The sequence below is a fragment of the Pipra filicauda genome, unplaced genomic scaffold (assembly GCF_003945595.2).
Source record: "Pipra filicauda isolate LSUMZ 115617 unplaced genomic scaffold, ASM394559v2 scaffold264_size1072897_pilon, whole genome shotgun sequence".
In the NCBI taxonomy this organism is placed as follows: domain Eukaryota; kingdom Metazoa; phylum Chordata; class Aves; order Passeriformes; family Pipridae; genus Pipra; species Pipra filicauda.
This window is the reverse complement of record NW_024104381.1, coordinates 422929-489890: the sequence shown is the minus strand read 5'-3', so window position 1 is coordinate 489890 and position 66962 is coordinate 422929. Positions and strand designations below refer to the sequence as shown.

The 66962-nt window shown below is 60.1% G+C and overlaps 5 protein-coding genes across 10 annotated transcripts in view; 3 read left to right on the top strand and 2 right to left on the bottom strand.

Moving 5' to 3' along the window:
- The window catches only part of ZC3H11A (zinc finger CCCH-type containing 11A), a 15144-nt gene extending 10107 nt beyond the window's left edge, over window positions 1-5037 (top strand). For all 6 annotated transcript variants that reach the window (XM_027746988.2, XM_039382327.1, XM_039382325.1 and 3 more), the window contains 6 exons: window positions 1-478; window positions 987-1060; window positions 1757-2078; window positions 2825-2994; window positions 3124-3191; window positions 3695-5037. The exon at window positions 1-478 is cut by the window's left edge and continues 14 nt beyond it. In XM_027746988.2, the coding sequence (XP_027602789.2) occupies window positions 1-478; window positions 987-1060; window positions 1757-2078; window positions 2825-2994; window positions 3124-3191; window positions 3695-3959 (1377 nt within the window). In that variant the 3' untranslated portion in view covers window positions 3960-5037. The remainder of the gene's footprint in view (window positions 479-986; window positions 1061-1756; window positions 2079-2824; window positions 2995-3123; window positions 3192-3694) is intronic.
- Window positions 5038-5510: 473 nt separating this feature from the next.
- SNRPE (small nuclear ribonucleoprotein polypeptide E) lies at window positions 5511-7594 on the top strand. Its single transcript, XM_027746952.2, has 5 exons — window positions 5511-5594; window positions 5980-6006; window positions 6631-6693; window positions 6907-6985; window positions 7375-7594. Exons 1-5 carry the CDS (start codon window positions 5541-5543, stop codon window positions 7428-7430), a joined length of 279 nt encoding a protein of 92 aa, XP_027602753.1. The 5' UTR covers window positions 5511-5540; the 3' UTR covers window positions 7431-7594.
- A 17206-nt stretch (window positions 7595-24800) lies between these two features.
- On the top strand, window positions 24801-46280 carry SOX13 (SRY-box transcription factor 13). The gene is made up of 14 exons (XM_039382328.1): window positions 24801-24846; window positions 39789-39990; window positions 40596-40701; window positions 40892-40978; window positions 41473-41645; window positions 42200-42268; window positions 42442-42556; window positions 42656-42738; window positions 42820-42979; window positions 43203-43312; window positions 43428-43524; window positions 43608-43751; window positions 44231-44447; window positions 44921-46280. The coding sequence occupies exons 2-14, from the start codon at window positions 39790-39792 to the stop codon at window positions 45192-45194; spliced, it is 1836 nt and encodes a 611-aa protein (XP_039238262.1). The 5' UTR covers window positions 24801-24846; window position 39789; the 3' UTR covers window positions 45195-46280.
- Window positions 46281-47193: 913 nt separating this feature from the next.
- On the bottom strand, window positions 47194-56233 carry ETNK2 (ethanolamine kinase 2). The gene is given in 9 exon segments (XM_027747027.2): window positions 47194-48455; window positions 48602-48675; window positions 49299-49468; window positions 49928-50011; window positions 50122-50264; window positions 51337-51474; window positions 51956-52215; window positions 55956-56203; window positions 56206-56233. Coding segments are annotated over 9 exon segments (1218 nt in total). The 3' UTR covers window positions 47194-48382.
- A 3255-nt stretch (window positions 56234-59488) lies between these two features.
- Window positions 59489-63794, bottom strand: REN (renin). The gene is made up of 9 exons (XM_027746992.2): window positions 63645-63794; window positions 63403-63526; window positions 63000-63118; window positions 62697-62893; window positions 61927-61935; window positions 61428-61550; window positions 60668-60812; window positions 60489-60587; window positions 59489-59913 (listed from the first exon to the last, which is right to left on the bottom strand). The coding sequence occupies exons 1-9, from the start codon at window positions 63783-63785 to the stop codon at window positions 59752-59754; spliced, it is 1119 nt and encodes a 372-aa protein (XP_027602793.2). The 5' UTR covers window positions 63786-63794; the 3' UTR covers window positions 59489-59751.
- Window positions 63795-66962: the final 3168 nt, after the last annotated feature.

Here is a 66962-nt window from a genome sequence, read left to right as displayed (position 1 = left end):
CCCATCGAGGAGATCCGGGTGAAGACCCTGGAGGAGATTCGGCTGGAGAGGGCGAGCCAGAGGCGGGGGGAGCCCCCGGCCAAGGCCCCCGGCGAGGCCCGGAGGGCGGAGGAGCCCAGCCCAGGGACCAGACCTGCCCCCCCCGTGCGCATCAAATCCCTCTCGGGAGCCCTGGCTGAGAAGAACCACAAGAAGTTGGAGGAAGAGAAGGGAAAACCGGAGGAGTTTCCTGCCAAGCCAAAAGCCGAGGGAGAGCCCAGGAGGAGCGTTCCTGCTCCGGCCGTGCCCGGCAGGGTGCAGCTGGCAGAGCCAGGGAGAGCCAAGCCAGCGGGAGAAGTGCGGATCAAAACCTTGGAGGAGATCAAGAGGGAGAAAGCTCTGAGGATGCAGCAGAGCGGGGAGAACGTGCCCGCTCCTCCTGCACAGCCCGAGCCTGCCCTCAGAGGGAGGAAACTGCTGCGGGTCACCAAGCTCATAGGTAAGGAGGGACCTCCCTGGGGAAGTGCTTCCCTGGGGAAATGAGTCCAGTTTCCTCAGGATTCCCTTCACTTTTTCCTTCTGTGAATACCAAGGTCAAAGGGACCGTGTTATATTCCACGAACTACGTGATAGTTTTCTGTATTTCCCCCTGGAAAATTCATTCCTTGAGGAGCTTTGTGGTCTGATTTCTCTCTTGTGTTTTTCTGCCATTGGTTTGTGGTATGGGATCTTCCCTGTGCAGAATCCAGGGTTACGTTCCTCTTTGGAATATGTGTGTTTGGGAAGGATGTATCAACTTGTTAACGAGGGCATTAAAGACCTCATTGTTAAGATTATATAAACCACATATAGAGAGATTGAGGGAGAGATGAGACACTTCAGGAATTGCTTCCTGTAGCCTTTCCCTCTGTCCTGAGACATGAGAAAATAAACACACCAAGGAAACCAGGTTTCTTTACCTCTGCTGTTGACAAAATACTTATTTTTCACTTCTGCTTGTTTTAAAGCACCTGGAAGAGAAGAAAAAATGATAGTGGAATTGAACAAACCTTCTCCAAAAACTGTCTCTGCACCTGCAGAGGTGAGTCTGTTGTGAAAACTTCGATATATACATTTGTACATAAAATTTCTGATAAGTTTTGCCATGTTTTGTTTCTAAACTCACTTCCTGCTCCCAGTTGGAATGTGTTCCTACCTTTCCTCATTTGGTATTTGCTGCAGTGAAGTCCCAGGTCCTGTCACTTCCAGTAGCATTTCCAGACAACATCATAATCCTCACTTTGAATTAATTAATTAATTTGAACTAAAACCTGGAATCAATCTGATTATACCTCACAATGAAACCTATTAGCATGAGAGGTTAATGTGGGGAGAATGGTTTTGTTCTCAGTGACTTTCTCTGGCAAACTCTGGGCATGTCTTGAAATTCTGAGCTGAGTATTTCAGTGACAAAGGCTGGAGGTTTCACGGGAGGACATCAGGCTGTATGGGGGAGCTTGTATGGCTTTGTAGTCCTTGAAAAGAATGGAGAGGGTACAGCTAGAGTCTTCAGCTCCATGAAAGCAGCTTGCTGTGTTGGGAATTGCAGGCTTTTGAAACATTATTACCAGAGCAAAGCAGGGATCTTGTTACAGGCAACATTTTACACAAAAAATGTTGGATTTCAATGGTGCCACATGGAGCCATTTTGGAGGGGTTGCCACCCAGATTTTCCTAATGGAACCTCCATAGATTTTTGTCCTAATAATCCTTTTCTTTTTTTATTTTTTTTTTTTAGCCCTCTGGTCAGAGTGCAGCTAATTCCACAGTGCAGGTGAAGAGCCTGGAGGAGATCATGTGGGAGAAGCGGCAGCTGAAGCAACGCCAGGAGAAGCTTCAGAAGGAAGCAGCTGCTGTGCCAACCCCAGTGGAGAAACCAGCCAAGGATAAAACTCCCCCATCAGGGAGCCCTGAATCCGCCGTGGTTTCAGGACCAGCTTATCAGCTTGGGAGGAGGAAACTGGTGAAGCCTCAGGAGGACGGGGTGGGAAGCCCAGAGAAGGACCCCGCAGTGTCCCCAGGGAAAAAGGCAGCCCAGCCTCCGGAACGGAAAGCTAAAAGTGAGTGTTGAGTGTCAGCTCAGGGTGTGTTGTGGAGAGCAGCCTGGGGAGAAGGGCCACGTGTGCTGGAAACCAAATCCTGGGCCACATCCAACTGAGTGTGGTCAGCAGGGCAAGGGAGGGGAGAACCCCCTCTGATCTGCTCTGGTGAGACCCCACCTGGAGTCCTGTTTGCAGTTCTGGTGCCCCCAACAGAAGAAGGATGTGGAACTGGTGGAGGAAGCCCAGGAGGGGTCTCGGAGTCAATAAAGGGACTGGAGCACCTGCCCTGTGGAGACAGGCTGGGAGAGCTGGGGTGTGCAGCCTGAGAACAGAAGGTTGTGTGGACACCTCACAGCACCTTCCAGGACCTGAGGGGGCTACAAGGCAGCCAGAGAGGGACTGTTCATCAGGAAACAGGGACAGGACAAGGGGAATGGCTTCACACTGAAAGAGGGGAAATTTAGGTTTGATACACAAAAGAATTCCCTGTGAGGGTGGGGAGGCCCTGGCACAGGTTGCCCAGAGAAGCTGTGGCTGCCCCATCCCTGGAAGTGTCCAAGGCCAGGCTGGACAAGGCTTGGAGCAACCAGGGCTAGTGGAAGGTGTCCCTGCCCATGGCAGGGCATGGAACAGGATGATCTTTAAGGTCCCTTCCAACCCAAACTATTTTCCAATTCCATGATTGTGGGACTATTAAGAACCTGTTGGTTTTTTGACCCAAGGCAGAGCAAGGCTGTGCCGTCTCACTCTTCCTTCTCTTCCAGCCAAATCCAAGGTGTGCCTGAAGCCTTTGGACGGGAGAGCCACGTCCTCCCCGAGGCAGACCCTGAAACGCAAGGCCACCGAGAGCCACCCCACTGCCGTGGTGGCCGTGAAGCCCCTCAGTGCCACCGGTGGGGACACCAAGGAGCCCTCAGCCAAGAAAGCAGCTGCGGTAAGGACAGTGCTCGAGCCAGCTGGGGGGCCCCAGGAACGTTTATGGCCAAATCTTGCCCTCTTCTGGGAGAAGAGGTGGAAAACTGAAATACCTAGGGAAGATTTTTACTGTCTTCCTTCTCCCCAGGCCGTGGCTCCTGCTTTGCCAGAGGACAGCCTGGTCTCCATACCTCGGAGGGAGAAACCTCAAAGCAGGTAACAATCACACCTTTGTCCCTTTTCTTGATCTCTGCCACTTTCATGTGAAACAGGGGGGTTTGTTCACATGTGGAAAATTTCGAGTTTCGAGGTAATCGGTGCCAAAATCCCAACAAAGAAACAATTAATTTGAAGTAATTTCTGTAGCAGCAATGCTTATTTAGGTGGTTTTCTTAAAATGCTGCACTTGGGTACAGCATTTCAGTGACTCTTTGGATTTTCTGAGTGCCTGTAGAGGTTCACTTCTTCCCCTTTTTATGGTCAAATCAGTAAAGATGGAGAAGTCTCTCTGGCTACAAATACTGACAATTCTTTCCCAGACTCCAGGTGTTTCTTCATGGATAAATCCCCAAACTGACAACTGTACCTGCTGATCCTGGACTTCTAAAAGTAGTCCCAGGTTAACTGAGTCACAATCCCTGTGTGAGGGTTGAGATGTAGGAGGGTTAAATTCCAGGTAAGGAATGTCACACACCGATGTTCCCTCTTGTTCTTCCCAGCCCTGAGCTCCACCTCGGGAGCCAGGCAGACTCCCTGGCACAGTCAGAGGTCTCCAGCTCGACTTCAGCTTCCTCAGAAGTGCCGGTGAAGCTGCGCCGGCTGAGCTCCACGGGCTCTGCCAAAGCACCTCTGTCTGTGGAAGACGACTTTGAGAAGCTCATTTGGGAAATCTCAGGAGGCAAACTGGAAGCAGAGATTGACCTGGACCCAGGGAAGGATGAGGATGACCTCCTTCTGGAACTTTCGGAGATGATTGACAGCTGAACTGCACAGTCTTAAAAAAAAAAAAATAAAAGACAAAAAAAAAAAAAAACAACACCAAAAAAAACCCCCATAAACTTCCTCCCTACACAACCCCCAAACCTGTATATTTTGTTGGATACGTGGAGGTGATCCTTTCCTAGCTGAGGCTGAAGGCACAGTTGGATGGGTAGGATTAGGCAGGATCTGCACTCAGTTGTCCTGAATTTCTGCCGGACTGTCGGTGGCTCCTTCCACATGGAGTGGACAAAGCACTTGTGTTTTTTTTTCTGGGGACACAGAGATCCCATCTCCAGACTGTGGTGGTTGTGAACTGATCTGCTCATTCTGTGACACTCCGAAGGCTTCAAACAAAAGCTCCCACCTTCCCTGGCACGCCCCAACATTCAGCACATTTCAGCGCTTCGTGTTCGGATCCCGTGGACAGTTGGTACCCAAAGCCTGGAGTTACTATGTCAACTCTTGAGTTTTACTGCTGTACGCTGTCATTTTGACTTTAATTAGGGGAATTAATGACAATGCTGGGGGGGGAGGGAGCAGATTAATTAGTATTTCGGACCAAACACGCTGCCAAGGGCAGTGGCTGGGGTGTGTCCATCCAGCCTTACTTTGAATTATCAGGGTGCTTTTTCCCGATGGGAACAGGGTCCTGGGGTGGGCAGCCAGGATTCCTCTCGTCGTCTGCAGTGAATTGGGAAAGGAAGGATTGGTTTAAGTGCCTCTTGGTTCCAAGCATTGCTCCCCTGAGCTGCCGATCCTTCATCCTGCTGAAGGAATTCCTCAGCCGTGACGTCCGCCAGCATCCGTCTCACATGCCCATGGAATGACTCTGGGAGAGAGGAAGAGGGCATGGAAGGTTTCCTCCTCCTCTATCAGCCCGTGGAGGCGGGATTTTGGTGTATACCATGGTTTCTGTAAATATTTTATTCTTCCATTTTATATTTGTATTCTATTTAAGGTATTAAACGTAGGCTGGTCACCTCCGCCCGCCCCGCTCGTGTCTGTACAGACCTCCTGGTTCTGGTTTCTATGTGTATTTTATTTAAGGAATTGTATTAAACACCGTCTGGTCGCCTCCTCCTTCCCTGTAGCTGAGTGTTTATAAATAAATAAGCGCAGGAGCGGGGTCTGGGGGGTTTGGGGGCTCAGAGGGGTTGACCAGGGCAGGGATTGTCCCCCTGTACTGGCACTGCTGGGGGACCTCAAATCCTGTGTCCAGTTCTGGTCACTCAGTTCAGGAGGGACATTGAGGGGCTGGAGCGTGTCCGGGGAAGGGAACAGAGCTGGGAAGGGGCTGGAGCAGCAGGAGAACCGAGGGAGCTGGGGGGGCTCAGCCTGGAGAAAAGGAGGCTCAGGGGGGACCTTCTGGCTCTGCAACCCCCTGACAGGAGGGGGGAGCCGGGGGGGGGAGCCGGGGCTCTGCTCCCAGGGAACGAGGGACAGGAGGAGAGGGAACGGCCTCCAGCTGGACGTTGCCGCTCTCCCGCCCTCCCGGAGCAGTAGAGCCGCGGTCCTCCGGGCCGCGCAGTCCGCCGCTATCCCAGCGTGCCCCGCGGCCGCGGCGCGCGGGAGGGAGCGGCAGCCATGGCGTACCGCGGGCAGGGCCAGAAGGTGCAGAAGGTGATGGTGCAGCCCATCGTATCCTGCACGGCCCGCGGGGAACGCGGGGGGAACGCGGGGGGCTGCGGGGGGCGGGGACTGCCGGCCGGGAGGGGGCCGGGGGTCATGGGGGACCCCCGCCGGAGCGCGGGTGCCAGGCCGCGGAGCGCGGCTCTCACCTCAGGGGCCTGGGTGGGATCCCTCGGGGGGGTTGTACCGTGGGGGTCGCGGGTTTCAGTCCCGGGTGGTCACAGGTTTCAGCTCCCGAGGGTCGCGGGTTTCACCCCCCGGATCGAGGGTTTCATTCCTGGGGGTCGCAAGTTTGATCCCTCGGGGTTCCTTCCCCCGAGGATCGCGGGTTTCGCCCCCCGGGCTGTGTCCCCGGGGGTCCCTGGCCGTGCCGGACCTTAACGCTCCCCTCCAGAACCTGATCTTCCGATACCTGCAGAACGTGAGTACCTGGGGGTGGCACCTCTTCCCAGTATCCAATTTAAATCTACTTTGTTTCAGTTTAAAACCGTTTGGGGAGTGTCTGGTGCTCCTTGAGCACGTGGCCTGTGCTGCCACACCAGGCTGGGGTTGTTATTAATTCGGATTTTGACCCGGTTTCGGTGGAACTGAGGAACTCACGGTCATTCAGAGGGGTGAAAACAGCTCAACATTTCCTTCCCCTGCCAGGAATTACCTGTGTAACAGGTGTTGATCTGGCAGTCCGGGGTGTGGGATGTTTCCACAGAACCCCAGCATGGTTTGGGTTGGGAGGGACCTTGAAGACCCTCTAGTTCCACCCTCTGCCTTGGGCAGGGACACCTTCCACTGTTTCCCTGTGACAATTAAAAATCTCTGCTGTCCTGTGTTTCATTATTAAATATTGTTAATTAGCATTATTAACTGTTATTTATTATTACTTAATTAATTATTGGCAAAACGTCAAAAACACCAGAGGACATAACAGAGAGACTCCTCTGAGAGCTGCAGTGGCTGTTGGCAGCGAGGAGCCCTGGATGCCCAGGAGGGAACAAACTGCTTGGGGTGTTTATGTTCCTGTTTTACTCTCCCTCTCTGTGATTTTTAGAGATCCAGGATCCAGGTGTGGCTCTATGAGCAGGTGAACATGAGGATAGAAGGCTGCATCATTGTGAGTATCACTGTTCCCTTGTCACTGCTCTGATCATTTTGGGGGGGGGTGGTTCAGGTTCATAAATCCATTTCTTCCTTCTTTTCCCATTGTTTTCCAAGAATGGGGGTGGAAATGTCTCTCCTGTAAAGAGCCTTAACTGCAGAGCTGAGGAGGGTTTGTGTGGTGGTTGCTGGATTTTACCTCCCTGACTGTGTTTGGTGCTGTTTGCAGGGCTTTGATGAGTACATGAACCTGGTGCTGGATGATGCAGAGGAGATTCACTCCAAAACAAAGTCCAGGAAGCAGCTGGGTAGGTCAGAGTGGCTGTGGGACCTGAGGGCGCCTGGGATCCAGGTGTGGGACCCGAAATCCGGGTGTGGGAGCCTGAAGCTCCTGTGGAGCAGACACTGGGCTCAGTTCCTGCTGTTTCCCGAGCTGGTGGATTTGTTGAATGTGCAGGAAAACGTGTCTGGGCCTGAGAGCACGTTTGGGCTTTCAAACAGCTCTAACAAATCCAGGCTGGACAGGGCTTGGAGCAGCCTGGGCTGTGGAAGGTGTCCCTGGGCTATGGAAGGTGTCCCTGGGCTGTGGAAGGTGTCCCTGCCCATGGCAGGGGGTGGCACTGGATGGGCTTTAACCCAGCCCACACCATTCCATGGCTCTGTGGTCTCTCCAGTCCCTGTTTCCCTTGTGTTGCAGGTCGGATCATGCTGAAAGGGGACAACATCACCCTGCTCCAGAGTGTTTCCAACTAGCATTTGTTCTTCACAACAGTGGCTGGAATGCTCTGGAGTGACTGAAGTGTCAGTGGGAGCAGGACTGGGCAGTGGGGAGGGAGTTGTGATAACTGGGGCTGTGCCAGGGCTGGGAACTGCCCCTTCCTCTGGGGGGGATTTTTTTTGTAGTTTGATGTATTTGGCAAATAAACATTTTTCACGTTACCTGTAAATGTAGACCTTGTTTTCAGTCTCAGGGTGCAGAGAAGGGGCAGAAAGGTCTCCAGGTGGTTTTCTCTGTGGAGTCTCTGATAACACCTGTGTGTTGTGGGGTGTTAGATCTGGTTTAGGAGGAGACTCTAAAAATTCAGACCATTCCAGGTAATTTTTAAATAACTGTTTTTGCAGCAATGTGGGACTTTTTTACTAATAGTGTGTGCTTAAAAAAATTTTTTGTTTAATGCAAAAAATTAAATAGAAAGAATTAGAAAAAATTAAGTTAATTTGCCTCAGTGCTGAGCTCCAGTTTATCCACTGAAATAAAAGTGGGAGCCTCCAAGGGTTTGTCCTCCCTCTGAGCACGTGGCTGGCACGGAAAAGAGATGGACATGAGGAGAAATGGCTGGTTCTTATCAGCCCTGCTGCTGCCAGCTCCAAATTGAGCACTCTGAGAGTCCCTGATGCCTCCAGAGCTCCTCTGATACGATCAAATTAGCGCCGCTGGACGTCGATATTGGAGCAGGTCGAGGATGGGAGGAAGGAAGTCCAGGCTAATCAGGCCGAGGCATCTCCGATAAGGTCCCAAAATAGTCCCTAATTATGTGCGTGGGGGAGCTGCAGGAGAAAAGAGGCTCCCGGCAGGAAGCCACGGAGCTGCAAAGGGCCTCCAGGAGAGCCCTGCATGTCCAGGAGGAAACACAGCCCCATTGTTCCAGCAGCTCCTGGCACTGGAGCCTTGCGGTCCAACAACAGCTCCTGGGCATGGCCAGCCCAGGGACAGGGCACAGAAACAATCCGGGCCCGAGAAACGTTTGTCTGTCCTCCGAAAAACCGCAGGGCTGACTCATCCGAAGGCTCGCGGAGCGTTTTAACCCCGAATCCTTCCAGCTCCCGGCGCCTTCCCGGGCTGCAGGCAGGGAGAAGGTGACGGCTCGGGAGCTGCTCGACCAGGGAGCCGAAATTCCTGCCGGAACGGGACAAAGTGGCTGCCAAGGAGTTCGCTGGACAGAAGAGGGAGCTGCGGGCTCGGCGGCTCCAGCCCCTCCAGCCGAGCGTGTCGAGCCTCGGCAGGAACTCCGAGTTCCTCAGCAGCGTTACCGGCTCCCAGACAAGCTGGAAGGAAGCGAACTGGGCTGACTGGTGCGGGGTTTGCTCTGCAGTGTTCCCACCTGGATCTCCCGGGCGCCAGCAGCACCTTCCCCTGCGGCCGGAGGGGATGAGGAGTGGAAGGTTCTGGGCGTGCTGAGCGGGCGAGGAGGAGCGGGCAGAGTGAGTGCTTCCCTTGGGGCTCGGTGTGCAGCAACCCCCCTTCCCTTTGGCTTTCTGCTCCCTTCAGGCCTCTTGTGTTCGCTTCTGCCAGCTGGACTTTTCCATAACGTGCAAATTCCACTCTTCCATAACGTGCAAATCCCTCTCCCTCCGGGGCAGGGGGGTGGGGGCTGGTGGGAGGGGGCTGTGGGTGGGTGTGAGGTCTCTTTTGGGAGGAGATGCCTTGAGGTGGATGATCAGGAGTGCCCAGAGTGCTGGATATTGCAGTGGGACTTCGTGTTGTGGCACAGATCCCACCCTGGAGTGTTCACACTTCTCTAGGAATCAAAATTCCTATGGTGGGACTTGCCAGGGGGAGTTTCTTGCCTCTCCCAGCACCTGGATACCTGTCACAACCCCAAATCCAGCTGAGGGTGCTTTTGGACACCACCTCACCCTACCCAAATGTCTGTTTTATAGAAACAGAGCTCCTTTCTCTTAAAAACTGAGAGACTGAGACCTGCTTCTGCACTCCTGATGCCCGGAGTGGGGGTAAGACAGAGCTCCTGGGCTGCTCCCTGGCTGTGCCAGGCAGGTGAGAGCCCACTCACACCCAGGTGGGGCTCTGCAGTGTTTGATTTTTTTCTCTCTTAGCCCTGGAAGGTGCTTTGAGTAAATATTTGTCCCTTTTCTCTGCCTGTGGCGCTGGGGTTCTGGGAAAAGGGCTGCTTTTCTTCCCTCTTGCACTTGGGAATTGCTTGGCCTGGCCCAGCCCAGTCCTTCTGGGGGCCGAGCTCTCCGTGCTTGTGAAAGAGCCCCCGGGGAGGAGGCAGAGGGGTCCTGCCTTTCCAGACGGGATCACTTTGTGGTTCTTTGGTGGGATTCCGGGATTTATGGGATGGTTTTATGAGTTTGAACCCCAGTGTCTGACCTGCCTGCAGCTGGTGCTCTCCCAAGGTGTCACTGGAGTCCTGCTCAGGCTGTGTGGGAAGCAGCAGGATCCATCCTGGGCAGGCCATGGATTTGTGTTGAGCTTGGGATGCCTTCAGCAATTCCCATCTTTTCAGGCCTGTAACGCTCTGAGTGTAAAAACAAGTACACAGGGAGGTGGGATGTGAGGCTGTGTGGGGTTTGGGAAGGGAAAATCCCCTTTGCCACCACCTTTAATCCCACAGAATTCCCTTCTGCAGCCTCTCCCCCCCCCCTGCTTCACTGCACATTATCTGAGAACGTATTTCCAGCGCTGGGATGTTTTAGGGATTGTGTGCCTAAAAATAATAGTATGGAGCAGACAACAGTGGAAGGTCAAGGACTCAAAGGGGCTTAGAAACTGTGCCCTGGGGGCACCATGTGAGTATGGAGAACATGTGTTGAGGGGGGAGCAGCCTGAAAGCCCTGCAGTGCTTTCCCAAATTCCCTGCCCGTTGTTGTTCCAGTCCCACATGGGGATGGAACTCTTCGGGATTGTTCTTTGCCGTTTCCCTCCGTGGGCAGTGAAGCTGCTCCTCTCTTTGCCTCGGGGTCGGTGCCCACCACGAGCACATCGGATGCCACGGCGAGAGAGGAGTTTGCTGAGCAGCCATTTTGCCCTTTTCCCCCCCCAAAATCCTTGCAGAAATCCCACCCCTCCCCAGATCCCTGCAGAATCTCCTGGAAGCAAACACCCCGAACTGGCTGCAGCAGGTTTTGAGCTGTGCCCTGCGCTGGCAGCCCACACACAAGGTGCCCAGCATGGCAGCCCCCCCGCCGGGCCTCCTCACATTCAGACCCACCAGGGGCATCATTCCCATTGTTTGTAACATCTCTTGGAAAAATGAGTCATGGGCGTTGTGCCTGCCCTCAGCAGGGACACTCTGCCACATGAGCAGCAGCTCCGCCCGCCCCCCGCCGCCTCCTCCCAGTGCCCGCGGCCCCTTCCCGCTCCCAGCGCCACTGGTGTCACTGGAGCTGCTCCATCTCCCGCTTCCCTCTCCGGTGGTAGCCTGGGCTGTCCGTCAGGGGTGTGCCCTGATCCCCCTGGATGGAGCTCAGCCCAAGGTGTCGTCGCAAACTCCGCCGCCCAAAAGACGACCCCGACCCCGTTCTAGGAGGTTTTTATCCCTCCTGTGCCCAGTTTTCCCAGCACTTGCCTTTGGGCTGTGTTCCCACCCAGCAGTGTCACGGTGGGGAATGCTTTCAGGGCTTCTCCCACGATCCCAGTGTGTTTGTGGAGGGGCAGGCTGACATCCACTGCGGGATTTGGGGGGTAGATGTGGTAAAACGGACCCACGAGACAGATTCAGGCTTGGGCAGTTTATTTTACTCACCTGGGAGTATTTAATAAACCCAGGAGACCCAGGCCCTAGTCCAGGTTTTGCCTGGAAGATGACAGGACAAGGGGGAATTGTTCAAACTGAAAGAGGGAAAGGTTAGATGGGATATTGGGAAGAAATTCCTCCCTGGGAGGGTGGGGAGGCCCTGGCACAGGTTGCCCAGAGAAGCTGTGGCTGCCCCTGGATCCCTGGAAGTGTCCAAGGCCAGGTTGGACAGGGCTTGGAGCCGCCTGGGCTGGTGGAAGGTGTCCCTGCCCATGGCAGGGGGTGGCACTGGATGAGTTTAGCATCTCTTCCATGTGTTTGAGCTCAGGTACCAGGTTTGCAGGAGGGTTTCTTGCTGCAAGGGCCAGAGCTCCAAAATCAGACAGAGCTTTCCTGGCCCAGCCCTGCTTCTGGCTGCTGCTTTTCCCCGATTTTGCCTTATCTGCTGTTCCCCAGCCTCTTGTCTGCAGAATAGGAGCAATGTCTAATAGGCCCCGGGGGGGTGATGGCTGATGGAGTGGTTTGATGTCCTCAGCTGAGTGGAACAGTCTCTGGCTCTCCTGCTGCCAGACAAGCTGCTCTCTGAACAAACCCGAGTTTTCCAGGGATGTTTCTCTCCTTCCCTGTGCTCCCTGTTGGGTGGGTTAAGAGTTAAGGAGATTATTCAGGTGGTTTTCACCTTGTAAACTGAGCTGGCAGTAGCCTGGTGAGGGATCTCACAGGGCTGCCCAACCTTGGTTGGATTTTGTACATTAAGACACTATAAAATAGAGGGGAATTTTGTCCCAGACACCAAAGTCCCCCCACCAGGGACACCCAGCCTGGTTTGTGGCACCTGCAGAGCTGCCCTTTGTTACCCCACAGAGCACAGACCCCCCCCCTGGGCTGCTCTGAGGGTGTTGGGGGGCCAGGAGGGCCAAGGGGAGCCTGTTTTGGGGGAGGTGGGCTGGGATCTGGGGCTGCAGGGACCAGCATCCGCCCTCAGAGGGGCTTTGATGTCAGCTGGGGCCCGGCAGAGCCTCTGTAGCGCTGCCTCCTCCCCAGAGAGGGTGTTTGGGGCCCGTCCTTTATCGCTCATCAGCAGCACAGCCAATATTCATATCGAGGAAGTGAGATAAAATCAGAGCCCAAGGTGGGCTCCGAGCCGGGGGCACGAGTTTGGGGGGAGAGGGAAAGGGGGGCTGTGGTGGGAGCTCTTTATCAGAGAGGAAATTGCACTATTTGAGGGGGGAGAGCCGGTGTGTGTGTGTGTGTGTGTGTGTGTGTGTGTGTGTGTGTGCACCCACAGTTGTGTAAATAACGCTTTTTGGGAGCATGAAAGAGCTCCCAGCCAGGCTCCTGCCAGCCCTGCAGCACCTGGGGCAGGTTGGCATCTGTGTGTGCCCATGCTGGGGTCGGGCCCATCACTGCCACCTCCCCAGGCTGGTGGCTTGAGAGGATGGAGTGACTCCCCTCGAGGGACCTGCAGGAGCAGCCAAAGCTGTGGGAGCTCCCAGATCCAGGGGGAGCAGAGCCCAGGGGATGGTTGCTGTGTTATCTGCCGTGCCCCTGCTCCTTGTGGGACCCCAGGGGAGCAGAGGGACTGGGTTGGAGGCAGCAGTGCCAAAATCCAGCCTCTCTTCTCACACCTGACCTGTTTTCCCCAAATAACTCCAATTGATCCCCAAACAAATCTTTGGGTGCTTTTTCCACGGATTAATCTTCGGGGCGTTTCAGAGGCAAAGTCCAACCTCATCTTCTGATTAGAAGCAGTGGGAATTCCCAGGATTAAAACATAAACAAACCAACCTGGGTTCAATTATACCTTAATTAGCTGCAGTTGCTTCCCTCTGAAAACCCCAAACGCTGTGATTTGCTCTTGAGCTCGACCTGGGGCTACCGAGAGCTTGGGCTGGGCTTGTCCCCCTCGGACAGGGGGTGGGCTGGGGGGGTCGGGTGGGGGGGTGGGCTGGGGGGGTCGGGTGGTGCCCAAGGGGCACGTGGGCAGTGGGGAAAGATCCTCTGCAGCAGCTGAGCCCAGACCTTGGGCAGCCTCTCAGCCCTGGGGCGGGAGGGCTTCGGTCCAGGGAGCGAGGGGGGTTGGGCCGTGTGCTCCAGCTCTTCCAGATGGTCTGGGACCTCTCCTTGGGTTCTCGGGAGGGTGGTCGAGCCCCTGGGGAGGGGGTCTGAGCCCAGCTCCCCGAGTGGTGATGAGGGATCTGTGCCAGGCTGATTTTCTGCAGGGTCAGTGTCCCCTTCCCCCAGCTGAGCTTGCCAGCGTGGCTTTTCCAGGCCCCTCCCGGGGCTCATCCCGGGCTCCCTGGATGAGTTCCTCCCTTCCCAGCTGTTGTGAGCAGCCTCCTGCTGAAAGGGTGTCTCTGGGGAGAGCAGTATCTCTTCCCTGCTCCATCAAACTCCCAGCCCACCTCAGGCTCTGGAGGGGCTGGAATGGGCTCCAAGCTCCTTCCTCATCCCCCAGCCTTTGCATAGCACCCACATTCCATTTTCCATGGGAAGGAGCCAAGGAAATCAGTGCTGGGGAGCTGCAGCCAGGGCAGGGAGCACCCAGGGCTGTGCTGTCCCTTCCTAAGTCCTCCTGATGGTGCCAAGGGCCTTTTCCTCGGTGATGGAGAAGCCAAACACCCCCTTGCCTGAAGGATGTGGGTCTTTAGGGGATGCTGTGTGATGGAGGAGGCAGGAAAACACAGGGATAGTGCAAGGTGGGCACAGAGCTCCTGGAGGCAGATGGGACTTTGGCTCCCATGGAAAATGCTGGATGGGGTTTGTCCCCTCAGCCTGGCACAGGTTTGCTGGAGTGCAGAGGGATGGAGAGAGTGCCCTGAACCCCCCTGCTCTGCCCCCATCCCCGCGGGCTGGGGGGGTCTCCGTGTGCCCCCCGCTCGGGTGGGTGGTCCCGGCCGTGCCCTGGCTGAGCCGTGCAGTGCCTTTTTGGGAAGGGTGGTGGGGAGGCAAACACGCCTGCCTCGTTATTTACTGTCCCACACACGGAGCCTGCCCGGCCCTCGGGAAACCTCCATCCACGGCGCGGCTGGGATCTGCAGCGAAAGCAAACAATGGGATCCCCAGGGACAACAATGCCCCATTGTCCTTTGAAGCCATAACAATGAGACAATAGCCCACAGTCTGCTCCCTTTATTCCCAGGCACGCCCCCCCCCCCCCCCCCCGCAGCCCCGTCCTGCGGCCCCGGGACCCGCCGTGTCCGGGGGCTCCCCACGGACCCTCCACCTCTGCCCGGCTCCGTCCCTCGCTCCCGGGGTGAGTCTCGGGGGTCCCCGTGGCCTCCCCCGTCCGCGTGGGCTGCGCCCGGAGAGGAGAAGGAGGTGGATGCTTTTGATCCTCGGGGTTTCGCGGGAGGGAGGGAGGGAAAAGTCCCTCCAGGTCACGCGGTGCGGGCCCGGAGAACAGCGGGGCTTTGTTGTCTCCGGGGATGGCCACTTGTCAGCTCTCCATCACGGCATGCCCCGAAGGTTTCCTGGGGTTCCCTTCTCCTCGTGGGGTTAGGAACAACCCCACCCTGGTCGCTGCAGGCCCCCCAAAATGCTCGGCAGGGGCTGGGGCTGGGAAGGACACAGCAGGGGAAGGGGGGCAGAGGGTCCTCACCATCCTGCAGGACCCGGGGCACCTCGGGAGCCTTTGAGCTGTTTGCAGACACCTCTGCTCTCATCCCTCTGTCTCCAGGCCTCATCCAGCCATCCCCAAGGATCAGCTGCTCAGCTGCTCTTTGCATCCCTGTGGTTCCCACAAGCTGCTGGGGGCTGTCTGAGAGCCAAGGGGTGAATCCCCTCTGCTTTTCCAGCTGGGCAGCAGCAGCTCAGGCCACTGGAGGCTGGCAGTGGGGGGCTGGTGCCCACCCTGCAGCCCTGAGGGTCCCTGTCAGAGGGCACAGTCATGGTTCAGCACGGGGGAGATGCTGGGGGCAGTGGGAATGCTGCTGCAAAGCAGACTTGGTGTTCCTTGCCATGGAATGCCCTCCTTGTCCCTTCCCTTCTCCTGGAAAAGCAGGGATGGGGGAGAGCCAAAGTTGTGTTAACCAGGGACCATCAGTGTTGGGACTGCTTGGCTGGGCTTGGATCCAGGCTGGGTGAGGGATCCCCATCCTGGGATCCTGCTGGGATTCAGGGCAGGGGGAGCTGGGCCCGGGCACGTCTCCGTGTGTGTGGCTGTCCCACGGCCACCCTCGTGTCCGTGCCAGCACCCTCGGCTGGGAGCAGAACTGGGCTCCCATTTGGCCTTTTCCCGGTGCTGGTTTGTCACAGAGGGAGTGGAGAACCCAGGGTGGGGGACACGGGGACTCTGGTGTCCCCAAAGGCCATCACCAGCCTCCCCTACTCCCACCCCCTGGCACTCCTCCCATTACCTCTGGGCAAACAAACCCACCTGAATAGGTAATGAATGGAGTGAGAAAAGAGCCCCGAGCACATTGTGCTTCCAGCGAGCCGGGAACAATTGCTAAATACAAATCACAGAGAGAAAAGGGAGAGAGAGAGAGACAAAAGCAAGAACCCCGGCACAAAGGAGAGGAATGAAATGGTAAGTAAAGTCAAACAAAAAGGAGCCGGGCTGAGACAAAAGGAGGGAACAATATCCCCGAGGCAATAGGCTCCTGAACAATGGGGACAGTGACAGCGGCACAAAGACACACTGTTTGCAAGTAGACGTTATCTCACACAGCCACTGGCAGGCCTGGCCCTGGCGCTTCTATTTTCAGGGATGCTTTTGTGCTGCGCTGAACAATATTCCTTGCATGGCTGCGGATAGAGAGATGAGGGGGGTTCGGGGCTTTTTTTTTTTAGCCTTCCCGGTGCCAGCTCTGTAATAGGAGCAGGTTCAGCCCTTCGGAGAGCGGGACAGAGCGAGGGGTGGGCGAGCAGAGCGGGCTGAGCCCAGCCGGTGATGTCAGGGGAGGGGGATGCCATCGGCTCATGGCTCCAGGCTGGGACCCTGCGCAGCGGGAGCCCACGGCACTGTGTCCCGGTGTTTTAGGGGCTTATCGGCCCCGAGTTTGCATTTGAACAGCTGCACTTGGAGCCTGACTCCAGGACCGGGCAGACCAGTAGGATGGCTTTTCCCGGCTCCTTTTGTTTCAAGCACTTTAGTTTTTAACCTCTGAAGGTGCCGGCAGGGAGGGAGGTGCCCGCTGGGCTGAGAAGCCTCAGGTGCTGCTGGCGGGGCTCCCTGGCATCCCTTGGCACCCTCCGTGGCCATGGGTTAGGGTTAGGATCAGGGTTAGGATCAGGGTTAGTCACTCAGCCCCGAGACGAGGCAGAGTTTGGCAGAGTTTGGAGGGGTTGATCTGCAGGTCCATCCATCCTGGGTGAGGATGTCCCTGACTGTCCCAGCCTTTTCCTGCTGGCCACCAAGCTCAGGTTTGTGCACACCTGGAGCCACGGGAAGGGTGGGCAGGCACCTTCCCTTGTCCCTTGTTGCTGGCAGGAGCTGGAGGGGGCTGAGGGAGGACGGGGCCCTGCTCTGTGCCCTCCTTGTCTTGCCTCCTGCATGTGCAGGTTGCAGGTCCGTTCCCTGGCATCCCTCATCCTCAGATGGCTCCTTGGGATGTGCCAGGGGCTGCTCCCACTGGACAGCTTTTCCCATCCACTGTGGAGAGCTCGCTCGCTGTGCCTGTCCTGATTGTGGGTTCATGGAGCTGGTTCAGGTGTCATCCAGTTCTCTCCTGGACCATCCTCCTCCAGGGCCTTCCCAGTTGTCTCCCACTGGCTGGTTCTCCCCAGAAGTGTTCTGACTGTGTGGGGAGCCCGGGGTCACTGTTACACACTGCTTTGGTGGTGTTGTTTGCAGAGTGTGTTACCTCAGCACCCCGCCTGCAGCACCCAGGCACTTTCTGATCCACCTGCATCCCTCTTTTTGGGCAGGGAAGGATGTTCCAAAGGCAGCCATCCCTTCCTGGAGCTCCCAGCGTGCTCCTGCCCTTTTCCCCTCTGGTCCCACACTTGGAAATCCACCCCTCCTACACCCCACCCCCCACGAGCTGCCACAAACCGTGGGCACGTCACCGAGTTACCGAAAGTGAGGTGGGAGAGGAGAAATCGGGGTGGGAGAGGAGAAATCGGGGTGTTGTGGAGCCGGAGCCGTATCGGGGCCCATCTGAGCCGCCCAGCTCGAGCAGATGGGCTCAGCTCTCACTTGAAAAGCTGCCTGTTCTGATATCGATCACCTTATCTGAGGGCACATCCTGTTGCTAAGTTTGGCTGTTTCCTCTGTTCAACAGCTGGGGAGCAGCAACAGCTGCTCTGAACCTGTGCGGTGGGATGGGACGGGCTGGGGGGGCCCGGGGGGGGCTAAAGCTGGAGCTTGGGTTTGGTTTGGCCACGGGGAGCAGGAGTGACGAGATATTTCAGCAGTGCCAGGGGAGCAGGGGCACGTCCTGCCCTTCGCTGCCCGGCTGGGGTGAGTGGTGTGAGCAGGCACCGAGGCCGTGGTGTCAGGGAGGGTATTTGGGGCACTGAATCAAGGCAGAGCAGCAGCCCCGTGCAGTGAAGTTGTTCTCAGGAGAAGGGCTCCCAAATCCCAGCTGCCCCTATCTGATTTTGTGGTTGTGTCTGTGCACGTGCTCTGAGTGCTCTGAGCTGTGTCTCGAGGTGCAAAGCGACTGCGGGAATGGTTTCCCCCCCCAGATTAAAGCCTTTGTACCCTCTGTGGCTCTGTGTCCTGCCCGACCCCGCAGGCCATCAAACCTTGGGCAAATCCCCATTTCCAAAGGGTGTGTTGGCCCTGCAGGGTGATGGGAAGAGGAAAAAACAGCAAGCCCAGGGAGTTTAACCCTCTCTGTTCTCCCCAGGCATCAGCTCTGCCCCTGGCCTGGGGCTGGGTCACCGGTTCCATGGGCTCTGCCCTGCCAGGGAGTCGCCAGTGTCTGCCTTTAAAATTCCCGAAGGCTGGATGATGCTTTTTGGTCTTCTTGGGAGAGGTGAGCCCACTCCTCCTTACTCCCAGCAGCTCTTTATGCCCATCACCCACCCCTCGGGGCTCATGTTGCCTCTGCTCATCCTCTGTGTCAGGAATTTCTCTCTTCTCCCAACCCTGGTGGGCGAAAACAAGTCTGGCTCTTTCTGATCGAATTTTGAGAAGTTGGAGCTCTTTGCTGCAATTAGCTGGTATTTAAACCCTCGCTAACCCTTAACATCCTAATGACAATAATAATGATGCTCTACACATCCCGCGGTGCCACGCAGCTAAAGATTACACTCGCTAATTAATTAAGCCCCGACCTCCCCCCCCCTGCTTCCCTCACCCGGGAGAAGAAATCGCTGAGAGTCTCTTAAGAAAGGACATAAAGGCAGGGAAATCCAGGCACCAAAACAAGACAAATGGGGATTTGAAGACAATCCGGGCCGGGTCCATGTGACCCGAGGAGTGGACCAGGCAGGAGAAAGGATAAAAATGCCAAGCACAGAGCGGCCAGGGAAAACAACCGCCAGCTTAAAAACCCGGGGAAAGAAAAGCACCAAGATGAAGGGAGTGACAAAGCATCAAAGGGAAGAGAAACCAAAGGCGTCGGAACAAAGGACAAGCTGGAACAAAGGACCAAAGAGGGGAGAACAAAAGCACTAAATAGAAAACAAAGGCGGGGGACAAGAAAAGCCCCTCTGTGGGGCTGAGCTGGAGGGTCCCGGCCCGGTGGGAGGTGGGTGGCTCGGGGTGCTGCGGGTCCCCGCTGGAGCCGGGCTGGCGGAGGGTGACGGAGCCTGGCAGAGGAGGCCCCGCGAGCCCAGTTTTGCCTTTGGCTCGTCAGCGATGGGCTCAGCCCCCCGGACTGTCCCGTCCCCACGGGCTCAGCCCCCAGAGCCGTCCCGTCTGTGAGGAGGTCGGGGACGCAGCTTCGCCCCCGCTGCCCTCTGGCCGCGGCCCCCCCTGTCCCGCTGTGTGGTCCGGCCGTGCCCTCCCTCCCTCCCTCCCTCCCTCCCTCCTCCCCTCCCCTCCCTCCCCACGCGTCTCTCCGGCACAGGCTGCTCAGCATCAACCCCGAGCCCCCCCTTCCCCGCGCTCCCCCTGCCCCGTCTGCCGCGCCAGCCCCGCGGCGTGGGGGCGGCTGGGGCGCTCTGGGGACATCGCCAGGCTGGCTGTGCCCTCCCAGCCTGTGGCTTCCCCTGCGGAGATGAGCCGCGTGCGGCTGCTACGGTCCACGGGTCGGGAAGAGAGTCACAGAGGTGCCGCTTTGTTCCCTCTCCCCGTCGAATCCCTGTTTGGAGCTGGAAGTCCCTGGCAGGGTTGTTGGCACGCACGGGGCCGGCTGGGCTACACGTGGGGGGATGCCAAGGGTACCCCCAGGGTTCACGGCTGGTGTGGGGTGAGGACAGCAGTGGTGGTGGCTGGGAGCCCCACTGGAGCTGGAGTGCTGGCAACTGGCATTGGGGTGCTGGGGGCTGGATCTTTGGAAGCAGGGAGTGATTCCAGTGTCCTTTGAATGTGCCAGTCTGGCAGCTGGGAGAGCCCAGGGCTTTCTGAAAATCCCCCTTCCAGACCCAAAATATGCCCCCGGTCCTGGTTGTGTTCTCCATCACCTGCCCTGCCCACACACCTTCCTGTGAGCCGGGTGGTGGCATATCCCGTGTCCTGCCTGCAGGACACAGCCCCCCTGTGCCCCCCGGGGGCTGGGCAGGGAAGGGGCCGGACAGTGGGATGCGGGATTTTACCACGACATCCAAAGCCTTGCAGCCGCAGCACCGCGTGCTGTGCCTGCCACAGGGAGCATTTCGGTCATTCCTAAGTGTCCCGCCCAGGTATTTCTGCCCAGGCACCACCCGGAGCTCACCTGCCCTTTCAGCCCTGGCCGTGCTTTCCTGCAGGATCATTATTTGCTCGGTTTTACTTGGAATTTCGGACGAGCCCTCCCCGAGCTGAGGACGGAGCTGCTCCGAGTGCGCTCCCCGCAGAGCGATCCTAGAACATCTTGGCTTTATTACGCCCCGATTAGAGCCTGTTGAGCTGCGGGCGGACTCGCTCGCCCAGCCCCGGTTCCCTGCAGTAGCCGGGCACTGCCAGAGCCAGGGAGAAGGCAGCACGGAGCTCCCAGCCGCTGGAATTGCCTCTGAAGTGGCCGGGAAAAACTGTGGCATTTGGGTGGAAATAATTGGTAGGTTAATTCCCGGGGCTCTCCCACCACCCTACAGGGAGGGCAGGTGGTGAGGGGGAGCAGGGGGAGAAGCTGCCGGCTCAGGGAAGGGTTTGGGATGTGCTCTCACAGCCCTGCCCTGTTCCTGCCCAGAGCCCCCAAAAGCAGAGCAGCTGTGCCGGGGAGGCAGAGGCAGGGAAAGGCAGTGCCAGGGGGGCACAGAGCGAGTACAAGACCACCAGGACTCGCTGCCCATCACCTGGGGGTGTGGAGGGGTGGGTGAGACAGGTCACTGGTGAATCCCTGCTGGGTGTCATGTCCCCCACCCCTATGGACTGCGAGACCCAGGTGGAATGGGGTGAACTGAGGACAGTCCCAAAACTGCCACAGTTCCAGAGCTTCTCTGTGATATCTGTTTGGGTTTAACGGGCTGCAGATGTCTGTCTGTCTGTCTGTCTGTCTGTCTGTCTGTCTGTCTGTCTGTCTGTCTATCTGTCTGTCTGAGGCCACAGTGTGTGTGCCCAGAGCGGCTCCCATGAGCCAGGTCTCACCACGTGGCATGGACAGGGACACGGTGCTGGGCACATCCCGCCTTGGACAGTCTTGGCCAGGGGTGTGTCTCTGGGTCTGGGTGACAAGGGACCCTTTTGGGTCCCTCTGCTTGCTCCAGCAATGTGGGCAATGCCACCACAGCAGGCTGGGCTGGCTGAGGGCACACGAGGGGCGGGTGGCAGTGACCTCGTGGGCAGTGGCAGCGCCTTCATCCTCATCCTCCCTAGATTTTCCCAGGTAGAACGTGAGGCAGGATCATGGGGGTGGCTGGCAGGACCCCCACAGCTTTGCTCCCCATTCTCCGTCCCCCTGCAGCTTTCCCAGGCTGGTGAGGAGCAGAGCACATGCCCATTCCCAAACAATGGGCCCGCTTCCGTGCAGGAAGCAAGGTCGGATTTGTTCTCCCTGCTTTGCCCCCTCCGGCCAGTTCTAAAGGGGCCAAGCCATTGTCTGAACCATTTCCATGACTCAGTCCCCAGTATCCTGCGATCCAGGGGACTCTCAGCCAGCACAAAGCTCCGGTGGCAGCGGCACCGTGGGCTCCGGGCAGGGCGGGGGGCTTGGGAAAAGGAAGGCGAGCGCTGGCTGTGCCTTTCCCCTCCGTGCCCCTGGTACTGGAGGCAGTGGGATCTTTGCCCCCACCAGCTTTCCTGGTCCCTCCACCCATTGTCCCGGCTTCCTTCTGCCGAGGGAAGCACAAAGGGTTGCAGTGGGGGCAGTCGTGGTTCCTCGCCGAGGTACGGCCAGGTGGGGAGAGACAGAGCAGGAGCTGAGCAGGTCCCGTGTGACCCCCCAGGGAAGGACAGGGACTGTCTCTGTGCCATCATCTCCATCCTGGCACCTTGTGCCCCTGGTCCTGGGGATGTCCAGCAGGTCCTGAAGATGTCCAGCAGGGCCTGGGGATGCCCTGCACATCCCGGGGATACCCTGCACATCCCAGGGATGCCCTGCACATCCCGGGGATACCCTGCACATCCCGGGGATACCCTGCACATCCCAGGGATGCCCTGCACATCCTGGGGGATGCCCTGCACATCCCGAGGATACCCTGCACATCCCAGGGATGCCCTGCACATCCTGGGAATACCCTGCACATCCTGGGGGATGCCCTGCACATCCTGGGAATGCTCTGCACATCCTGGGGGATGCCCTGCACATCCTGGGAATACCCTGCACATCCTGGGGGATGCCCTGCACATCCTGGGAATGCCCTGCACATCCTGGGGCCGCTCCCTGGGTCCTGGGCTTCCTCGCAGGGAGGTGGAGAGAAGGAGCTGTGGATGGAGTTGGGGTGGCTCAAAGGAGGACATGGAGAGGAGCAGAGCCAGGATAGGGACAGGACTCGTGGATCAGGGGTGGTGACACCTGGGGGTGGACACTTGGGCTGCCACCTCCTGGCACTGGGAGGTGATGCCAGACCCACAGTGCTGGTGGCACGTGGGGGGACCTGCCAGGCAGGGATGGCCACCACGGCCACTGGGGACACTGGGACAGGGAGGAAGGAAAGGAAAGTGAAAGTCCGTGGCTGCTGCTCCGGCCTGGCTGTTGCCATGACGACCCGAACAAAGCTCCTGTTCCCTCTTTTTTGGCTCACTTGGGCAGGTCCTCGGCCCCTTTGTTAATTGTTTCCCTGTCCAGTTTGAGGGTTGCTCCTCCTGCCTCCTCCTGCCCCTGGAGCAGCTCTGGGGCCTTGCCAGGGCAGCAGGAGCCCGGGGGGCACATGGAGGTCTCTTGGCCCCCAATAACCATCTCTCTCTGTGACCTCTCGGGGTGTTGTCCCAAGTCAGGGGTGACAGAGAGGGACTGGTGGCTCTGGGGGCACACGAGGCTGCCTGCACTGCCCGTGCAAGGGGTGGCACTGGGAGAACCAGTCCCCCCAGCTGGGGAGGGGGCTCAGGGGGGTTGTGGAGGAGCTGCCTTTGTGTCCTGCCCTGCTGCATGTTTGGTACTTGCTGTATGACCCCAGGAATGCTGTGTCCTCTCTGGGCCTCGGTCTCTCCATCTGTGAAGTGGGAACGTGTATCACTGAGCTCCTTTAGCTTTTGGGGTCTGGGGGTGCGGCCCACTCGGCATCTTTCATGTTTAATCCTCTGGGTGAAGATTCCAGCTGGGAAACTCCCCCAGATCACTTCTTGCCTGGCTCTGCCCAGCTCTGCTCCTGCCCCTGTGATGGGAACGGGGTGAGGGGAGGCTGTGTTGGGGTGGCTGTGGGGTGGGGGTGCCCAAACGCCCCCAGAACACCCGTGGCAGTGTGTGGTGTGGGGGAGCTGTGAGTCCCGGGAGCTCCGTCTCTTCTCTTCTCTTTGTCCTGGGTGAAAACAATGTTTGGAGAAAAGAAATTCCCAGGGAAGAAAATAACGGTGTGGGGGAGGAAACAGCTCCGAGTCAATGGGAACTTTCCCGGTTGGTGAAACATAAACAGTCCTTCCATGTTGACATAACATTTCAGAGACTTCATTGCAGAAAAAAGACTGTTTGTCAACATTCATCTGCCCAACCCACCCCCTCTCGCTCCAGCTGCACCGGTCGGATCAGACTGAGGCGTTTTTTCCCTTGGGAAGGTGGGTGATGGCATTCCCAGCGGAGCCGCCGGTGGCACGAGGAGCGTGGGGTGCTGGATGTGGGGCACAGGGTGAGCTCCTGAGCAGGCCAGGGCAGCAAAGGCCCTGCCAGGAGGGGGGGGCCAAAGTGGTTTGGTGGCGTTCAGTCCAATTTTAAGGATGATTTAGTGACAGATTCGAGGCGGTGACGTTCACACACCACCCTCAGTTCACACACACGCAGGCGGAACACGTGCACGCCTATTTCTAGGTGTGGAAAGGCACCTCTCCAAAATTCCCTTCATCAAATCCCTGGCTTCCCAACAGGTAAAGGCTGCCCCTCGAGGGGCCTGGGGATGTGGTGGGGGGGTACTGCCAGCACTGGTCCTTTGAGTATCACAGACCTGAGGGTCCGGGAGGCTCCGAGGTGCTGCTGCAGCTGCTGGGCACGGGTGAGCTCCGAGGGCCTCACCCCGCACTGCTGTTCCTGGGGCTGTGACATGATTGATTTGGGGCATCAGGAAGTTTCCATCCTGGCCATAACCCAAGCTGGTGACCACTGGGCTGGGAAGGATTCCCAAAGTGCAGCGACAATGGTACCGTTCCACTCGGGCTCCAGCTCACAATGGTGCTGCTCCGCTCGGGCCGCGATCCAGGGAGAGGGTTTGCCAAGGCCACGGAGGAAAATTGCTCATCCTTTGTTTCCCACCTTGGCTGGGCAGGTGATGTTTCCGATTGTTCCCACCCTCACCACCTCCAGGTATGGTCGGGGAGTTTCATGGCCCAGCTGGGCAGTCAAGGGTGAGGGCTGGGTCAGGGCTCACCGGGAGCTCCTGGAGCAGGGAAAGGGGCTGGGGGGATGAACTGAACAAAAGCTTGGGGTGATGTGGGAAGGAGCTGCTGGAGGCCGGGCTTTGGGGTCTGTCTCTTGGCGTGTTGGGGTTTTGGGACCCCCCCCGGGGCTGTGGACTGTTCTCTTTGCAAGCCAGGCACTGCTCCATCCCTGGCTGGGAGCTGGGGGGGGTGGAGGGGATCGTTCCCTGCTCGGACCGGGGCGCTGGAGGGTCTCACGGTGTCTCACAGGACTCCTCCGAGTCCTGTCTCAGTTTTGCGGGGGTCTCAGCCCCTCCACAGGACTCCAGGGCAGAGCATGGGAGCAGCGCGGGGCTCCCGGCGGTGTCACACGTGGGTTCCCCGGCGGGGCAGGGGGTCCCGAGGGGAGGGGACGGGGCAGAGGGGCCGCCCCGGAGCCGGCTGCTGGCTGGCTGGACCGCTGTCCCTCCTCCTCCCCTTCCCCTCCTCCTCCTCCTCCTTCTCCTCCTCCTCCTGCTCCTCGCTCCCTCTCTCCGCCCGGCGCCGGGGCAGCTCCCACCGGAGGCGCTGGGGACATGGGGCGGACCTGAGCCGGGAGAGGCGGTGGCGGAGCCCCCACCGGCACCGGCACCGGCGGCAGAACCGGCACCGGCGGCAGCACCGGCAGCACGGGCGGCGGCGGGACCGGGCACAGCGCGGCAGCGCCGGCGGAGCCGTGAGTATGGCCGGGGGCACGACCGGGGCACGGCCGGGGGGCACCGACACGGCCCCGGCGTGACGAGCATCCTCCGGGGCCGGCGAGCATTCTCTGGGGTCCTCGACCCCGGCTGGGCTGAGCGGGACTGGGGGGGATCGCCTGGGAGAAGCCCCCCCCCCCCAAAAATAAAACACAACCTTTGCTTGAACAGGAGAAGGAAAAAGGGGAAGCGGGGGCGCAGGGCCCGTCCCCCGCACAGCCCCGTCCCCGCTGCAAAGTTCGGGGGCTGCAAACTCTCCTCCGAGACCCCCGTGGGGGCGAGGGGAGCGCGGCAGGAAAGGGGTTAATCCACGGGCACCCCCCGGGACCCCCGTTCCACCCCTCAGGGAGGTTTCTCGCCCCGTCCCACTGGTGACCGCGGCTCCGGGTGGGACCCGTCCCCTTCTGGGTGCTCCGGGCCGGGAGCAGCGGGGGGCAGGCGGGCAGCCCCCCAGACGCGGTTTTGGGGGCTCACAGCGCGGTGTGCACGGACAGACGGACGCGCGGCGCTGGCGCAGACACGGCGGGCGCGGGGCCGCGCACACGCGCGCGTCCGCGGGGCTGGGGGCTGTTTGCGCCGGCAGGCGGGGGGCATGGCCCGGGGTCGAGGTCTCTGCACCTCGTCCCCATCCCTTGTCCCGTTCCTCATCCCCATCCCTGACGCCTGTCCCTCATCCCCATCCCTCTGTCCCCCCGCGGGACTGAGGACACCCTCGTGTCCCGCCGGGCATCTCCCACCGCCCCCCCAGGTGCGCCCGGCGGGGACGGAGGGTCCCTGTGGGGGTTCAGGATGGCTCCAGCCGGCCCTGCAGAGCCGGGATCCGGCCAGGAAAACTTGGTCTGTGCCGCTCACGGATGTTTTGCTGGTCCGAGAGCGACTGAGGTTGTTCTAACAAACCGCAGCCACACCGTCGCGACAGCGCACGGCCGGAGAGAGGGGCTGGGAGCGGGGATGAACCTTGTCACCGCTGTCGCCACTTCCCCATCGGCCACGGCGGGTCCTTCGAGCCGCGTGTCCCACCCGGCCGGGGCGGGCTGGGGGTCTCGGGGGGGCGAAGCTGCTGCACAGCAGAGCCCTCCCGGCAACGGGACTTGTGCCGAGGGGTCCTGGGGTGGCTGGCGGGGCTGTGGGTGCAGGTATGGAGGGGTTTGGGGGGGTTCAGTATAAACCTCGGCTCAAGGAGCAGCTGGGAGGTCTCATCGGGGACCTCCGCAGTCAAACACCAAAGTTAGTGGCGGAAGAGAAAACCAGGAGCTGCGTCTCCCAGGGAGCGGTAAAGGAGAGGGTTTAGTGCGAAATGCGCAAATAAACACAAAGCTTTGCTTCTTTCCACCTCTGCCTAATGATTTCCAGGGTTTTGGTGCCAGGGAGGGATGATGCTGCCCAGGAAAAATTACAGACCGTGGCCGTGTATTGTTCGAGTCTCAGTTACATCTTGTGAAGTACCTTCAGCACAGAAAACACTTGACTTCCAAAGCAAATCTGGAGTAATAGATTTTAGGAGTGAAAAAGGACCATTAGCTCAGCTAATGTGATTTTCTCCATAGCACAGAGCAGATAATGTCCCTCCCTTACTCTCCTATTGAGCCAATAACTCGCGTTTGTAATTCATGCAATTTCCTTTTAGTTCAATTTAATTTTGCTCAGAATCCCTTCTGTTGACACTGATACAGTACTTTTTCTCTCTTTTTGAAAGCCTGCGATTTCAGAGGCTTTGTGTTAAAAATAGCAGCTGTCCTTTGACAAACGTGGGCAGGCTAAAGACAGTTTTTCTAAATCATTTGCAAGTGACACATTTTCACCAGCATCTCCCTCCGTGCTTGTTATTTGTTTCCCTCCCGTGGCAGAGCAGCTGCCCTTGGCATCTGAGCTGTCACCTCACCAAATCCCTCCGGAGCAGACAAATAGGTAGGAGCAGAGACCCCAAATTTTTCGAAAATCCCTTTCCCTCTCCTGGTGCCATCGGGCAGCTCAGCTCCTCCTGCGGTGCTTTTTTTTTTACCCCGGCCAAGCCAGAGCGCCCAAACCGCCCCACCCCGCCGAAATCCCTCTTGCAGCAAAGTTTGTTCCAGGCGGGGTGTGACATGTCCTGGGGGGAATAGCTGGACTTTTTGTCTCCCTGCCGCGATGTCCATTTTCCGCGGGGGTGCCGGGGGAGCTGTGCCCTGGCACGTCGGGACGGGGGAGATGGAGCAGCTCGTAAACTTGTTATGTGCTGCAGGGGGTTTAATTTCGTTGATGGGCTGCAGAGGAAGGGTTTGTCTCTCGGTGCAGGGGAGCACAGTAAATCTACTCTTTCAGTGGGTTTATTTTTGTATTTGGTGCTTGGTGGGGTCTCCTGAACCAGTCTGGGGCTGAGACTCGCTGGGGCCGAGGAGTCGTTGGGAACCTGTGAGCAGGTCGGGGTGAAGGGGGGCTCTGGGAGCTGCCAGAGGTGTGTTTTGCACCCCCCAGGTGAGTGTTCTGGGGAGACATGGTGGGGGGGTCCATCCCTGCTGCTCTGCAGGTTGGTGAGTGCCACCAGCACTGGGGTGAGGGTCAGAGAAGTGTCCCTGAGCAGAGAGAGCACCCCTGGGCCCACAGGGGCTGCTGCTGCAGGAACTGGAAGTTTGCTGGTGAGCAGATGAGGTGGCAGAGCGAGTCCCTGTGGGATACAGTGGGATACTGGGCAAGCTGGGTCCCCACTGCTGTCCCAGCCCTCCATGTGCTCGGAGGATGCTCAGGAATCCTCAGGGATCCCCTCGGGCAAACAAACAAACAAACAACCCAAACAAACTTGGACGGGTGTTGCTGTGGTGCTGGTGTCACAGCAGCTCGGCTTTTTGGGGGTCTCTCACCGCTGACCCAGTGGATCTGGGGGGTTGTGGACCCTCGGGGTGGGCAGAGCCCGTGAGCCCACGGCCCGCGGCCTCTCTCCGCACGAGCGGGTGGGCCCCGCTTTGTCCGGCTCCGTGTTCCTGCTTGCTCCAGCTTTCTCCCATTGTAAACACCTCGGGAGTGTTTTGTGCCGGGCTGGCTTTGTGTGTGCACGTGGAATTGCAGAAATCCAAAAAGCTTTTCTCGCCCAGGGACCACCTTTCAGCGCCGCCGCGGGCGGTCCTGGGGACGCGCTGTCGCTGCCGGGGCCGCTCCGCTCGGCCTTTACACCCTGCGAGTTCCCAGCCGTGCCAGCAAAATGCACTCTGCCCATTTTCCTAAATAAATACGTTTATTGGAACAAAATAATCCCCTCACAGGCAGGGCAGTTGTTACCTAGAGCCCGTGATGCCGTGGAGGAGCCGGCTGCCCTCTTTTGTTCTCTCCCGCGGCCGCGGAGCAGGACCAGGGATGAGAGATTTTCATTTCACGGAATCACAGGGTCACTTAGGCTGGAAAAGGCCTTGGAGATCATCACTAACCAGCACTGCCAAGGCCACCACCCTCGGCTAGAAAAGAGTGAGGGGTCAAAGCAGCTTCTTTTTGTGAGTCTGAGGGCTGCTGGGTCTGGCAGCGGGGCTGACGGAGGACGTGGGGTTGATGGAGGAGCTGAGGGGGCTCAGAGGGAGCTGGGGGGATCAGGAGGAGCTGGGGGGATCAGGGCTGATGATGGAAGAGCTGAGTGGATAAGGGCTGAGGATGGAGGAGCTCGGGGATGATGGAAGAGCTGGGCTGGGGGCTGATGGAGGAGCTGGAGGGCTCAGGGTTAATGGAGGAGCTGGGCTGGGGGCTGATGGAAGAACTGGGGGGGCTCAGGAGGAGCTGAGGGGCTCCAGGCTGATGATGGAGGAGCTGGAGGGCCCAGGGCTGATGGAGGGGCTGGGGGGATCAGGGCTGGTGGAGGAGCTGAGCTCAGCAGGAGGGAGAGCCCAGAAAGAGCCCCGGGGTCGGGCGTTCCCCGGCTGGGGGTCCCCTGCAGCATCGCGGCCACCCCTGACCAGCCAGGGCTGGGCTCTCCTGGGCTCTGCTGCTTTATTTCTCACAAACTTTGTGGCGTTTTTGGTTTCATTGCACTGCAGGGAGGAAGATTTGGGCCACTGCGAAGTTTTGTATGATGCATCATTAATTTCCACCCCATTTTAACCCAGTAGAGAACACGCAGAAGGGAAATAAATTAGTGCAGCTTGTGACAGTCCTGCCAGAAAATGTGCCTGTGCCTTTACCCCATCCTGTGCCTTTTGGGGAGTAACTTCAGGAGTGGAATGTGCTCCCTTGGGTAGAGCAGCCGTGCCCTGGGAGCTCCCCATGGCTGGGTGCTGCTGGTGCTGGGCTGAGAAGTGCGTGGGCTCCTCTGGCACGAGGAAACTTGGCAGCGTCCAAGGCATCAACTTTTGGAAAATTTTCTGCTGCTTGGAAGCCCTCCTGCCTTCCCTCCCTCCCTCCCACTCCGTGTCCACCTGCTCCAGGACCACATGTCCCGAGCTGGAACCACTCCAGCCCTGAACAAGGGCTCTGCTGAAATGGCCTCAGCCCCTTCGCCCCCGAACACCCCACCAGCCCCCTGGACCCCAAATGTCTCTGCAGCTGCTTTGAGCTCAGATCTGTTGTTTTCCGAGGGAAAAGCCTCTCCTGTGAGCACTGCACTGGGGGGAAGCTCCTGTCCCTGCCTCCTGTCCCGCAGCCCTTCGGCTGCAAATCAGGAGATGGGTCTGAAATATTTGAAATTCTGACTCTCCATAATTTAATGCTCCATTAGCAGCCAGGACTGCTCCAGGCATGTGACTGTTATAAAAGATGCAGGCGGGTGGCCGGGCAGCCTCCTGCCACCTACCCCGGGTCCCTTATGAGAGAGGGACAAGATAATTTGGCTCATCATTAAAGTCACCTGAAGACCCCTGAGAGTTCCCACCAGCCCTGGCCAAAACCTGCTGGCCCCAGTTATTGTTATTTTACTCCTGCCTGGTGAAGGCACCTCGTGGCTGTTCGTCCCTGGGCAGAAAGAGAAAAAGGTATAAATTAAATATAGCGAAGAGAATCGAAAGAGCACGAGGCAGCAGCGAGCCCAGCGGGGCATTTGACCCTCTTTGCCTGTACAAAATGGGGTTATCAGGAGCTGGAGACTCACAGGAGAAGGAGGAGAAGGTGCAGAAGTTGGTGGGTAGAGATTCATGGTGGTGTTTCCACTCGGTGCCGGGGCTGCGGCCGCCCCAACGCTGCCACCCAAAACTAGAGCTCTTTGGGCATAGAAGTCAACCTGTGCTGTTCAGTGGGGCTGGAAGGGCTGAGCACGGGCAGGTGATGTGATGGTAGGAGAGCAGGGACGGAGCAGGGGCATTTCCCAGCAGAGATGAGACGTTTCCTGGCACGCGTGGCACAACAGTCCCCTCGGCGCTGTCACCACGTCACCGGTGTCTGGCTGGCTGTGGGTTTGCAGTGAGCAACCTTCATCCCCTGCAGTCCTCCTCCCTTGTTCTGGCTGGGTGTTCTGGGTCCAGTTTGCAGCCTTGGTCAGAGCCTGGAGAAACCACTTGGTTACAAAGCTGAGCGGGGTGACGGTGTGGGTTGGGTGAGCCCTGGGCTCCCACCTCTGCTCTGCTCCCCACGCCGGCTGGAGAGGCCACCAGGGAGCCAGGCCCCAGTGCTGGCCACCCCCTGTCCCTCCTGCCACCACCCCAGGCTGCTTTGGCCCTGCTGTGTCCCTGTGGGATGCAGAGAGGAGAAGCTCAGGGTGGGGAGAGGATGGGCTGAGGTCTGTAGAGGGGCTGGCACAGGTCACCCCTGGTGTGCCCACAGTGGGGACGTGGGGCAGCAGGAACTGGGGACCACCCAGGGAGGTGAGGGGTGTGAGGAGGAGTGTGAGGAGTGTAGGAGGCGGGCAGGAAGGTCATTCCCCCCCAGCAGCCCCTCTGGGTCACCTGCTGAGAGCTGAGCTGACGTGGGAAGGGTTTAGAAAACCCTCTGCCCCGGCCCAGGGTGGCAGCCCTGCCTGCTGCCTGCTGCCTGCCCACGAGGGCAGGGCGTAGGGGAATGCCAGAGCCAGGGGAATGCCAGAGCCCAGGCTTATCTTTTGTCTGGAACAATGGAGGGCTTGGCCCTATTGTTCTCATTTCACGCCCAGCGGAAAGCGGGTCCCCTGGGGCAGAGGCTTGCACGGGAGCGTGCCTGGCTGCAGGAGGGGATTTATGGGCAGGGACAGGCAGGGCTGGCAGGGATGGGCGAGTACAGCAGGCTCTCCCTAGCCAAGCTGTGCTGAGTGGCCCTGTGTGGGGGCTGCTGCCCGTGGGAAACTCTGCCAGTGAATTCCCCACAGGGAGACCCTTTCCTGCTCGTTTTTCTTGTGACACGTGGATTTTAGGAACAGGTTATTTCGGGGCAGATCCCCAGCGCTGCACAGTGCAGGCTGGAGGACCCATCTGTACCTGTGCAGGCTGGGCAGAGCAGAGCAGAATTTACTTTCCTTGGAGGCTCTCGGGCTCGGATTTGGGTTCCCAAGTGCAGCACCGGCCTCTGGGCTCCCGTGCCTGGTCCTTCCCGCTGCATTTCCTCAGGTCCTCGGGTCCATCCTGGGGACTGGGTTGGGGAACACACATTTTCTCTGTGAGGTTTGTGTGTTTTCAAGCTGGTCCTGGGGGCTGGGCACCAGGGGAACAGGCACCAGGGGTGCTGGGAGTGCCTGGAACCAGCTGTGCCCGTGGCATGTCGGGATGCAAAGCACAGCCCCACAGCCCCTCACGGCCTCCTCCTCCCTTCATTTAGGGGGGCAGAGCGGGGCTGACCCCCCTCCCCACGGGCTCCCAGTGCCATCTGCCATCACAGCAGCCACATGTGACCTCGCCAGGGTGGCATGAAATGCCTCCGGTGCCTTTTGTTGTCCCCGTGGTGCCCGAGGGCCTCAGCAGTGAGGGGCAGCACAGTGGGAGCTGCCTGTCCCTGCCTGTTCCTGCCGGGAGCACGGCAGGACGTGGGGGCTGGAGCTGCCAAAGCCCCTCGCTGGAGGCTCAGGGACCCCGGGGGAAATCGGGATAGAGCAAGGGGGGGATGGCACAGGTGCCACCAGGCACAAAGAGTCCCTTGTGTGCTGTGGGACACGGGGAGCCCCGGGCTGGCTGGGGGCTGTTGGACACCCCCTCCCAAACGGGGAGGGCTGGCAGCTTCCTGCTGGTGCTCCTTGTCTGTGCTGGGGTTTTGTTGTGCGACAGGAACTACCCCTATGGGTCAGTAAAGCCTTGTACCCAAATCTCCCTGCTCCCCCAGGGGAAGGGAGCTGGGTGGGAGCTGCATTTCTTGGGATTTAGTTCCTCCAAATCCACGGGGGAGAGGAGGGATGAGGTGCAAACCCGACCTGGTGGGGTGGTCTCAGTTTGGAGGTCGCTGCTGTTGGATCCCTTGGGTGCTGCAGCAGGATGGGTGATGGTCCCCTACCCCAGAGCTCGAGGTCTCTCCTGGTAGTGATAAAAATGATAAAAACAGCTCGTGCAGCTTCTCTTGTGAACGTGAGATGAGGCGATGCCGCTCTCAGCTGCTGCTGCCACCGGATGCTCTGGTTCAGCTGAGGGGGGATGAGCTGAATCCGCACCCCAAATCACCCTAAAACACCACCAAAACAACCGTGGCTGGGGGGGGCAAGTAAAGCCAGAAGCGTTTTTCTCGGGGGTCTCCACCAGCCCGGACTCCAGTGAGCTGAAGCCCAGCGGGGCAGAGCCAGGGCTGCCTTGGTGAGGGGGATGGTTTGGGGCGGGGGGGTTTGGGGCAGGTGATGAACAGCCACTGGCCCCCAGCACCCGTCCCTCAGGCTGCTTTCTCCTTCAGGGGTTGATGAAGGCCCTCGTGGGGCAGCTCTTGACACACCAGCAGAAAAATCTGCTGCTGGAATGTGAAGCAGCACCAGCAGCTGGAGCTCCCCGTGCCCTGAATTTGGGCAGCAGCAGCTGAGGGGGCGAGTGGCTCCACAGAGCCTCTGTCCCTCCATGTCCCTCCATGTCCTGGCACGTGGCAGCTCAGGCACAAGGATCTGGTTATTGCAGCTCAGAATCCCAAACAAAGACACCCCGAAGGTTTCCAGGGCACTGGTGTCTGTGGGATGTGGAGCAGAAGCACAGCCCCATGATTTTTGGGTGCCACTTGTGAGGGGCACCAGGGCTGGCCCTGAGCATCCTTTGGTGCTCACCTGTGCTCCCAGCTCTCCTGGGAAACACAAGATGGGATTGCCCCCCACAAAGGGGAGCCTGGAAGAATAAGGACTTTAGTGGAAGGTGTCAAATGGCACGAGAAGCTCTGGGGTGGGGGGTTATGGACGGACCTGGGGCTGAAATAGCAGCAGGTCCTGCGTGTGCCCAACACCACCCTGGGGTGGCGAATGGAAAAAGGGTTTGGAAAGCTCTTCCCTCCCAGCAGCCCTGGCCGGGAGGTGCAGGGCAGGTCGTGGCGAGGTGGGTGAGCCCCGTGTTGGTCTTTTTTTCTGAGCAGGAGAGGAAAAGGGTCAGATGTCTTCGCCCTCCGTCATGCGATAGGAAAGTATTGTTTGCGGAGCAGCGAGTCAGCCGTGCCCCCCGCTCTGCCTGGAAACGCTGAGTGAGTGAAATTACACAAAAAACGACACCGAGATCGGCCTCCCTGATAAGCCCGAGGGCCGCTCTGGGGTGAGGGGAGGGCAGGAACCGTGAAGGAAAGGAGGGAGGCGCGCTCACCATCACCCCTCACCACCACCACCCCTCCCTGTGCCAGGGTCACCGCGCCAGGGTGAGTGAGTTGTCCCCATCCTTCTCCTCCTGGCTCTGCTGGCCTCCTGCATCCCAGGAAGATCTTCCTTTTATTTCTCTGGGTTTGCTGATTTTTAAAATTTCTCGCCCAGAATTGATCGATTGGTGCAAACTGGGGAGTGGGGAGATGGAAGGGGGCGGCGCGCTGGGGGGGATTGGAGGGGGTTTGGGAGCCATCCCAAGGATCTCTGCTGGATTCCAGGGATCTGGCAGCTCCCCTGACTGCCCACCACCCCTCTGTGGGCACTGGAGGAACTGTGAGGCTGATCCCACTGTGGGGCTGATCCAGCCCCCCGGGTGCTGGGTGCAAAGGCTCAGGGCCCACCAGCCAGACAGGTTTTGCTGCTGATCTTTGCATCTAAAACTTCTTTTAAAAATTGTTTCTGATGCGGAAAAAAAAAAGGAAAGAAAGAGTAAACACCCATTTTCCAGGGTGCCAGGCTGCCCCTGCATCTTCCCTCCTTAATCTGCTCTGATGTTTCTGGGTTTCCTTGGCTTGTAATGCAGGGAAGGTGGGAAGGGCAGAGGAAAAGGGATGCACGAAGAAGGAGGGCTCTGGAAATGTGGAGATTGAGGGGGGTTGTACTTTTCCCTGGAGGTTCAGACCTGCAAGGAACGGGATTTTCTGGGAGGGGGATTTTCTGGGAGGGGGATTTTCTGGGAGGAGGGATTTTCTGGGAAGGGGAGTTTGTGCTTTCAACACTTCTCCCCCCTCATCCCTGCCCACGCTGCCGCTCAAATCCCAGCAGAACACTCCTTCTGCTGGACACCCCCTTTTCCTAAGGATCCTTTCAGCCACATGACCCTCCCTGGGCACAAACCCATCCTCCCGCAGAGCCGGGGGGGTAGTGCAGGGAGCGCTTTCCCCATGGATGCGCCTCATGGAGTGGAAGGCCAACCCCAAACCGCCCTGCAGACTGTCTGGTCCCGAGGCCAGGAAACGGGAATGACCGGCGCGGTCCCGGCCGGCACGGGGGCTGTCCTGGGATTGTTCCTGTGCCGCCTTCCCCGGGGCTTTGCACGCTCTTAAATAATCCCAGCGCCGCGGAGTTTCCTCCGCTTCCCCGATGAGATCATTCCCTGGCCAATAAATCCCGCGGCCGGGAAGTTCCACCTGAGGTTCAGTCGGATTTTTTTTTCCCCCCTCCCTATTTAAAGCCTCCCTATCACTCATCCCAGCAAAAGGAAAAAAAGGAAAAACGTGTTTGGGTTGTGGCTGTGAAGGCAGTGGCCCCAGGCCAGGGGAAAGGATCCAGATGCCTCTTTGTATTTGATTTTATTTGGATAGTTATGAACCCGCTGGCTGGGTTTTGTCCGTGTCCTAACGCAGCCAGGGTGGTGGGAGGCAGCATCCCTGGATTTTGGGTTGTGGAGGAAAGCCCTTGTGTTCAGGGGAATGTGTGAAGGGAGAGGCTGAGGAATCCTGTGGTCTCCTGGGGTTCACAGGTGATGGAGGACATGGAGCATCCATGATGCAGGATATGGAGCATCCCATTAAACAACCCAGATCCTCCTCCTCCCCCTGCCACAGCCTGAGAATTCCTCCCTTCCTCCCTGCCTTGCACCTAAGTGAATTTAGTGATTGATAGGGGGTTATTTTCCCCTCTCCCCTCAAGTTTTGAATAGCAGGATTGATTGGATTCCCCCTCAAACCTCTGGAGTTTCCTCTGCTGGCTGCGTCAGGGAGAGAGGCATCTCATTAGCAGTGCTGGGTATGGCCTGGAGGCCTTTGGAGGAGGCAGGTTGGGCTTTTGGGGATAGAATTAGTAAATGCTGGTTGTCATTGCTTTAGGGTTAAATCTTGCAAGCGCTGTGTGGCAATAGGAGACCTGTGTGGCTGCTTTTCATCTTGGCAGATGGAAAATTGATGCTCCCCCGCACCCCAAAAATCCATAACGTGTCAGTGCTGAGGCTGAGGCACCTCTTCTGGGGGTGAAGGGGGAGAGATCCCCCTGTGAGGGCACCAGGAAGGGGGTCCCACATCCCTGGGGAGGGGATTGATGGGATGTTGGGGTGCTCAGGGTGGCACATGCAGAGGGGTGACCCCCCTGCTCCTTCCTGTGCCGGCTGTTCCGGGAGTTTCCATGATGCCAGTGCCCTCCCCGCGGTGTCACCGCTGTGCCCTGACCCCGTGGAGACGTTTCCGGAGGCCGTTATCCTTTGGGGGGAGAGAAATTCCTTCAGGGAACTGCTGGTGGATGGAGGTTGGACAAAGCCCCCCCCGTCTGTTTTGTGTGGACGGAGGGAAATCCCAGCCCCTGCTCACGCCAGAGCTTTTCCCACAGGACCCCAGGTCTCACTGGGGTGGAGAGGGGCAGTTGGGGTCTCTCTGGGGTGGTGATTATCCATTGGATACTGGTGGGCAGGACATGCCAGGCAGTTCACATGGGCACTTCCCACTACCCCTCTGCCCCTTGGGGCATCACCCTCCCCAAAATCCCCCCCTGCCCACCAAAGGTCTCCCCTCTCAGCGCAGGTTTTGCAGCTTTTCCGGCCCCCTGAGCTCTCGGCAGCCTCTGGGCAGAGGGAGGTTGTGGCTTTCCGTGGGAGCGCCGTGGGCAGGTGAGATGTTGTGAACATCTGGGGATGGGGAGAGCGCCGGCCCCCAAAATTCAGAGCGTTTCCGCCGCCGCCGCAGCGCCCTGGTTTGTGGGGCAGCAGCAGGGTGGGGACACAGCCCTGCCAGGGAACACGTGTCCGTCCGGGACACGAGGAGATGTGGCTCTCACATGGTGGTGGCATTGCTGGAGCTGAAAATGCTCAGCACCCTGATGCCTTTTGGGTTTAAAACCTGCTCTTTCAGAAGCAACCCCGGCGTCTGACACTGTGTGGTCCAAGTCCCCCGTGGATGGATGGTGGGATGCTCTGCCTCCCTGGGGAGGGATGGCAGCCCCGTGAACTTCCCCCTGGCAGGGACAGTGGCCTCGGCCATCCCTGGCCATCCCTGCCCGGGGATGGGGGAGGAAACCATCCATTCTTTTATGTGTGAAGGGACGCCGGGCGGAAACGCTTGGAAAGGGCCCCGAAAGGACATTCCAAGTCTGGCAGGAAAGCAGCCCGTTTGTCTGGCAGGAGAAGGGCCATTGTCTGTGCCGGTGGCCGGCCGGGATTCCTCGGGTCCTGCTTGGAAGAAGAAAACGTCCCGTGTGTGTCTTATTTTTTCCTCTGCCCCCTCTCCCGGGGGTCGGGGGCCGCGGGTGCTGCACGTGGCCGATGTGTGAGCGCTGCCAGTGTTGATGTCTTGGCTCCTCTGGCGTTTCCTCCTCGGGCTTTTGGCCTGTGTTTGCCCCTGGCTGGGTTGGTTACCTGGGCCAGGGGCTGCTGGGATGGGTGGGGGTTTTGGGGTTTTTTTTGGGATGATGTTGGGAACCACACTGGGCTCCTGAAGGGAAGAGTCGCCGTAACCCACGAACTGAGAACTTTGTGCTGTAACTGGGAGGGAGGACAGCAAAAACCCCAAGAGCCTGGTCAACCTGATGGGCAGGTGAGGGCAAAAATCCCCAAAATCTGGGCAGCCCAGCTCCCCCAGCCAGTTATCCCAGTCCTGCCGTGCCTGGGCAGGGTGGGGGTTTGCTGGCACCTCGTTCCCCCCCCGGCCTTTGGAGCTGTTCTGCTCCACACAAACGGGGCCGATAGGATCAGGGCTGGCTGGCAGGCAGGAAGGGTGGCTCGGCCACCCGGAGAATTGCAGGACGTGCTGTTCAGGGGTACGAATGGGGAGAGAAAGGCTGTTGCCCTCCCGAAAATCTTGGATTTGCTGGGCTGGAATTTGGAGGCAAGGTGGGCAGTGCAGCCCCCCAAGGCACTGTGTGGGGAGGAAGCAGCCCAGTGGGTCCATCCCTGAGGACTCTTGGCTCCTGAGTGGGGCTGTTCGGGTCCTCCAGGCTGGTCCTTCACATCCCAATTCCATTCCTTCCCTTCCCCTCCACCCCGCATTAAATGGGGAACATTAAAGGTGAGGATATTCTGTTTTTAGTCCTGGTGCCAAGGCGATTGTTCCCTCCCTTTTGTGTGCCCCAGGCAGCCCCGGAGCCCACACCTGAGCCCTGGGCACAGGCACCAGCCTGGAACAAGATAACGGGGCATTTTCTCCTTTTTCCCTTTTTTTTTTCTGTTCAACAGACCGTATAATAAATCCTCAATGAGGCCTCTTTCAAACAGGGCCCTATTAAAGCACTGGCCCCATTTTAAGAGTAAACTTCCAGTGGCACCGGGAGGTTAAACACAGTGGGAATGTGACCTGCTGGAGGGTGGGACGGGGCTCTGTGCGTGTCCCAAACCGAAGGTATCGGTGCTGTGGTACTGATGCTGCTGCCCCTTTGCTCGGGCAGCATCCCAGCCCCGGGAGGGAGGGCAGGGATGCGGTGAACAGGGATTTTTGCCTTTAAAACCCCCAACAAGCCTGGAGGGAGGGACCGGCTGCACTCTCACACCTGAGGGTCCGAGGCAGGAAAGCCCCCAGGGCGAGATGCTGCAGCCACACCTGGTTTTCCCCACCTGTAGCACATCCAGAGCAGCCTCCTGAGACAAATCCCACCCTGGGCACAGCTCCCCGCTGGCCGCCTGCCACCACCTCGTGCCGTGCCCGGTCCCTGCCGGGGCGGGCGGTGGGTTTTGGGGGCCCGAGGTGGGCCGGGGGCAGGAAGGGGCGGCGCGGGCGGTGCCGCAGGATGCGGCAGCCCCCGGGCCATGCCGGGCCGGAGGAAGCCCCCGGGGCCGGCAGAGGTTTGTTCAGCGGAGGGCAAGGGAACTGAGATTAAAAAAAGCCCCGCTAAGATCAGAAAGGCTGGCGCGCACAGTGCCCTATTGTGGAGCTGTCACACTTCCCTTTACTTTATTGCTTTTGTCCAACACCCCATTGTTCCACTTCCTTTTGTCCCCTATTCACAGCCCTGGCTTTTCATTACCCAGCCGGCCTTGTTGTTTTCATTTCTTTTGTTTGAAGTTCCTGAGAGGAAGGTTTTATTTTCAGCGGTTTGATTAATTCGCAGCTTGAGCTGGGCTTTGTTTGTTATGTAATTGCTGCCCTGAGCCCGGCTCAGCCCCCCTCCATCCCAGTTTGCACCCCCAAACCGGGTTCAGGGTCTCCTGATCATCCAGGGGCTGTGGGGAGGCGAGAGGGTCCTGGTTTTAGGGTGCCAGCCCCCAGGCAGGATGCCATCCCCATCCCACCTCGGCAGCCCCTGTGGTCCCACGGCCCAGCTCCTGGCAGTGGCCGATGTAAATCCCTTCCTTAACAGCCTCCTTTTCCCATTATTCCTGCCTGAAAGGAGAGCTTTGGGAGGGTAGTGCTTGTTCCCATTCTTGCTGTGTGGTGTGAGGGTTGGTGGCCCCGAGAAGGCAGATTCACGTGGGCACTGCCCCGTGCACAGGGCTGGTCCCGGCGTGCCTGGCACTCACTCTTGGATACCACCCCGACAGCCCCGGAGGGTCCAGAGAGCTGGGGCTTTGCAAGGAACTGTGGCACATTTTTTGGGCCAGACCCCACTGAATACCAGCTCTGGTTGTGCTTGGGGTCCCCTGGGGTGTCACATCACCCCCCATAACACCCCTCCATCACCTCGGCAGTGCCCATCGGGCAGCACCAGGAGTTGGATTGGCACCCACGGCCGTGCTGGGGAGGTCAGGGAGAGCAGTCCCAGGCCCAGCCCCTTACCCTGGCCGGGGCTCAGCCGGTCCCAGCTCCGTGCTGTGCCGGGGACTCCCGGAGGAGCAGCTCTGGTGGCCGTCCCAGCCATTGTTCAGCAGGACCAGGATTTCCATTTCCCGTCGGAGCGGGAAACCTGCCCGCTGTCCCACTGGCTTTCTAGGCACGGCTCCTGGTTCAGGCAGGGGGAACCCGGGCACCCCTGGGGTGCTGGAGCGGGTCTGGCACAGGTCTCTGCCATGGTGAGCCTTGGGTTGCCCCATGCCAGCTGCTGAGTGAAGCACGAAGGCACGTGCTCCTGTTATCCCTCAGTCCTGGACCTCCGGGTTCTCCTCTTTGGGGATTTGTTGCTCCACTCCCTTCACAGCCCAAAGTGTGAAGGCTTTGGTTTTATCCCTGGGTTTTGGGCCCCAAATCTGCAAAAACCTGAGCTTGGGAAGCTTCAGGAACAAGAGCTCAGCTGTGGGTGGCAAAAAGCAGGACTGCTGTGGGTGGAAAAGCAGCACTGTGGGGCACCCCAGCGTGGGGCCAGGCTGGGAAAGGGGTGTCCATGTCCAGGGGTGCCCCTGGCTCTGCTGATGGCCCTGTCACCCCGCAGGATGTCCATGAGGAGCCCTGTTTCCCCCCACCTGGAGCTGGATGGAGCGGGCAGCATGGTGAACTGCACCATCAAGACGGAGGAGAAGAAGGAGGGTGGTTACGAGTCCCCTCCAGGGGCTGCCCCCAGTGCTGAGCCCTGTCCCAACGACCCCCCAGGGCCACCACCGAGGGACAGCACTGACACCCAGGCCCTGCCACAGGTGGGTCCCATGGCTGTGACAAACAGGGTCCTGGCTGGGGTCCCGCAGGGCTGGCACAGCCCTGTGGGCATCTCTGCTCTGGAGGTGGGCTCCATCCCCTGGCAGAGGGGGGGGCTGTTTCCCTGGGCAGTTATTCCTCATCCTGAGGAATCCAAGCTGAAACCTGAAGCTCCCCCAAAGCTTTTCTGGCTGCTATTGATGCTCTTGGTCAGCGCTGGGGTTTGAGCATTTCACCTTTAACGTGGATCCCCCCCACCCACCTCCAGATGTGCTTCATCCCTTCAGCCTCCCTTTTGCATTGCTCTCGGGTTTTCCCTGCCCCTGACCAGCAGCCTCAGCTCTCCCACTCCCTGTGGTGCCTTCTGAGGGGAAAAGAGCTCAGAGGAGCTGGACAGGCTGAATAAATTGTAGAAAACTCCAGCAAACAAGTCGTTAGGGTGCGGAGAGCAGCGCTGCTCTCAACCCGGGCAGGGGGAATGTGCCTGGTAGAGTGTGTTCGAGCCGGGCTGGCTCTGAGCATCCCAGCGGCCCAGAACCTCCTGCCTGGACAGCTGGGGATGCCCCTGTCCGTGGGAGCAGTGCCCAGCGAGCTGTGTGTGCCGCAGGAGTCCCGCTCTCCCGCCGGGGATGTGCCCGAGCCCCGGCGCTCCGCCTTCGAGCCCGCCGGCAGCGGCCAGGACAAGCTGGACTTCAACAGGAACCTGAAGGAGGGTAAGAAAGGTTCATGAGTGGCCTCTTGGGGTCCCCTCCCGGCTCCCTTCAGGCTTCCTGGTATTTTTCCAAAAGTGCGGGGTGAGAGGAACCACCCCCTGTCATTCAGAGCCGTGGGCTGTGCTCACCTGGTTGTCCTTCTCCTCTCCCTCTCCCTGCTCCCCCAACCCTGCTCTGCCAACACGGACAGTGATGCCAACCATCGAGAAGTTGCTGTCCAGTGACTGGAAGGAGCGGCTGCTGGGCCGAAACTCCGCCGAGTCCAAGGAAGTGAAAGGTGAGGTCTGTCCCCAGCCACCCACCTGCACCACCTCCCTCCTGCGCCCCGTGCCTGGACTGGAGACACAGCATTTCCCACCTTAGCAGGAGGGGAAACGTCCGTATTTCGTGTGGGTTTGGTCGTTTTTAATTTTATATATTTTTGGGGTGAGCATTTCTGGTGGTAACTCGCCTCTGAGTGCACAGAGGGGGTGGTTCAGCACATGATCTTTCTGCCCCTCACTCATTAGACCTTTCCTGGCCACGTCTCCTACTGTGGTGGAATCAGGGGCAGTGGGACTTCTCTGCCTGCCCAGAAACCCCCCTGTTTTCTGTGCCCACCCCAAAGAGCCCCCATCTTTCTCCTTGGTGCTGGCAGGACGAGGGTTGAAAGGAGATGGGAATTGCACCCCTTAAACAATCAAACCACATGGGGCCCTTCTCACCCAACGGTGCTGCCGACACCCTTCGCCCTCCGCAATCCCCGAATCTCAGCCACTTGCTCTTTCCCAGGAACCCAGGAGAGCCTGGCAGAGAAGGAGCTCCAGCTCCTTGTCATGATCAACCAGCTGTCCACGCTGCGGGACCAGCTGCTGACGGCCCACTCGGAGCAGAAGAACATGGCCACGATGCTCTTCGAGAAGCAGCAGCAGCAGATGGAGCTGGCGCGGCAGCAGCAAGAGCAGGTGGGCTCGGGGGACCACCCATCCCTTCAGGGATCCCTTTGGGATCCACTGGATGTGGGTGCAGGACCAGGACAAGGACCATTAGACCCCCCTGGGAATGCTGGGGGGTGGCTTTGGCCTTGGGGCAGTGGGATTTCTGCCTGCCCAGAAACCCTCCTGTTTTCTGTGCCCATCCCAAAGGACAAGGGTCAGAGGAGATGGGAATTGTGCTCCTTAAAATAATTAAACCACACTGGCTTCTTCCTGACTGTGCCCACTGTGCTCCTTGGACACGTATTTTTCTTCTCCCATGGCCTGTGCAGTGCTGAGGGCAGGGGAACACCCCTGTCACACCTCAGGGTGGGGGGACACATCCCTCCCAGCCCACTTCTCTCCCTGTGCCCCTCGAGGTGGCCCAGGGGCAGCTCAGCCCCTCCTCCTGCCCTCCCCACAGCCCTTGGACCCTCCACAGACCCCTTGTCTCTGTTTTGGTGGTGATGGGTGTCTCGTCCTGGGCTGGAGCCCAGCTCAGCAGTGCCATTGCTGTCACTGACCCCCACTGTCCCCTCCACCAGATCGCCAAGCAGCAGCAGCAGCTCATCCAGCAGCAGCACAAAATCAACCTGTTACAGCAGCAGATCCAGGTAAAGGCAGGGGACACCTCCCCACGTCCCCTTCCCCGTGTCCCCCTTCCCGTGCCGGAGGATTGCAGCCTCCTCACGTCCTTATGTCCCCTCCTGGGTCCCGGCGAGGGGCCATCACCCTCCTGCAGTGTCCCACAGCGGTTCTCTGGTCTCTCTGCTCCTCTCCCCTCCAGCAGGTCAACATGCCCTACGTGATGATTCCTGCCTTCACCCCCAGCCACCAGCCCCTCCCCGTCACCCCCGACTCCCAGCTGGCACTGCCCATCCAGCCCATCCCCTGCAAACCAGGTGAGAGGGGTCCCCTGGGGCTGCCCCAGCCCTGCGGGGTGGCCTCGACCTCGAGCCCACCTCCCTCACCCCCCAACCCTGTCCCTCTGCTCCCCACAGTGGATTACCCGGTGCAGCTGCTGCACAGCCCCCCTCCTCCCACGCTGAAGAGACCCGCCGGCCCGGGCCACCTCCAGATGCAGGTACAGCCCCAAAGCACCTCCACACCCCGGGCTGGGGGGTTTGGGGGCTGTGCTTCACCCCCACCCCCTCCTCTGCCACAGGAGACCTCGCAGCCGCTGAACCTGACGGCCAAACCCAAAGGTTCCGACCTCCCCAGTGCCTCCAGTTCGCCCAGTTTGAAGATGGGCGGCTGCCAGTCCCTCACGCCGAGCCACGGGGCCACCAGGGACCTGCAGACCAGCCCGTCCAACCTGCCTCTGGGTGGGTTCACCGATGGGTGCTCCTGTGCCCTCCCCTGATCACCTTTGGGGACAAGTGACCCCCCTGCTCCCAGGGGCACCTCCTCCCCGGGGTGACCTGGGTGGCTGCTCCGTGCCACCCCTCGGGGCACGGCGGTGACAGCCGGGGTGGGATGGGTGCTCTGGGGGCAGTTTGGAGGAGCGGGTGCTGGTGCTGATGGGTGCCCGTGCCGGTGTCCTGCCAGGGTTCCTGGGCGAAGGCGATGCCATCACCAAAGCCATCCACGACGCGCGGCAGCTGCTGCACGGCCACGGCGCAGCCATGGAGGGGTCGCTGGGCAACCCCTACCGCAAGGTGAGGGTCACCCGAGGGGTGGCCACCGCCCCCTCTCCAGTCCTGCTGTCACTGGGGTCCATCCATGGGCAGGTTCCCTGGCTGGGAGCTGCTCCCTGACCGCACTGTCCCGCAGGAGCACGTCGGGATCGATTCCTCCCCGGTGAAGGAGCGGATGGAGGAGCCCCCTGCCCACCGGCTGGACGAGGCGCTGCTGACCTGTGAGATGGACGGTAAGGACGGCCCAGAGCACCGCGGGGACCCCGCACAGGCTCCTTCCTCTGAGCCCCGACCTCATCCGGGGTCTCCCTCGCAGGCTCCCGGCACTTCCCCGAGTCCAGGAACAACAACCACATCAAGCGGCCCATGAACGCCTTCATGGTGTGGGCCAAGGACGAGAGGAGGAAGATCCTGCAGGCCTTCCCGGACATGCACAACTCCAGCATCAGCAAGATCCTGGGTGAGTGCTGGGGGACTGGGGCAGGACCCCCTCTGCACCCCCACGGGGGGATGGACACAAGATTTAGATGACTGGGAGTTGTTCCCTGGACATCTCCAGCCCAACAGGACTCCTGAGTCCCATCAGGATGCTCAAGGCTGTGCCCTGCTGACTCTTGAGCGTCTCCAAGGATGTTGCGGCTCTCGCAGCTCCTCCAGCTCCCTCCCAAGCTGGTCCAGCTCCAGCCTCCCAGGTGCTGAGCCGAGGGGATCAATCCCTGGGGAAGGTCAGGGTTGTTGAACACTGTTCCAGTGTTCCTGGAGGGCTGACTGTGGCCCGAGGCTCCCACTGGCTGTAAATCCAGGTGCTGTTTGCACACGGGGAGTGGTACCAATGACTGGCATTAATTAATTAGTGCTGTGGCGGGTCCATCCCAGCCGGGAGCCGGGGTCCCATCCCTCGGGCAGGGCGTTAAGGGTGCTCCACTTCCCTCCACGCAGGTTCCCGCTGGAAATCCATGTCCAACCAGGAGAAGCAGCCGTACTACGAGGAGCAGGCGCGGCTGAGCCGGCAGCACCTGGAGAAATACCCCGACTACAAGTACAAGCCCCGGCCCAAACGGACCTGCATCGTGGAGGGGAAGCGGCTGCGCGTGGGCGAGTACAAGGCGCTGATGAGGAACCGGCGGCAGGACGCCAGGCAGGGCTACGTGATGGGGTAGGGACCCTCAGCAGGGAGGGGGGTTTGTGGGGTAAGGACCCCTCACCAGGCAGGGCTACGTGATGGGGTAGGGACCCCTCAGCAGGGAGGGAGACTTATAGGGAAATATACCCCTTACCAGGCAGGGATATTGGATAGAGTAAGAACCCCTTAACAGGAGGGGTACTTACAGGGTAATGACCCCTCACCAGGCAATGACTCCTTACCAGGCAGGGAGATGTGATAGGGTAACGACCCCTCACCAGGCAGGGATGCTGGATAGGGTAACGCACCCCATAGACCCCCCAGGGGGCTCACTGGGGTGTCCATGGGGTGGGTGCCCCCCTGGCACTGATGGGGTGGGTGTTCTCCTGATGCTCAGGGGGTAAGCACCCACCTGGCACCCCTGGGGTGGGTACCCCGGGAGGCAGAGGGAAGGGGTGGGACCCCTCCACGCCCCGGTCAGTGATTTGCACCCCCCTGTCCCGCAGGCCCCAGGGCAGCCAGGTGCCCCCCGGCTCCTCGGACGTGCTGTACCCGCGGCCCGTGGGGGTCCAGCTGCCGCCCCCCCTGATGGAGCACTACCTGCCCCGCAGCGTGGACCCCAACATGCCCGTCATCGTCAACACCCGCAGCCTCAAGGACGAGGACGGTGGGGACGACGGGCACTCGGTGGCCGACGGGGACATGTACCGCTACAGCGAGGAGGAGGACTCGGAGGGCGACGACAAGAGCGACGGGGAGCTGGTGGTGCTGACGGACTGAGGGGGGCACGGGGGGCGCTCGGGGGGGGTGGCAGGGCTGGCTGGCACCACCGAGGAGGTCCCAGCGTCTCCTGCTGGGATGGGGCTCGGCCGAAGGGAGCGTCGCTGCCCGCCCGCAAGCGGGTGCCGTGAAGGCGGGCACTCAAATTTGGGTGGTGGTGAGCGGTGGGGCTGTGGTTGGGATGTGCTGGTGGCACTGGCAAGGTGGTGAGGGCTGGCTAGGCCTTGCCCCAGCGGCATGGGGAGCTGAGGCCACCCCGCTTGCCGATGTGGGTGCCACGGCTGCTGCGTTGTCACCCCCGGAGGGGACCTGAGGGTGTCAGGCTGCAGGAGACACTCCAGAGCATCTCCCAGCCCTCCAGAGCCTGTGGTCTCACAGGGAGCCTCACCTGCAGCAGGTGCCAGCCCACTGCTGGGACAGGGGATGTGGACACGGGATGGGGACACGCTTGTCCCTCGCTCAGCCCGGCCTGACCTCCCCGCCGCGGTTCCCGCTTGGTCTTTTGAGCCTGCCAGCAAATTCCCACAGAGCCATTTTTAGCCCTCGCCTGGCCGGAGCTCCAGCCAGGGCTCCTGGGAGCCCTTTGTGCTCCTGACAACTCTGGCCCACTTTGTAAATAAAGCAGGGGCTGTTCCTGCTGTGCCAGCCCCCGGCCCCTGCCCTGGCTGTGGGGGGGCCCTGCCCGTCCATCCCTGGGCACCTCCCAGAGGCTGCACCTGAGACCTGCACGGTGAGACCACAGAGGGAGGGGAAACAACGGCCAAGAGAAAAAAAGAAAAAGTAATAATCATAAAAAATTACCTTGTCCCAGTCAGAGCCCGTTCCGGGGGTGTTTGGGGTGAGGGGTCGCTGTGCAGGGGAGGGGCCCAGGGGTGAGTTCAAGGGGTCCAGGTGTGTGTGCAGTGTCTGGGTGTGCATGAACAGTGTCCAGATGTGCATGTGCAGTGCCTGGGTGTGCATGAACAGTGTCCAGATGTGCATGTGCAGTGCCTGGGTGTGCACACGTGGTGTTTGGGCGTGTGTCCAGGCGTGCACACACAGCATCTGTGTGTGTGTGTGTGTGTGTGTGTGTGTGCACAGTCTGTGTGTGCAGTGTCTGTCTCTGCACATACCGAGTGTGTGTGCAGTCTGTGTGCATGCACAGTGTCTGTGTGTGCAGTCTGGCTGTGTGTGCAGTGTCTGGCTGTGTGTGCAGTCTGCCTGTACACTCACACTGTCCCTCTGCACAGGGTCCGTGCTCCTCCCTGTGGCCACAGCCAGAACAGTCTCCATCTCTGACTCCAGCCTGGCACCGAGGGGACCCAGCTGGGGACACAGAAGCAGCCGTGTCCCCCCGGGCTCCAGGCTGCAGCAGATGGGGGGGGAACCCGCCCTGAAAAGGGGAGGGTTGCAGCAGACCCCTGTCCCCAGCCCCAGGGTGGGGGTCTGGAGCAGAAACTTTGCAGCATCAGGGCCCTGCTGCTCCTCTGCCGTTGGGACATCCTTTATCCAAGGAGCACCCTCACCTGCCCAGCAAACACCTCTGTCCTCTCTTGCCCTTTGCCAGTGCTTTATTTATTCCCCCTCCCTGTGCTGGGGTCCCCGGGGAAGGGTTCCTTGGGGAAGGAGCCCCAGCTCCCAGGTTAGGATGGGCTGTGCTGCAGAGGGACTGGAAGCAGATGTGTCCCACAGCTGCAGCTTTTCCTGTCTCTTCCATTTATTTTTTTTTTTTAAAGATTGTAAATATAGATAGAGCTTTATTTTGTTAATAAGACGATGAGTAACTTAACCTGTATATTTCACATACCTGTTTACAATCGTCCCCCAGTCCCCTGGCACAATAAAGATCACTTTTTGGAGCAGAGATCTGGGCCTGGACTTTACCAGTTTGGGGTTGAGGGCTGAACGGGGAGTCCTCCAGCAAGGGGCACCTCCAGCTGCAGAAGGGTCAGGAGCACCCCCAAGCCCCAGGGATGCACAATCTCCCCCCCTCCCCCCCCCCCAGATCCACCATCCCCAATTTTCAGCTACCAGCAGCTTTTATTTTGCACCGAAACAAACACAGATGCAACAACAGTCCTGGTTCTTGCTGGGGGAGGTTCCTGTGCCCATAGGGAGGGGACAGCCACCAGCCAAGGCGGGTGCAGAGGGACTCCATTCCACCCCCAGGTGATGCACAACCACTGTGATGAGCTGGACAGTGCTCAGCAGGCCAGGCCAGCCCTCACACAGCCTGTGGTGGGGGAGCAGCCGAGTGCTGAGGGGGGGAAGCTGTGCCCGGCTCCAAGAGCAGGTCAGCTCTGCCCAACCTCCTCCCAGGGGGCCCCACTCAGGGACACAGCCCAGAGAGGAGCACAGGGAGGGTGGAGGGGCAGGACCAACACCCCCAGCCCTGGGGGAGTCGGGGAAGGCAGAGCTGGGAGCCCCCTGCTCTGGAAGCACAGGATGCTATGGGGAAGTCATGAACCCAATGGGGGTGTGGGACACCATGGCTGTGGGGACAGGCAGGGCCAGCCCTGGACTGAGCACAGTGCAGGGGGTGCAGACACCCAGGGCCCACCACAGCAGCCCCCTGGCCCCAAACCCACGTGGCTCACGGTTGGCTCTGCCCCTTCCTCCTTCGCACCACCCGAGCTGGAGCACAGCAGCTCCCACCCCTCATGGAAAAGGGTCCCATGCCTGGGATCAATACGGACCCAGGGAAGGTGCTGGTTTGGGAGTGGGAGCCCCAGTGGCACCCAGGGCACGAGAGGATGGACAGCACAGCAAAGGCGACGGGCACACCGTGAGCGCCGGGCAGCAAAGTGACTGGGCAGCTCTGGGGGCTCCTGAGCGGACAGGAGGGACCCGTTTTGCCCCTCAGGGACAGCACAGAGGGAGCAAACCGGGTGCCAGGCCAAGCAGCAGCAGTGCCAGCAGGACGTGCCGGGCACGGGGCCGAGCGGGGCTCGGCGTTAAGGCGATGGTGGGGCTGCCTCGTGCGGGCAGCGGCCTCTCCGGGGCCGTGGGGCCTCTCCAGCATCTCATGGTCCAGTCTCGGGCATGTCCAGGGTCCCCTTTGGTCGGTGGCCGGGTCAGAGCTCCTCTCCTCCCCCTGCCCACCGTCAGGACCTGCCCTCACCCCTGGCAGGGTGGGGAAGGGCGAGGGGGATGCGGGGGCCGTGGACGCAGCGAGGACGGAAGAGCTCGGGGGCTCGGAGCCAGTGGGGCTATTTGGAGACCTGCAGGGCTGTGACCACCGGCTTCATCTTGAAGTACTGTTTAAACCTTAACTTTGCATATCTGCCAAGAGAGAGAGGGACACACCTGAAGGGCTTTGTCCCCCCCAGCCTCGTGTCCCCCGGCCGTGGCACGGAGGGACCACCGGGATCCTCTGGCTCCAGAGGTTTAACACCGAGCTGTGCTGAGAGCAAACGGGGTGCACTCACCTTAAGAAATTAAAGTCTATGGTAGAGTATTTAGCCTGGATCAGGCCCCAGCATGCCCAGAGGAAATGGGATGCCTGCAGCAGACAAAGCAAGGATTAGGAGCGGGCACGGAGATGAGTTTCTCGTGCCTCTCCTGGCCCAGCCCCAGAATTCCCACTGCTGTGATGACAGGAGGGGTGGGGGGGGCTGGCCCACACCTGTATTTTTGTACCCTCCAGAGGCTGGTCCCAGCTGGAGGGAGGGATGGCAGCAGGAAAGATGCTGAACACAGCGTGCTCAGGGTACCAGCCCCTGCGCTTGCAGGAATGTCCCTCCCGCCAGGAAACCAGATGACATTTTGCCCTAAGTTTCCAGAAAATTGGCTCAGACTGCCCATGGCAATTACCAAAGAGGATTTCCTCATGTCTGGCCTCTCTGAAGGGATGTCCAAGGCCATGGCTATCAGAGGCACATTGTCCCTTGGCACACGTCGGTGGGGCTGCAGGCAGCCAATGCTGTCTGTGACCTTTCCCAGGGGCTCAGTGCCTCTGAGGTGCTGCCAGGCTCTTTGGGGCAGTGTGCCCTCAAACTCCCAGGCTGGTACCTCCACCCCCATCCTCCCCAGGTGAGCTGCAAGCCCAAGAGCAGAGAAAACCCCATCCCCTGGGCTGCATTTTCACCCCTCGTTCCTGGGTTCCTTCCCACCTCCACCACTCACCAAGGAAAACTTGTTCACTTGCACATAGAGAGTCTCCAGCTCCTCCTTGGACACCCCAGAGCCGCCTGGGTCCCCCTGGGTGAGCTGTTTGTAGGCCTGCAGGTAGGAGTGCAGCCACTGCAGCTGGGTCTCCTTGCTGGGGTAGAGGCCATAATCCACCTCCTTCACACCTGAGAGGGGAGGGGGGTCAGTGGGGGCACGGGGGTGACAGGGAGGGACTCTCCACGGCCAAGTGATGTGGCCACGGGGCTCTTGTCATGCACAACCAGGTGAGCAAACCCCAGGTGTGCACAGACCAAGGATGGACTGCTGGTTCAAGGCACCACCCAGACTTATGGTCAAGAGCCAGGCTCATGGAGGAATTGCATTCCAGATGTATCCAGATGCCCAGCACCAGCAGAGACACCCACCCTCCCTCACACATCACTCTAACCATGGGCATCCCCATTTCCCACCACGGGACTGGGGGTACAACTCCCCCCTCCACCCCCAGAGATGGGGAGATCTCATTTCCCACCACGGAACGGGGGATACAACTCCCTCCTCCATCCCCATGGATGGGGAGACCCCAGGACAGCCACTGCCAGTGCTGGGAGAACCTTTGGTGCAGGGAGAGGAGCTCAGCTCACCTGCAAACTCGTTGAAGTGGTTCCCGATATCAAAAGCCTGGTAGTTGTACCCGGTGTACTCGTAGTCTATGAAGCGAACGTGCTCTGTGGGGGCACAGACAGGGGCTGTGAGGGGGGGGACGGAGGTGACAGCCCCCGGGGGGGGGTGGGCGAGGGACAGACCCCTCGCTGGGCACGGAGCTGCCGCCACAGACCTCGCGTCCTGTCGTAGATGATGTTCTTGCAGAGCAGGTCGTTGTGGCAGAGCACCACGGGGGAGCCCAGCTGGGACAGCGTCTCCTTCATCCAGGCCAGCTCCTGTTCCAGCGTCTCCAGGCTGGGCACGTCCTGCTGGAGGCTGGGGAAGGGGACGGGTGCAGTCACTGCTGCTCTCGGGGAGCCTCGCTGGGGGCAGAGGGGCGGCTTCCCCTGGTGCGTTTGGTAAACGAGCCCATCGGTGGCACAAAGGAGGGCTAACGAGGCTGCGTTTGGCTGGGAGGGGGCAGCTTGGCTGCCTGGTACCGGGGGAGCCTGGCAGACACCACGGCCTGGCCTCAGCCCTTCCTTTCTCCCTAAACCACCGCATCCATCCCCCAAATTCACCCGACCTGCCACCGAACCGCCCCAGCGCTCACTCCTCGAACACCCGACTAACCCCGAGGCAACGGGAATGTTTTGGACTCTGCCAGGGCACGTAGCCTCCCAGTAACCTCAGGAGTCTCAGTTCCAAGAAGAGAGCTCGTTAATGATTGCCTAATTGGCTGCACGGAAGGCACGGGCTTGGGTAAAGTCTGCCTGCGGCAGGGGGAGTGCTGAGAAAAGCCCTGCTGCCTCCTGCCGCAGGTTAATGATTGGCTTGCTTTGGGGTTCATTCACCTGCTCCGCCTCTTGGGGCTGCCCGAATCCTTCCCAGACACCCCAACACTCACCTGGGGTCAACCCAACCTCCCAGAAATGGGATGAACTGGTTTGAAGTGGGAACTGGCTGCTTTAATCTACGCTGGGTTTCAAGTATTCATCACCAGCTCACCCCAGCTGCTCAGATCCCCACCTTAAGCACGGCCTGAGCTCCAGCTTATTCTGGGCTTAAATTCCAAGGAGAAGGATGAGGATTAGTACAGCAGGTGGGAGGCCATGGCTCTGGCTGGATCCTGCCTGGATGCTGCCCAGACACATCCCTGAGCTGCCTCTGCTCTAACATGGCAAAAATCACCTGCAGACTGGCAGGAGGAAGGTGCTGGAGGTGCCTCCATCCCACCTGCTTTTAGGGTTCAAGGAGGGATCGTGATCCAGAAGTGGCCACGTGGCCAGATCCAGCCCCAAAACCATCCCCAGATTCCCACAGAGGCTTTACCTGCACAGACTTAGAGCTGGGTGGGCAGCGGGTGCCCAAGCCAGAGCCTGGCTCTTTGGGATCCCTCTGCCTTTACCTGGGGTTGGATACCTTTAGGCTGAGCTCTGTCTTCACGAGGGTGAGGTATTTGTGCAGCTTCTGCCAGAGGATGGGCTTGGGGAGGCTCCCGTTGGCGTGGATGGCGTGGACTCGGGCCATCTCCTGAGCCACCAGCCTGGGGGGAGCACAGGTGAGGGGTGAGAGGTGTTCTGAGCAGCTCCCAAGAGGAGAGCACTCCTCAAAATCCCCCTCAGGACATCCCCAAAAGACCCTTGGGATGTGTTGAGGGGGATTCCCCAAAAAGAGTGTTTAAAGACCCGGGGTTAAGCACAGCTGAAACCCCCTTCCACGTCAGCAATCAGCCTCTGGAGCATTTCAGACAGCGTTCACCTTTCCAGGGCAAGCTCAGCCCCAAGCTGTGGCTCCCAGGAAATCTCCACTCGCCAAAAGCTGACGCTTTAAAGGGCTGGTGACAAACCCAGCTGCCCATTCATCCCCCAGCACCACCCAGGACTGCACACACAGCAATGCCCCAGCACTGCTCCAGAGCCACAGCAGCGAGGGGAGAGCTGGAAACAGGGAGCAGCACCAGAGGAGCGCTGATCCCACCATCCTGGGGCTCCCCGGAGGAGGACACGGGGGGCCCTCCCACCCACCTGAAGATGTGGGGGTCCCGCACGTGGTCGGGCCCCAGCGCGATGCCCGGCAGGAACTGGTAGCAGAGCCCGTTCTGGAAGGCGCAGTACAGGTCGGGGGCACAGCCGTGGGCACGCAGCACCTGGAAGTTCCTCAGCTCCGTCTCCCGGTCCACCAACAGCTCCGTCTTCCTGCCGTAGACACGGACCAGCACCGCGTCCGCCATCCCCTCGTCCGTGTAACAGGCCACCAGCTTGTTGGTGATGCCATCCGTGAAGAGCTGCAGGGGGAGAAGGGTGGCCTGCACACCCCTGCCGTGCCAGCTGGGAACAGGGAAACCCCTTCCCACCAGCAGATCCCAGGGAGGAAGTGGCACAGCAGCGGCAGGAGCGGGCAAAGGAAGGCGTGAGGCAGCACAGCTCCCGTGGGAGGTGACACGAGTTTGCAAGGCCTGGAGGCTCGGGGGTGAACAGGGGCTCTGCGGGGGGCCACGGGCACGAGGCTCCAGCAGCACCAAGCTGGTGGCTTGGGTGGAAATCCTGCTCTTTTTTTCACCTGGCAGCTCAGGAACAGCTCAGGAATGGCCGAGGCCAGATGTGCTGCCAGCACTCTTGGCACAGGAGCAGCCCCGGGAATCACTCCCAAAAAACCGGCGTAAACCTTTTGGCACGAAACGGGGGGGGGGGGGGGGGAAAGACCAGCAAGGCAGAAAACAACCCGGAGCAAACACCACCACCACCCCATCCCCTCCTCCGACCCTCCCCGCGGGGCCGGGGCGCTGATAGGCGGGGACGTCTCTGCTGGGGACGTCCCGTGTCACCGGCTCTGACGGCTCCTCGCAGATGGAAAGGGAGTTTTGTTCTCCCGTCGCTCCGGCCTGGCCGCCTGCCCGTGCACATGCCGGGGCTGCTGCCGGGCTCCGCTCCCCATCCCGCCGGGATTTCGGTCACCTCCAGCGCCCCTGAGGGGTTTTTGGGTCTCCGTCACCTCACGGGAAACCCCTGCCCCAATCGCCCCCCTCGCCGTGGAGTGCTCAGCCCCATGCGGTCCCGCTGCCTGCTGCTGCTCCTTGTGGGAATGATTCCTTCCTCCCTCTGGGATGGGGGAGCCGGAGCAGGTGTGATGCTGGCGGAGCAGGAGGGGGGTGAGGGCTCGTGCTCCGGCAGCCGCGGAGCCCGGGGGTGGGATGGATAATTTTAGACATCCCACTCAGCAGCCCACGCTCCCATATAGGGTGCCTATATATAGGGCTCCCCGTGCAGCCTCCCGAGGGGGAACTCAAAGCACTGGAATGAGACCCCCGAAGTCAGACGGCGCTCACGGCCCCTGCTCCACAGCTGGAGGTGGATTTGGGGGGAGCACAGCACGCGGCGAGGCAGCCACCTCATCCTGGGGGGCTGCTGGGACAGGCTGAACCCTCTCAAGCTGCTTTTCCCAGGGCAGATAATCTGTGTTTCTACCATGGTGCCATGCTCAGCCCTCCTCTCCTTGTCCTGCCAGGCCCCAGAGGCTGGAAATTCAGGAAGCAGAGGTGCCGTGGCCCATCCACGCAGAAAGCTGTCCCCTCTCAGCCGCAGGTGAGCGGCTCCACCTCGAGATGCTCAGCAAAGTCCTTGTGCTGCTTTGGTTTTGCTGACCGACGCCCGATCAGCCCTTTCCAGCAGGTTTAACGGGATTACTGAGCCTTATCCCCCCCTGAATTCCAGGCCACTAACTTTGGAGACGCACACGTGGTTCCTCAGCAACCTGCACGCAGGGGCTCGCCTGCTTTGGAGGCGGCAGCTCCTCCAGCTCCCAAGGAATGAGCGCAGCTGCTTGGGAGATGCCTGGTGCTATTCCTTGTGGATCCAGACTGCAGCCACCCTGCTACCAGCCCAAATCCTTCCCTGCTGCAGCTGTGTGACAGCAGGGACGGAGGAAAAGGCGCCTGACAGCGTGTGACTCCACACCAGGAGCTCTGCAGCAATTAAATGCGAAGTGAGAGCCGAGCCCTGTGCGAAAGTGCTGAAGGAAGCAGCAAAATCCAACACCTGGTGCTGCACCTGCTGGAGACCCCTCAGCATGCCCAAAGCACCACCGTGCTGGCTGGCCCAGCACCCCCAGCCTGTGCCAGGCTGCAGCAGGGCAACTTGTTGCCAAAATCAGGCTGAAAAAGTCCAGCCATGCCGGAGTCCTTGCAGGGGTTTGGCTCCGGTCGCTGCTGCTGCTCTTATCTCGGGATGAGGGATGGAGGAGTGTGTGCTTCCCTGAGAGCACAGCGGGCTGACTCACTGGCACAGAGGTGCTTAAGGGATGAGGAGCAGGAGCCCTGGGAAGTGGGCAAACCTGGAGCCCCCAGCAAGGAGAGGGCAGGCAGGGGAGGCCGAGCACCCAGATCCTTCTCCCGGCGTTCCACCCCCTGCCCTGAGCTCCGGGAGATTTTCCCGTGCCACTGGCACAGCCTGGTACAGCCCCTGCAGGCAACTGTGCACCAACACCGGGCAACGAGGTGGTGTGAACCGGGCACAGCTCCAGGGCACCGGGAAAGGGACCGGGAATGCTAATGGGAACCAGCTGAGGACCCTGCACTGCTCCAGTCCCCTCCCCAACGGCTCCTGCAATAGCAGCTGAGAGAAACGCAACGGGAGGGTTTTCCCTCAACCCTTATGATTTTTTTTCCCCCTTTATTTTTAAATTAAAACCACACACACAAGCTGTTGTTGAACACTGACCCCTCCAACGCCTGCAGAGCCTGGATACCAGGGTCCTTCCACAACCACCGAGGGCTGTGCTGGGCGCTGCACAGAGCGAGACATTTCCTGCCCCTACAACTCCAGCTCCCAGCTTCCTGCCTATTGCCATCTGCCCTTTCAGATGGATTTTCCTGCAGCTTCTTGTATTTAATTACACTTGGCTATTAATACATTTTTAATGGCACTCCAGGCACACGGGAAGCATGTGCCTGTGGAGGACACACACACACACACACACACACACACACACACACACACACACACACACGTGCAGACGTTTGAGTGCACCCAGTTCCAGCACCTCCACACTCCAGTGCCCGTCGCCAGGAGGCTGCTGAGGGCACAGACACCACCAGCCTGTCTCACAGGGACCTGGTACCCCTGGGCAGAGGTGAGGAGGGGGAAAGGGATTGCCATGCCAGGCAGGTGCCAGCCCTGCTCTGCCAGCAAAGCCCTGCCAGCTCCACACGGCCAAGCCCTGTCCTGTGCAAGGGATTCAGAGCTGGACTCCAACTCCCACCTGAACTGCAGCTCGGCCCACACAACCCAGGAAAGGTGAGAGCCAAGAAGTCACCCAAGCGAGAGCAGCTCCCAGGAGTAGCTGCTCCTGTGGGCACCCTCCAGCCTTCAGCCCACACCTTGGCAGCCCGCAGGGACCCTGGGGACACACTTGCTCTCACAGTCACCTCTCAGTGGCCACCTGAGGGATCCCTGAACCTTGTAGGGATGTGTGTGATGGGAGTGTCACCCCTTTGCACATCTGATGGGTCCCAGTTATGCTCAGAGAGAGGAGGGGAGAAAGAACCAGAAGTGGGGGGACAGTGCATGACACCCTCCTTGGCAGGTCCTAGAGCCCCCCATGGTGGGTTCTACAGTCACCTCCTGTGGATCTTACAGCCCCCCCGAGTGAGGTCTATTGCTGTCCCAGGGCTGGCCCTATAGCCCCCCACGGGGAGCCCCACAGACCCCCTTGGGTGAACCCTACAGACCCCCTTGGGTGAACCCTGCAGCCTCCCTTGCATGATCCCTACAGCGCCCCTCGGGTAGACCCTGTAACCCCTCAGGGTTGAACCCCACAGACCCCCCAGGGCAGACCCTGTAGCCCCCCAGGGTGAGCACCAGAGCCGCCCCCGGGCGAACCCCTATAATCTCGGGGGACCCTATAACCCCGTACCCACCGCCCCGGCCGGGCTCTGCAGCCCCCCTGGGCGACCCCCGCGGGGGGTGCGGCGGCCGGTTCTCAGGGTGGGGGGGGGGTCTCTGCGCAGGGTGTCGTCCCCCCCCGTACCTTGGTCTTCACCCTGGCCGGCTCCCAGCCGGGTCTCATCTCCCGCACGATCCGCAGCGCCCCGGGCAGCACGTCACGCTCGTCCACCGCAATGCCGAGGAGGGGCACGGCGGGGGTCCCGCCACCGCCCCCCCGCTCCGGCCCCGGCCCCGGCCCCGGCCCCGGGCAGTCGGGGCAGCGGGCGGGCGGTGCGGCCATGGCCAGCTCCGCGCTGCCGGAGCCGCGGCCCATGTGCCGGGGGCTGCGCGGGGAGGAGCCGCCCGCCGTTGGGAAGCCATGAGTCACCGGCCCGCCTCCCGCCCGCCTCCCCGCCAGCGGCAGCGCCCGCCCGCACCGGGACCCGCCGGCGGACCCGCATCCCACCCGCACCGAGACCCTGGCAGCGGACCCGCATCCCACCCGCACCGAGACCCTGGCAGCGGATCCGCACCCCACCCGCACCAGGACCCTGGCAGCGGATCCGCACCCCACCTGCACCGGGACCCTGGCAGCGGATCCGCACCCCACCTGCACCGGGACCTGCCGGCGGATCCGCATCTCATCCGCACCGGGACCCACCGGCGGACCCGCATCTCACCCGCTCCACAGCGGGACCCGGCCGCGGACCCGCATCCCGCCCGCACCGGGATCCCGGGCAGCGCACCCACCCCGATCCACCCCCGGCCGGGATCGGGACCGCCGCACCTGCTGCCGGTGCCCTCCACAACCATCCCCGGAGCCCCTCAGCCATCCCAAGGGGCCCTCAGCGGCATCCCGGGACTCCGCTGCCCTCATCCCGGATGTCTCCCCCATCCATTCCCGGAACCCCTGAGTCATCCCAGGGGACCGGGCTGCAGCCGGTGCTCTCCACCTCAGTGCCTCCCCGTCCATCCCCTGAGCCCCTCAACCATCCCGGGGGCTCCACCCAGCCCCCCGCTCCATCCCTTTGGGAATAAAAAGGATGAGGATGCCACGCACGAGAGGAGCTGGCAGCACCCAGGGCTCCAGGCGGGATGTATCCCATCGGGATAACCTCTCCAGCCCTGCTGCCATCGTGCCCACCAAGTGCTGACCTCCCACAAATTTACGGCTGGGCTGAGGAGGGGTTTGGTGGGTAAAGAGAAAGCAGAACTCGCCCAGTGGCGGAGCCCCCGCAGCCCCTGGACACGGCTCCAGCCCGGCTTCATTATCAGAGGAAATGACAACAGCACACGGCTGGGAGCAGAGAATGCCCCCTCCAAAGTTTACAGCTGGCTGCGGCTGAAATCAGCTAAATGGACCATGGAGACCTGGGGAAAATCATTTAAGGAAGGGGGGGAAAAAATCCACCAGCCGTGTCCCGTGTTTCCAAATATAGAGCGAGCTCTGTCAGTGTTAATAGGATGGGCATAATTGCTCCCGCGCTTTGCTGGGTTGAGCGCGGCCTAATTGCTCTCCCGGAACGATCTAATCCGGGCCGTGGCGGGTTAGTGGTGCCTCGCAGCCAGGGCTGCCGCTTCCACCGGGAAATTGCCCCTGGAGCAGGCGATTAGAGCTGTTAATGGCCTGGCTTCAGGGGCCGCGGAGCAGCACCACAAGCGGCCCCGGCGTTTTTCCTCCTGCTGCTTGAAACAACCGTGCTGAATAGGAATAGAACTGGATCCACAAAAACATCCTATTTCAGGCCAGCCTGAGCGTTTTCCAGCTGAGGGCTCTGGCAGAAGCCAGCGTGGGGGCTGAAGTCACCCGGCACATTTACAAGCTCACATCCACTGCAGTCTTCTCCACACCAGAGCCTTTGTGGTGTAGAGGAGGGCAGAGGAGGCTTAGTTATTTCCAAGTGGAGCTTCTCTGTAGTAGGAAGGAGAGGGAGGCTCTTTCCACCATCTCTGTACATCCAGGAGGTTGTGGAGAGGCCGGGCTGTGGCTCTAGCGCTGACCTGAGCAGATCCCCCCTTGCTGAGGGTCTCCAGGCAGCTCTGCCCTCCCTCCTGCCCCTCCCTGCCTGGGCTGCCACTGCTCCCAGCTCCTGGGGTTTCCTGTGCTGATGAGCAGCTGCCTGGAGCTCAGGAAATGCTGAATGAAAGGGAGATACTGTGGTTGCTGGGGCCCCTTCCCTGCACTCCCAGACCCCCAAGAGGAGCTGCCACCGCTCCCCTCGCCCCCGTGATGGAGCAGTGCTGCAAAGGTGATGGGGAGAAACACATCACACGTTTGGGTACATTGAATTTCCCATCTCTGGAGACCCAGGGTCGTGCATCCCAACATTAAGAGGTTTAAATGCTATGTGGCTGCAGAGGCTCCCCCAGGAGGGACAAACATCCGCTCAGCCACATCCTCTCCGCTCCAAGACTGCCGTGGGGCAGGGCAGGGAATGAGGATCCGTGGAGAGAGGGATGGGAACGGAGCAGAGGCTGCAGCATACCTGGCTGGAAAGGTCACACAGCAACCACTGCTTCGGTGCCATCCCTCTCCCAAACATCCCTGCAGCTGAGAGGCAGCCCTGGGAATTCATCAGCCCTGGGAGCTCATCAGCACTGGGAACTCATCAGCAATCACTGCTGGCTGCAGAAAGGAGGGTGAGAAGCTTCTGTGAGGGGCTGCACTCCCATGGGGAGACACTGACTCGCTCCAGGCCCTGCTCAGGAGCCCAAACTCCCCTTTCCAGGCACCTTTCCCAGCACTCAGCTGTGGACACGGCCCTCACAGCACCCGAACTGGTCAGACTGGGGGGGTGGGAGAGCACTGCACAGCCCTTGGCTTTGGGCAGCACTTGGATTTGCAGCTGCTGGGCTGGAGCTGGAAGTGCCGCAGCTCTCCCGCAGACCTGGAAATGTCAGCCCCCAGCTGGGAGCACTGGTCTGTCCCTCCTTCCAGGCCAGCTGGCACTGGGCTGGCAGCTCTAGGGGGATCTCTGCACGCAGCCAGGGCAGAGACAAGCCTCTGGTTGTTGGCTGGAGCCAGCATGGCCATGGAAACAGGCTCAGGGGCAGCAGAGCCACCTTCCTTCTGGGACAGACCAAGGAGCCATGTCCAGCCCTGTCCCTGTCCCCAGGGGTGCAACCAGTGGTCCTGATCCCCCCTGGGAAGGCAGGTGGAGGCTTGAGCAGCCCACACAGCATCTCATCTCCTGCAGAAAGAGCTTGTTTGCTGTTGGCAAAGCCCCTGATTTGCCTACAGGTGGCTGCTGTGGCAGTGGCTGGGAGGGTGTTGCACTCCTATGAAGTGGAGGGACATAAATGCAGCGCTGGGTCCTGGCAGAGGAACATTTGCTGTGCAGTTCCCTTCATAAAGGTGTCTGACCTCTCCCCTCTGCAAGAACAAGCCTCCACTCACTGTCCTGTTGCTCTAAGTTGTTTAATATCAAAGTCACGGGGAGGGGTAGGGTTAACACCAGCTAAAACTATCATTAAACACAGATTATTTTCCTTCCAATTAAAGAATCACAGGGACTGGTAACAGACGATCCCTGCTCAGCCTGCGGGCCCCTCCACGCCAGCAGCGATCCCCTGCGTGCTGGTTGTACCATTGCACATCATCCTAAAAGTCCCTGGAGGAGCAGCTCCGGACGCAGGATCCCGCTTGGATTCCCAGGCTGAGCACTCACCAGGATGATGTGCTTCGGGCTCAGCCCTCCCTTGGCAGCAGAGGCTCCCGGGAAGCGGCGCGGGGGTTTGGGAGTGGGAGAAGGCAGGGTTTGCAGTTGCTTCAGTGAAGAGAGAGGAGGTGGCTGAGCGGGAAGGGAACTGCTGTTCTCTTTTGCACTCCAAATCGCTGCTTCCTGGTGGTTCTCCTGCCTCCAGGCTGGTTCCCCCCATCCTCTCCCAGCCCCCTGGGCTCAGCGGGCCGTGGCGAAGCCGATGCGGTTGTTGCGCCGGTCGAATTTGGTGTAGTAGTGCCTGATGAAGCTGGCACCCAGGATCCAGAGGGGACCAGCTGGGGGTGGGATGTCCAGCCCTGAGAAAGCCACCACGCAGATGTCCTCCCCGTACTGGGATTGCTGCAAAAGGGAGACCCCAGTGGTGACGGCGGTGCCAGGAGGGAGATCCAGAGGGAGGGACGGACCCCCAGCTCCACACCCTCTGCTTGGAAGGAGCTGGGAGGGATATTCCAGCTCAGGATGCTCCGGATCATCTAGTCCAGCTCCTGGCCCTCCACAGGACAACCCCAAAAATCACAGAACATGCTGAATTGGAAGAGACCCACAAGGATCATTGAGTCCAACTCTTAGCCCTGCACGGGACCATCCCCAAGAGTCACACCAGGGGCCTGGGAACACTGTCCGAACACTCCATGAACTCTTGGTGCTGTGACCACTGCCCTGGGGAGCCCATTCCAGTGCCTGATCACCCACTGGGGGAAGAACCTCTTCCTAAAACCCAACCTCCAGGGAGGAGGATCCCTGTCTGTCTCTGCTCTTTGCTGCTCACCCCAAATCTCCCCAGAACCACCCAAGGGAGCAGCCACAGGTTGCTCTGGCTCATATGGACACCTCTGCCCAACAAGAGGGTTTGGGGAAAACAAGGAGCATCATTCTGGGGCTCATTTTAGGGGAGCCAGGAGGGCGCAGCTTACCCGGAGGACGTAGGCTGAGCCGCTGAGCGCGTAGACCTTCCCCCCCAGGTGGAAGGAGATGTTGGGCAGCTGAGGCACCTGGTCACAGTCCACCACGTACTGTGGGAGGAGGAGGTGGCCCTGAGCCCACTCCCTGGGGCAGGGGTGGACTGTGGTACAGGTGTGTGGGGGGGACTCACCTCTCCCTCGGCCACCTCGGCCGCCCCGATGGCTTTCATGAGCACGGACACGGGCCCGGCGGGGCCGGTGATGTAGGAGGCCCCTGTGTCCACGGCCACTGAGCAGCCTTCCTTGCAGAACAAGATTTCAGCCCCTACAGACACCCTGGAGTGGGAGGGAAGCCCCTGAATATCCCATGGTGATGCCACGAGTGCTCACAGGAGCGTGACATCTTTCTCCAGGGAGCTGTGGCCAGGCAGAGCATGTGCTGCTCCCATGGGCTCTCCAGCAGCCCTGGGAACCCTCCCTTGCAGCTTTCCCGGTTGGAAAGCTAAGCTTTGTCATGTGCAGGGTTTGTTTATTTTCCTTCAAACAAAGCAGAGTTGTTTCAGCGCCTCACACTCCTCCTGCAGGGCTAAAGGGGGTTAAACTCTTCCTCTGCAGCTTCCAAGTAGGATCAGCCCACGGTGCCACCCCCTCTGCATTCCCAGCTCTCCTGGCTCCTTACTGAGTGTGGAGAAGCTGGAGGAGCCAACCCCGCTCCTCCCCAGCGGGGAGAAAGCATCCCCCAGCAGTGCCAAAGGAAAGCTCGGCTCCATGGACCACCTTCCCGGGCTGCCAGCCTGACATCCCCCCCTCCCACAGCCACGGGGGTCCCTGGGATGCACCCTTGGCAGTGCTGGGCTAAAGGGACCCAAGGATCCCAGAGGTCTTTCCAGCCTAAGTGATTCCATGATTCCGTGGCTCCCGGTGCCGTGCAGGGGCTGTCCCTGCCCTCACCCCTTCATGCTGATCTGCCAGTAGCCGCTCTTGCTGACGTTCAGGTAGTGGAAGTCCCCGGTGTAATAGGCTGGGTCGCTGCCTCCCAGGATTATCTCCCCCCCGGGTTTCAGAGGAGCATTCCTAGGGCACAAACCACAGTGGAGCGATTCCCCCTTGGCTGCTGCCCCCGAAAAACCAGCCAGGAGGGACCAGCCACGGCCACGAGGCTCTGCTGGCCCGGTGAGAAGTGGTGGAGAGCAAGCTGGAGCAGAGAAACCCCGAGTCAGCTCAGGGGGGTGGGAGGGGGGGGCGCATGCAGGGGTGTCCCAGCAGGTCTGTGCTGGCTCCCGAGGGGAGCAGGAACGTGGACAGAACCCAGCCAGGGCATCTGCAGTGTGTGAGCTGGAGCAGGGCTGGCCTGGGGCTGGCAGGGGCAGCGGGGGCTGTGCCCACCCCGGGGCACACAGGAGCTGTTAGTGGGTGCCATCAAGGGTGCTCGTGCTCTGTGTCTTCTTACTTGGAGGCTCTGCAAAGAGAGGGATGCTCCGTGAGGCTGTGGACTGAGGGCACCCATGTCCCCAGGGCACACAAGTGGCACCCAGATGCCAGTGGCAACCTCAGCCCCTCCCTTAGGCTTTGTTTGTTATTGATGCAACCTTTGGCTGAGGTCAGGAGGTACCGTGTCTGATTTGGGGGTGTGTTTGAGAGTCTGTCACTGCACAGTGCCAGGCTGTTGTGTCTGGGGCCTGGGGCAGCATTCCTGCCCTGCCAGGGTGTGTCCTCCCACTGCTCCAGTGGGTTTTGGGGATGCTGGGAGGAGGGGTGCTGGAGCACAACCCTTTGGGGCAAGAAATGAAAGGAGGTTTGGCTGCCGGTGCAGGTTTTTCTTCAATAGATTCTTTTGGTTTGTTTTGTTCTTTTTTTTTTTTTTTTTAAATTTTGCCAAAAATTAACCAAAATCACCAAATTAACTAAATCCCCTCCTGGCTGGGATTGCTCCAGCCCCACTCACAGAGCTGGTGACTCTGTTCAATCCGACAGTGACGGAGGAGCTGCTCCCCCTCAGCACTCCCTGCCCAGCAGCTCCAGACAAACCTCCACCCTGCTCTGCCTCCTGTGCTGCCTCATTCCACCCCAGCTCCTCCAGGCATCCTCCACGGGCTCATCCCTCCCACCCCACATCCCACAGCCCCAGCCACAGCTCTTTCCCAATCCCAAGATGCCAATGTGGTTCTGATGCCCATGCCCCCAAAACCAACCCCCCCCCCAGCTCCCCACGGGACCCACCGGCTGTAGTAGACTGAAAACACGTCCTCCTTGAGGATCTGCTGGGACAGGATCCTGTCGAAGACGGGGGTGATGCCGTCGATGGCCTGGCTGGGGAAGCCCATCCCCAGCACCCCGTCAAACCTGGCGAAGATGAAGGGGAAGGCGGGAAGCGCCGTGGCCTCGGCGAACACCTGGATGATGGGAATGTCTGACACCTGGGGAAGGGCACGAGGGTCCTTGCAGGGAGCTGGGAGGGGTGAAATCCCCCCCAGAGAGCCCCCAGCGTGTGAGCAGCTCCTTGTGAGTGCCAGCCCCCCTCACCATGACGATGTCCTGGCTCAGGAAGCCCTTGACGCTGCCGCTGCCGTAGCGGATGGCGAAGCCGGTGCCGTTGGAGATGTAGGTCCGGGACTTGGAGGAGTCGTAGCGGCTGTGGGAGACTGGGCAGAGGGAGAACGTGCATCAAAGGAGGTGAGAGAGAGAGGGCTGAGCGTCTGTGCTCCCCCGGAACGTCCCCTGTGTGATGATGAACCCACCGTGCCCCGGTGCCAGGGGACTGGGCAGCAACAGGCAGAACCCCCCGTGCAAAGGGCTGCCGAAAAACCAGACCCCCACACCGGCCCACCCCGAGCAGCCCCCGAGGTGGAGGGACTTGCCCCCCTTCACTGAGCCCAGCCTGGGGGTGTGGGGTCAGTCCTGGCCCCGGCCGTGCCCCCCTACTCACCACAGGCGCTGTAGAGGGGGGAGCACTTGTAGGACGGCACCCACAGGTTGGCCGAGCCCGTGTCAAAGACCACCTTGAAGGTCTGCGCGGGGGTCCCGATGCTGATCTCGCCGAAATACTGGGTCTGGAAGAGGCACAGCACGGGGGGGCATCACTGGGGGCACAGCTCGGGCAGATCCGAGCCAGGGGGGATCCGTGAGGTGACACCGGGGTGACAAACCCCCAAGAAGGGAGAGACTCACGTCCAGGTAGTTGGTGAGGAGGGTGGGAGCCGTCCCGTTCCTGGGACCGGCCCCGCCGCCGCGCCTGCCCTGGCGCAGCTCCGGGAACACGTCCCACACCTTCACCCCCATCTCCTGCAGCGTCTGGCGGATGGAGGGCATCCTCCGCAGCGCGATCCTGCGGGGGCCAGGACAGGGCTGGGGGGGCTCAAGGAGAACATCCCCCCCCTCCCCAACTCCCTGCCACCCGCACCCCGGCATTCCCGCCTCGGGAACTCCAGCCGGGTGGCTCTAGATGGCAGCAGCTCCCCGCAGCACCCCGGCGGGTCCCGCTCCCACCGCACCCGCACGGCGGGGATGCGCCCCAGCCCACCCAGGGCAGGGACCCCACGGCGGGTGGGGCTGCGGGAGGAACCCACCGGCCCCCGGCAGCCACCCGCGGGCTGAGCCCAGCCCCACGCTGGGGCAAAATGCTCCATCTCGGCATCCTTGGTTATTTGGGATTCGGGGTGCTCCCGAGCCGTAGAATTACTTAGGTTGGAAAATACCTCCGGGGTCATCGGGTCCAACCATTAACCACGCGGTGCTGGAGTGCAGAGAGGAAGAGGAGCGAGGAAGAGCAGGTGCAGAGCAGCAGAGGAGGAGGAGGAGGAAGGGGTTTCCCAGCGTGGCTGAAGCAGGAGAGCCCCTCACCCTCAGCCCCAGACCCCAGAAAAGAGGGGAGACAGCAGGACCCGGCGCCATGTGGGCCACACACAGTCCTGCTACCTCTGCAAAGCCTGGGCTGGCAAGGGGGCAAAGCTGGCACCCCAGGTCAGGGCCAAGAGCAGCAGGTACTGCTGCACCCTCCTGCTGTGTCCCACTGGCATCCTGTCCTCCAGGGCAGCCTCCTGCTGTGCCAGCAGCTCCTTCCCATCCCAGAGGGGACGATGCTTTTATAGCCCGGGATTCTCCTCCCCTGGCTGGGGGAGGGCTGGGAATCCCACGGGCAGGTGGCTGTGACCCTCCCTGCCGAGGGTGGCACATCCAGGAGCCCCCCCGTGCCCGGTGGGAAGAGCTGGCAAGGGGGGCTGTGCAGAGCCGGGAGCGCTGAACCCACATTCCTTGGGGTTATTTGCTCCCTGTCAGCAGTACCAGGGCATGTGCAGGGCACAGAGACCTGCTGGTGCCAGCTGGCAGAGCTGCTGGGGGGTGCTGGTGGTGACACAGGTCTGGCCAGGGAGATGTCCCACTCTGCAGAGGAATAATGGGGTTTTTCCCAAAGGCCTGGGGGTGGGAATGGCAAAGGACACTCAACCACAGCCTCTTTGGCCATGGAGACACCAACTGCAGACCCACAGCCCCCTGTGCCCTTCCAGGGGCTGCTCTGAGCACAACCAGGGGAACCCTCCCGGCTCCATTAAACCAGTGAGGGAGCAGAGCCCCGGGCGGAGAACAGCACAACTCATTGCACTTGTTACATATGATACTAAACCAAGGGGCAAACCCAGCCCTGCCCTGTGGTTTGGAAGGGAGATGCTGCTCTAAACCCCTCAGTGTGGGGACTCCTTCATACCCTGGCCCCCAGGTCGATGTGTCTCCCCCCTGGCAGTGCCCAGTCCAGGGCAGTGGGTGCTGGATCAGCCCCGTGGCTCCCAGCCCAGGGCTTGACCTCGGGGAATCTCGGTGGGAAATGACTGCCAAGGCAATAAAAAACATTCTTGGAAGAACCCTAACCACACACCACACACTTGCCCCTGCCCCGAGACCCCCAGCTACACAATCCCCCTCCTGTGGAGGATGGGATTTGTTTAGGGCACCACTGTCACCCTTGTCCAGGTGCTGGAGGGGGCAGTGAGGAGAACAACCCAAACAGCTTCCCCCCAAAACCGGGGCTTAAACACCTCCCTGCCCTGTGGGACTGTGGCTGCCAGGGGAATGCTGACCCTGGCAGGCCCCGAGGGCTCAGCCCCGCGGGTCCCACCCCGCTCCCCCAGCCCTGACGTCTGTTCCCACGCCGGCCCCCAGCCCTGCGTCAGCGGGGCAGCCTCGTGCCCCGGCACAGGTTGCAGGGGGGTGCAGAGGTCAGGAGGCAACAGCCCAGCCCGGGAGCCACAGCGACGTGAGAGAGCCTGGCAGGGAGCCAGCAGACATAAATCCCCTTCCCGGGCATCCCACGGGCTCTGCCAAGCCCCGTTCCCCGAAGGAGAGGCCGGGGATGCGGCGGGACTTCAAAGGGAAGGGGCCACGTCAGCAGGGAAGGTGGGCCCAGGATGTGGGGCCGTGGGGCTCTGGTGCTTCCAGCCCCCCTCTGACCCAGGGCCACGTTTTCAGGAGCCCTGAGGGGTGTTGGATGCTCTGGGCACAGCTTTGGCCCAGGAGGGACAGATGAACCCCTATCCCGTGGGACATCCAGAGCAGGGTACAGCTGGGAAGGGAAGAGACCCCTGGGCAGGGGGAATGGCACCACCACCCCCTTGGAAGGGAAACCAAGAGAAAACAGGCAGAACCAACTTACCCAAAGCCATCAGAGGGCTGAGGGCTGTTGCCTTGCACGGCCTGGGGTTGGCTGTCCTTGCTCCCAGTGCCAGGGCTCAGGGATGTTCCCAGCACAGGACACATTCCCCGTGCAAGGAGAACCCCACAAGGCATTTTCCAGTCACCTCTGCCAGCACTGAGCAAGGATGAGCAGCTGGTGCACGGGAGCAGCGATGGAAAGACCTGATGAGAGGCTTTAAATAACCTACAAAGGTGCTTTTGTGCCCAGGGTTAGAGGAACAGGGGCATGGGAAGGACAGACAGGGATGGATACAGGGCATCAGCCAGCTCTGGGACCATGCTGGTTTTATTCCCAGCCCCTCAGGTGACCCAGAGCTGCAGGGAAGATGCTCAGCTCTTCCCACACAGCCTCAAAACATCACTTAACCTGAATTTGCAGTGACAGAAAGTGCCAGGGCATCAGGGAAGGCTGCAATCACCCCACCTGATCCATGTGCTGCTGTGGGAAACCTGCTGCAGTTTGCTCCAAAAGCCTGGGATTTTATCTAATTGCAGATCCAATAAAGAGCAGCTCATCTGGAAATAGCAGGGGAATGCTCTTCAGTCATTTCCCTGTCTGCTTTCAAGGAGTCAAGTGATTGAGAGAATTGAAGGAAAATGCTTTCCAGAGAGAAACAATCGCTTTCCTGCCGGATAAATTTGTTCCTCTCTCATGCTGGGCTGAGCAATTGCTTTTCTTAAAATAAAAACCTGAGATATTAAGTACTTCCCTCTCTAAATGGAATCATTAGGAAGTTTTAGTGAACAGCTTTTATTTCTTGAGGGATCCTTTAAAGCAGCACAAAAAGGGAGGTACATTTC

Bases quoted from the DNA above. Each gene is read 5' to 3' on its own strand.
- SNRPE (XM_027746952.2), top strand. From the start codon at position 5,541: ATGGCGTACCGCGGGCAGGGCCAGAAGGTGCAGAAGGTGATGGTGCAG. The intron at 5,595-5,979 runs GTATCCTGCACG...GCTCCCCTCCAG, and splicing joins AGGTGATGGTGCAGCCCATC to AACCTGATCTTCCGATACCT. The intron at 6,694-6,906 runs GTGAGTATCACT...TGCTGTTTGCAG, and splicing joins GGATAGAAGGCTGCATCATT to GGCTTTGATGAGTACATGAA.
- SOX13 (XM_039382328.1), top strand. From the start codon at position 39,790: ATGTCCATGAGGAGCCCTGTTTCCCCCCACCTGGAGCTGGATGGAGCG. The intron at 40,979-41,472 runs GTGAGGTCTGTC...GCTCTTTCCCAG, and splicing joins CGAGTCCAAGGAAGTGAAAG to GAACCCAGGAGAGCCTGGCA. The intron at 43,752-44,230 runs GTGAGTGCTGGG...CCCTCCACGCAG, and splicing joins CAGCATCAGCAAGATCCTGG to GTTCCCGCTGGAAATCCATG.
- REN (XM_027746992.2), bottom strand. From the start codon at position 63,785: ATGCCCTCCATCCGCCAGACGCTGCAGGAGATGGGGGTGAAGGTGTGG. The intron at 60,813-61,427 runs GTGAGGGCAGGG...CTCCCACTCCAG, and splicing joins TGGCAGATCAGCATGAAGGG to GGTGTCTGTAGGGGCTGAAA. The intron at 60,588-60,667 runs GTGAGTCCCCCC...CTCCTCCCACAG, and splicing joins CCGAGGTGGCCGAGGGAGAG to TACGTGGTGGACTGTGACCA.